Source organism: Phragmites australis, chromosome 11 (assembly GCF_958298935.1).
Source record: "Phragmites australis chromosome 11, lpPhrAust1.1, whole genome shotgun sequence".
Classification (NCBI taxonomy): Eukaryota; Viridiplantae; Streptophyta; class Magnoliopsida; order Poales; family Poaceae; genus Phragmites; species Phragmites australis.
In genome coordinates, this window is record NC_084931.1 from 29,876,313 (window position 1) to 29,945,862 (window position 69,550).

Below are 69,550 nucleotides of genomic sequence, written 5' to 3' on the forward strand. Positions count from 1 at the left end.
GAGGGGTCTCCAGGCGGAGCGCCGTCCCCCTGGCCGTGTCTCAAGCCCGGGACCTTCGTTTACACCTTGATGAGCGGAGGGGCCACGAGGATGCCCGAGTTACTCTCGAACGTCAGCGGGAGACCAGGCAGGGGGTTGGGGCAGAGGACCAGGCTTCCTCTCTCCCGGCCCGCGGCCACCGGGGATCCCCGGCTCGCCGCTTCTCGCCACTGAGGACCCCCGCTCGCGCTGCGGGGTACGGCACCGGTTGCCGTGCCTTCACCACCGAGCTCCGCCGGGTTAGGTGGCCCTCCAAGTTCCGCCCCGAGCTGCCGGAGAAGTACGATGGGTCCATCGACCCCGTCGAGTTCCTCCAGATCTACACGACGGCCGTCCAAGCGGCCGGAGGCAGCGAAAAGGTGATGGTAAACTATTTTCATGTTGCCTTGAGGGGTTCCGCCCGCTCTTGGCTTATGAACTTACCCCCAGGGTCTATCGGCTCCTGGGATGACCTGTGCCACCAGTTCGTGGCCAACTTTCAGGGCACGTTTACGCGTCCCGGTTTGGAGTGCGACCTCCACGCCGTCCAGCAGCAGGAAGGGGAGACGCTACGGCGATTTATACAGCGTTTCAGCCAGGTTCGCAACACTATTCCACGAGTGGCCCCCCATGCTGTTATTGTTGCCTTCCGGCAGGGCGTCCGTGATGAGCGGATGCTCGAGAAGCTAGGTACGCACGAGATCGAGACCACTGCGGAACTCTTCGCACTGGCCGATAAGTGCGCCAAGGCTGCGGAGGCCAGGGCGTGGCATGCTCCTCGCCCCGCTCCCGACCAGCCAAGTTCTTTCCGCTCTGATAAGCGGGAAAAGAAAAAGAGAAGGAAGCGCGAGGCCGCTCCCGTCGAGCCAGCCTAAGTCCCCGCTCACACGGTGCCGCAAGAGCCCGATCACCGGCAAGAGCGTCGGCCGGGTGTCGATCGGCGCCCCGTCAGGGCCCCTGCTCGGGCTCCTCCTCGGGCCTCTGTGCCTACGAGGGCCCCGGCACCGGCTAGGGTGCCAGCTCCAGCAAGAGCCCCGGCCCCTGGCCGAGCTCCTATTCCAGCGAGGGCCCCCGCTCCCGCGGGGCCCGAGCCAGGTAAATGGTGTCCCATACACCTGACCAGATGGCACGACCTCACGGAGTGTCGTACGGTCAAAGGACTCGTGGAGCAGCGCCAGAGGGAGCGCGACGAGTCCCGCGGAGGAGGCGATGCCGAGGTCGTCCCCAACAACGCCGAGCTCGGCTTCCAGGAGCCTGAGCATGCGGTCGCCTTCATCGACGGGGGTGCTTACACACCCTGCTCGCGCCGTGGCATCAAGGTCATGCGGCGCGAAGTGTGTTCGGCAACCCCGAGCGAGGAGACCACAAGACCCCTGAGGTGGTCGGATGCTCCGATCACGTTCAGCATGGCTGATCACCCCGTCAGTACTGCAGCCGTGGGACGGCTACCTCTGGTAGTGTCTCCCACTATCTGCAATGTTAAGGTCGGCAGAGTGCTGATCGACGGTGGTGCCGGCCTCAACCTCCTTTCCAAAGAGGCTTTTGAGAAGCTGCAAGTATCTTCCCGACGCCTAAAGCCGTCACTCCCCTTCTGTGGAGTAACTCCCGGGCACTCCCTACCCCTCGGACAGGTTGAGTTGCCTGTCACATTCGGGAGCCGGGACAACTTCCGCACGGAGTGCGTCCTCTTCGATGTTGCGGAGCTCCCTCTCCCCTACAACGCCATCCTCGGGCGTCCGGCGCTTGCCAAGTTTATGATGGCCGTGCATTATGCATACCTTACGGTTAAGATGCCCGGCCCCGCAGGTTCTATCTCCGTGATCGCTGACTCCGGCGGCGCCGTCTCCTGCGCTGAACAATCATACATGGCTCTGGTCTCAGCGCAGGCCGAGGTTGATGGCTCTACAGGGGGCCCGGGACCCTCTTCATCCAGACCCCGACTCGCCGCCGACACCTCTGTTCCAACGAAGGAGGTCGAGGTGGGCGAAGACGCTACCCAGGTTGTCCGTATCGGCAGCGACCTGGGCAGCAAATAGGAAAGCGCGCTCATCGCCTTCCTCCGGGCTAACGTGGACGTGTTTGCCTGGCAACCGTCCGACATGCCCGGGATCCCTAGGGAGGTGATCGAGCATCATTTGGCCGTGCGTCCGGACCCCCGCCCAGTGAAGCAGAAGGTCCAGCGGCAGGCGCCAGAGCGCCAGGAGTTTATCCGCGAGCAGGTCCGCAAGCTCCTCGACGCCGGATTCATCCGAGAAGTCCTCCACCCCGACTGGCTAGCAAACCCAGTCATCGTCCCGAAGGCCAACGGCAAGCATCGCATGTGTGTGGACTACACCGACCTTAACAAGGCTTGTCCTAAAGATCCTTTCCCCTTACCTCGCATTGATCAAATTATAGATTCAACTGCGGGATGTGATCTTTCATGCTTCCTAGATGCAAATTCTGGGTATCACCAGATTCGCATGGCCGTGGGGGATGAGGAAAAAACTGTTTTTACTACCCCGGTGGGGACTTATTGCTACATGTCAATGCCTTTCGGCCTGCGCAACGCTGGATCCTCTTTCCAGCGCGCTATTCGTATCACTCTTAACTCGCAGGTTGGCCGCAACGTCGAGGCTTACATCGACGATCTCGTGGTCAAAACCCGAGACCGCGCCACCCTGCTCGAGGACCTTGCTGAGACTTTCAACAGTCTCCGCTCTACCCGCCTCAAGCTCAACCCGGAGAAATGTGTCTTCGGGGTGCCGGCGGGCAAGCTCCTTGGTTTCTTGGTCTCTGGCCGAGGGATCGAGGTCAATCCAGAGAAGATCCGGGCCATCGAGCAGATGCGACCCCCGGTTCGACTCAAGGAAGTCTAGCGCCTCGCCGGCTGCATGGCAGCTCTCGGGCGTTTCATCTCCAAGCTCGGGGAGCGAGGGCTCCCCCTCTTCAAGCTTCTGAAGAAATCCGGTCATTTTGACTGGACGCCGGAGGCCGAGCAGGCCTTCCGCGATTTAAAGAAGTACCTCACTTCGCCACCCGTGTTGGTGGCTCCCTCTCAAGGTGAGCCCCTGCTGCTCTACATTTCGGCCACTCCTCAGGTTGTGAGCGTAGTACTGGTGGTGGAGCGCGACGAGTGTTCGGGGCCGGGTGCTGGGTCCCAGCTCCCAGAGGCCCCCGACCACTCACTTGTCCTCGTGGCTCCCCCTGGGCAAGGGGTCGAACCCGAGCATGCTGCTCTTCCCAGCCAAGGAATCGAGCCCGAGTGCCCGGCCAGCCCCGACCATACCGCCGACCCTGGGGGCTGTGGCAGCCCCCCGGGTAGGGCCACCATCCGGGCCCGCCGGGTACAGCGACCGGTGTACTTCGTCAGCGAGGTCCTCCGGGAGGCCAAGACAAGGTATCCCCAGGCGCAGAAGCTACTCTATGCCGTGCTCGTCGCCTCCCGGAAGCTGCGCCACTACTTCCAGGCGCACAAGATTTTGGTGGTTACCACTTATCCACTGGGACCCATTCTCCGGAACCGGGAGGGCACCGGGCGCATTGTCAAATGGGCGGTCGAGCTGGCGGAGTTCGACTTACACTTCGTCTGTCGCCAGGCAATCAAAAGCCAGGCACTCTCCGACTTCTTGGCAGAGTGGACGCACGTCCCCTGCGTCGTCCCAGAAGAGATCTCTACCTATCCCGGGCGCGACGCGCCCGGGTACTGGGTTATGCACTTCGATGGCTCCCTCTCGCTGAAAGGCGCAGGGGCCGGAGTGGTTCTCACCTCCCCAACGGGTGAAGAGCTCCGGTACGTCGTACAGTTGCAGTTCCGCGCATCCAACAACATGGCGGAGTATGAAGGTCTCATCGCCGGCCTCCGGGCTGCGGTGGGGCTCGGGATTCGTCGCCTCCTGGTCAAAGGGGACTCCCAACTGGTCATCAACCAGGTATCCAAGGAGTACCAGTGCACGGATCCTCAAATGGCGGCGTACGTAGCTGCAGTCAGGAAGCTCGAGAGACGCTTCGACGGCCTCGAATTACGGTATATCCCTCGCCGCGACAATGCTCCGGCCGACGAGCTCTCTCGCCTGGCCTCCTCACGTGCGCACGTCCCTGCCGGAGTCTTTGAAGAAAGACTCGCACGGCCTTCCGTCCTGCCTGCCGAACAGGATGAAGGGGAAACCTCGAACTCAATTCAGGGGACCCCGGCGGTGCCCTCAGTGGGAAGCCCCGTCAGGGCGCCGCCGTCCGGCGAGTGCGCTGTGCTCGCCGAATGTTCTCAAGATGCCTCGTGGATGTCTGACATCCGAGGGTACTTGAAAGAAAAGTTCCTACCCGAGGATGAGGCGTCTGCCGAAAGGGTTGCTCGGCAGTCCAAACGCTATGCCATGGTAGATGGGAATCTCTACCGACGTAGCGCAGGAGGTGTCCTCTTGAAATGCATCTCTCGGGCAGAAGGCGGCGATCTTCTCGCTGAGGTCCACGAGGGCGAGTGCGGTGGCCATTCATCGTTCCGCACGCTGGTCGGGAAAGCCTTCCGGCAAGGTTTCTACTGGCCTACAGCCCTCCAGGATGCTTCCGAGCTGGTTCGGCGCTGCAGGGCGTGCCAGTTCCATGCAAAGCAGATTCACCAGCCAGCTCAGGCTCTCCATACCATTCCCCTGTCATGGCCTTTCGCGGTCTGGGGTTTGGACATTCTGGGTCCATTCCCCCGAGCAGTCGGGGGCTATGCATACCTATATGTCGCTATCGACAAATTCACCAAGTGGCCGGAGGCGGTCCCAGTCGTCAAGGTGACCAAAAACACGGCGCTCCAGTTTATCCGCGGCATCACCAGCCGCTTCGGTGTCCCCAATCGGATCATCACCGACAACGGCACCCAGTTCACTAGTGCCTTGTTCGGGGACTATTGCGAAGATCTCGGCATCAAGCTTTGCTTCGCTTCCGTCGCTCATCCTCGGAGTAACGGGCAGGTCGAGCGCGCCAATGCGGAGATACTGAAGGGCCTCAAAACCCGGACCTATAACGTGCTCGCTAAGCACGGAAAAGGATGGGTAGACGAGCTGCCAGCCGTGCTGTGGGCCAATCGGACTACGCCAAGCCGCGCCATAGGGGAGACTCCGTTCTTCCTCGTCTATGGCGCCGAAGCAGTCCTCCCCTCCGAGCTCACTCTGGGCTCCCCTCGAGTGCATGCATACTCCGAGGGTGAGCAGGAACATCAAAGGCGCGACGACGTGGACTACCTGGAAGAGCGCCGGCGGCGTGCTGCTGTCCGGGCGGCTCGGTACCAGCAGAGTCTGCGGCGTTATCATCTGCGCCATGTCCGGGCCCGGTCTCTCGAGGTGGGGGACCTAGTTCTCCGACGCATCCAGTCGCGCGAAGGAATGAATAAGTTGTCCCCTGTGTGGGAAGGTCCCTTCACCGTGATCACGGTCCCCCGGGCAGGTTCTTTCAGGTTGGCGACGGAGGAAGGACAGCCACTCCCGAATCCGTGGAACATCGAGCATCTCCGACGCTTCTACCTGTAGATGGTCGTGCTCGCGGCTCAGGTCAGCAAGGCCGGGGGTTTCTCCCCGCCCGAGCAGTCTGAAGGCTTCGCCCCGTGGGGTAAGTCGTTGTCGCCCAACCTTGTAAATATTGCACATTAAGTATTTCAATAAGCAATCGCTATGTTAAAAAACTTTTTCTGGATTCCGTATGTTTAATCTGTCTGGTGAGGAGCTCGGTTGTGCGAGAAAAAGTCCGCTCTCTCTCTTTTTTCCCCGCTGACAAAAGAATCCCGATCGGTATGCATGTGAGCAGTCGCTACTGACTTACGTCCGCCATGGTAGGCTGTGGTGTTCGGTGTCGTGACAGGCTCCCGGGCACTACCGAGTTTCGGGGTGCTCCGGGTAATCCCATCGCTCGAGCTGCTCGAGTAGTCCGGAGCTCGGGCCCCCGGAGCGGGCTGTCGGTGCTCGGTCTGGTCTGTCATACCCGGGCACCACCAAACCATAGGACCTCTGAGTTATGCCTCTGACCGCTCTTGTCCGCCGGTTTGGGTATTCGAGAGGTCTCGGGTCGAAAACGAGAGCAGTCTATAGCAAGTACCGCACTGACAGAGCGCACCAGACAAAGAAATCCTATTTTTTCTCTTAAGTCACAGGCTGGCGATCACGAGCAGCTCGGCCGCGAGGGCTTCAATGCCCCGGTCTCTGGTCAGCTCCAGGGTCCTCGGGCGGTCCTACCACTTAGGCATGGGTGGTCGAGATCACCCGACCCTAGGAGCCTCGTATGCCTCTGGGCACTCAGGCGCTCCGTTAAAAGAATAGAGTCCCCGGGCACCCGAGCTCGGAAGCACATCCCTCCTGGATCGATGAGCCGGAAGGCCGACAGCTGTCCGGTGAGTGGTTATATTCAGACAAGTCTGCTTTAAGTAAATTTATGTCCTCAAGTCACTCTCGGGGGCTCTCGCGGTTTAATCTGTTCGGCGAGGTGGCCTCCTCGCACGCAAAACCCTGCCGTGTGACTACTTTTTCCCAGAACGACAGAACGGTCTGCAGAAAAGAGTAGCGTGCTTGCGATAACGTCTGACCGAAGCCCTTCGTGGTGGTCGTGGTGTTCGGTCCGCTTTTAAGGACCCCGAGCACTACCGAGTCCTCGGGTGCCCTGGGTAATCCGCTCGAGCTGCTCGGGTAGTCCGGAGCTCAGGTCTCGGGGGTGGGCTGTCAGTGCTCGACCTGGCCCGTTTAAAGCCCGGGCACCACCGGACCGCGAGGACTCTTGGTCACATTCTCGCCCGCACGCGTCTCCCTTCTACTAACTGAGTGGTCGCAAAGTGAAAAAGTGTTCATCAGGCACGGCGTGTTTCGAGCGGGATCGATCCATCTCCCGGGCAAGGAAGTCTGTGTCTTTGTTCTTAACTTAGGCGATGCGGATTCGTGAGAGCTTGAAGGCCGACTGTGCCAGCAACAGCGATCAAGACAACTTCATCCTCGGGGACGGGAAGGTCGGGAACGGCCCGACTGAGTACTCCCCGGGACTTCGAAGTAAAACATCGGAAGAAGCATCGAACACACAGAGAAACTGGAGTTGCGAGCCCAGGGAAAAACAGCCATTTAATATTCACAGGATATTTCCAAGGCATTTTCTAAGGGTTCACTCCTACATCTACAACAAAAGAAAAGAGGCTACAAAAGATCTAGTCGGCGGCAGAGGCGTCGGCTGAATCCTCTGAGTCATCCCCGGGGACTGGCGGCGGCGGCACCTCTCGCCTGAAGCCGACCGCCACCTCGGCGGCGGTACTCCGGACCGCTGCCCGGGCAGCCTCCCCCTCAGCCTCGACCACTCCCTCCCGCGCCGGCTCCAGTGGGAAGTTCGGGTCCCTGCTTCGGTAGCAGGCCAGGACGTGCTCGGCCACTGCATGCGCCAAGCCACGTCCCTCCCGGGCGGCGAGTTCCTGGACCGCCCAAGGCAGGGCCTCGAGGTGCTCGCAGACCTGCTGCAGCCCCAACACTTGTCGTGCGGGGCCGTCACCTTTCGTGTCGTCGACAAGCCGTCCAAGACCACCCTTCTCCACGGCCCGTCGCATCCGCCGGAGTATGTCCTCCAGCATATGCTCGAGGTTGACCCGCGAGACAAAAGAGGTCTCGAGCTTCTCCTTGGCGGCCCGCAGCTGTGCCTCGAGTCCCTGGTCCCCGGCCGGACCGGAAGAACCGCCAGCCACGGTGGGGGCGGCAGCCTGCTTCATCTTGGCCACCATCTCGGACAAGGCGCGTTCGCGCTCGGCCAGTTCCGCCTCATGCTTCGCGTTCTCCTCCGCCCTGGTAGCCGCGGTGGCCGACGCAGCAGCTGCTTCGCCCTCTCGGCGACTCAGTTCGCCTTCTCGGCGACTCAGCTCATTCTCCCGCCGGGCCAACGCATCCTCCTGCTGGGCCACCGAATCCTCCCGGGCACCGAGATCCGACGCCGATAGCTCATTGTCCACTTCCCTGATGGAGACGTCCTCCTCCCAGCGCTTGAATTCTTCTCTGATCTTCCGGAGATCGTCTTCCCAGCGCTGGAGGTCGGCGCGTGTCTTCTCGGCCGCGCCCTCCCGGCGGGCCAGCTCGGCTTGCCGCTCCTCCGCAGCCTGCTCCCAGGCTGCGACAGCCACCTCCCTCTCCTGCGCCTGCCCCATCCTGGCAAGGGCCTCGGCAGCTTGCTGCCTCGACGCCTCGGCCAAGCGGGCGGCGTCTTCTCGTTCCCGCGCGGCCTCTGCCCGCGTGGTCTTCAGAGTTTCTCGTTCCCGCGCGGCTTCCGCGCGGATGTCTTCTAGGAGCTTCTGCTCCCGCGCGGCTGCCGCACGGGCCTCCTCCTGGGCGCCCGCCAGCTGCGCCTTCTCCAGTGCCAGGCGGGCGCGCTCGGCCTCGAGCTCCCCCTCCTTGGCGTTCACCACTGCGCCCAGCCGCCCAACCGCTACTTGGACACCTTCAATGGCGACCAGGAAAGGATCGGCGGGCTGGCCGGGCACCGGTGGGGCCCAGGCTTCTCCGCAGAGTGCCTCCAGGGGGGCCGAGCTCTCTGCAGGGCCTTGCACCGCCATCCGCCCCGGGCTCTGCCTGCCCGGGGTAGGCTTCGCCGGAGCCAAGGTCTCGGACGGCGGCCGCATTCCCGCATCGACCGCCCTGTCCACCGGCCCCGGCAGAACATCCACCTCCACCGTTATCCGCCCCGGGCTCTCCGCGCCCGGGGTAGGTTCCGCCGGCGCCCTTCTCTTGGCCGCCGCCTCCGCCTCTCTTCCAGGGGCCACCACGTCAATTGGCGCCTCCGCCGTTCCTATGCCGGCCTCCGTCGGCGCAGTGGGCGGGCTCGGCTCTGGCCCCGGCGCCTGTTCTCTCTCCGTCGCAGCAGCGCCTGCGGCCGGCCTACGGGAGACAAGTGAAAATTGTCAAAACTTAGTTCGGGCCGAAAATGCCCATGGAAAAGCAAGAAAGAAGACTCACCGATACCGCCATTTGGCCGTGGGAGCCTGATGTTCAGGTCCGACGCCGTCGGTCCGGACTCCTCCCGCCGCCTCTTCCGCTGAGGGCTCGGCTGAGCCACTACGCGGGCCACGGGCGCCGTCGTGCGGGCCTCGGGTGCCGCCGCACGGGTCTCGGTCTCCGCCGTGCAGGTCGCGGGCGCCGATGCAGGCCCCATCCGCACCAGGCGCGGCTCCAGCACCGGAAATGCCGCCGCTGCCGTCGGCGACGGCGGAGAATCCGGCACTAGGATCAAGGCCCGGGGACGCTTTCCCCGATCTCCCGGCGCCAACTCCTCAACAACTTCAGTGGCGCCCTCCTCTCTGGCACGGCGGCTGCCGCCTGCGGCGACCCCTTCACCAGCCTGCGCCGAACTACCAGCAACCTCATCGCCAAGTAGTTCCTCCAGCCCGGGGAGTTCGGAGGCCTCAGGACTCCGGCTTCTTGGCCGGTCCACGGGCCCCTGGGCATCGAACTCCGGCAGCCCCGCCATAATGGCCACCCGGCTGGGGTTGGCACAGAGCGCCATCTCCGGCCACGGGAGCTCCGTCCGGCTCATGTCCTCCATTCCGGTGATCACTCGGGTCATCCCCCGCAGCTCCGCCTGCCCCAGATCCCAGCTCGCGCCAATCTGGGTCCTGGTGATGTCCTCCGGCCCGGTGTAGAACCAGCTTGGCCGGGCCCGCTCTCGCAAGGGCGCCAACCGACGGCGCAGAAAGTCCACAACCACCATGACTGAGGTCAGCCCGCCCTCGCGCAGTTCCAGAATGCGCTCCAGCACTGGCTTCAGTCTCGCATCTTCTGGTGGCGGCGCCTCCCACGTTGATCGCCGAGGTTCCGCCGCTTTCTCTGGCAATTCGAGGCGCTCGTGGGGGTCGATGTCGACGAAGAACCAGTCCCGTCGCCATTCCTCCCACTTGCTGCGCATCACCTGGGGAATGTAATGGTCCCCCAGGCCTTCCCGGAGCCGAAGGTTGCAGCACCCCGCGACATCCACCGTGGAGTGCCCCCTCTTCTTCCCCACCGGCCGAAGGGCGAAGAAGTGGCGAAGCAGCGTCGCCGACGGCATCACCCCCACGAACATTTCGTAGAGATGCGCGAAGACCGCCAACGCCACGATGGAATTGGGGCTTAGGTGCACTATTTGAATGCCATACATCTCCAGCACTTGCAGAAAGAAGGCGGAGAACGGCGGCACTAGCCCCGCTGCCACGAAGGAGGTGAAGAGGACGGTCTGCCCAGGGACGGTCGTCGCCGGCGTCAGAGTCGCCGGCCTCACCGCCACAGCACCCTCCTGACCCTCCGGCACCAGCAGCTTCCTAATCTTGTCCGCCGCCTCCTCGTTCCTCAGACGAGACTCCGGCAAAATGCTGTCCGAAGTCTTGTCCCGGTGACCTCCTCCAACCCTCGTCATCTCGACAGGATGGAAGGTGTTTCTTGGTGGTGAAGGAAGAAAGAAGGAAGAATGCTCCGGTTGCCTGAGAATCCCCTAAAGGCTTCAGAGCACGAAAAAGGCAAGAGCACAAGTGCAAGAGAGCGTAAAAAGGGGAACGGACCGATCCGTTCCCCCTTTTATATCTCAAAATTCGAAAACTGCCGCCCGAACGGTTCGCTCGGCGAAGCGTCGCCTCGATCGGCGCAACTGCCAGGCGAATCTCCCGCCGATCGCGCGATGTCAGCGGTTGCCAGGCGTATTTTCCTCGATCTACGCGGCGACCGCGCGTGCCGCCCGTATGGTTATCATACCCTTCGGAAGTTGTGTGGACACGCGTCCACTCATTTTCCCGTTGAACGTACTTGAAGTCTAGGTCCGCAAGGGCCACCTCTCGAAAGCTTGCCACATGGCGTCCGCGCCAGCCTTGGCCTCGGTCGCGACGAAGGGCCCATTCGCAGTCTCCGTCCCATCGGCTACCAACGGGCCCGGGGGCTACTGTCGGTGTATTCAGAACCAGGGGTCCCTAAGTCCCGAGGCCAGGCCGGCCATCCACCACATGTCACCACCCTGCAAGGTAAGAAGAAGCTAAGTCCCGGGAGAAGGTGCTCGGGGCCGCCGCCTCTGGTTCCCGAGCACCCTAGTTCCCCGATGATCCGCAGAGCCCAAATACCAAGAAGGAAGTGCTCGGGAGAGAGTGCTCGGGGCTGCACGTGGCAGCCCCCGAGGACTCGGTGCCCCGAAGGTCCCACCGAAGTGCTCGGGAGAGAGTGCTCGGGGCTGCACGTGGCAGCCCCCGAGGACTCGGTGCCCCGAAGGTCCCACCGAAGTGCTCGGGAGAGAGTGCTCGGGGCTGCACGTGGCAGCCCCCGAGGACTCGGTGCCCCAAAGGTCCCACCGAAGTGCTCGGGAGAGAGTGCTCGGGGCTGCACGTGGCAGCCCCCGAGGACTCGGTGCCCCGAAGGTCCCACCGAAGTGCTCGGGAGAGAGTGCTCGGGGCTGCACGTGGCAGCCCCCGAGGACTCGGTTCCCCGAAGGTCTCACTCAAGTACTCGGGGGAGAGTGCTCGGGGCTGAACGTAGCAGCCCCCGAGGACTCGGTTCCCCGAAGGTTCGCGCAAGATCATTCGACGACCCGAAGGGTCCCGTCGTCAGGGTGTCATCCAGTCAAAGGCCCAATGCCGCATTTAATAGGCACGTGCAGTCTGACATCCTGATATCCTGACATTCTCAGCTGCCCACGCCCCAGTGTCAGACCCTGCCATGCACTGGCAGGGGGGCGTGGGTCCATTAAATCCACGGGTCCCGTCCCGTTTCATCCAGGTGCCTCGGGATAACGTTGCCAGAATCGAAGCGCTCCGCCTGCCACCCTGCCCTGGCAGAAGAACAAGACAGGGTGGGCGCACCGGGCACCTCTGAGGCTTCCCGGTGGGCCCCCTTTATGGCGCCCGAGGGCTTCCACAGTGGCGGGTGGTCGGATGCGCGCCGCATTTCTCCACCGCCCCTGTCACTTCGCCAAGACGAAATGATTGCGCCTTTCTCCGTGGCACCTTGGCATTCGCGTCCCCTCTTTCCCATTCAGGATATGTTGAGGTCGGCGCGCCTATAAAAGGAAAGGATGGAGAACACGTAAGAGAGGACCCCCCCCCCCCCGACGAACAAGACCGAAGGAACCGAAAGTGTGTGAAGAAGAGGACGCAGACGCTCGAACCAGCTCAAGCCAAGCTAGAACACGAGAGCCTCAAGCTCTTTGTAAACGGCTCTCCCCTTAGAACCAGATACATCCTTGAAGAATTCCCTTCAAGGATAAATATAGCGCTCACACAGGAGTAGGGTGTTACGCCTCCGTGCGGCCCGAACCTGTCTAAACCCCGGTGCACCCATCTTTTCCTCGCATTAGGGCAATCATCTCTCGCCAGCCATCGCATTTGTTTCCGTTCCCGCTTATTTCCCAAACAAGCTTTTCCAGGATCATCCCCCCGGCCGAATCTCTAAAAAGGGGTCTCTCGGGATCCCTGCGACAGGAGTTCACCCTCCGACACTCCCGGAGAGGGTTACGATCCCTCTGCAATGATGACCTGCTTGGTTCCCCACAAGCTTGATCCGCTTGCGTATGCATCTCATACGCCTCTTCAGTCTGTATAAGATGAGGGACATGTCAGTAATACAGAGATTTTCCAAAGAAAACCATTATAAGTAACGCATCACTTACCACAACATGAAGTAGGCGGGCACGATCCTCGGGGAAGGGTCTGGGGCCCGGCTGTACAGGTCCGCTGAGTAAGGTGGCATGCGTGCGCGGACGGTACCAAGCAAGGTAGTCCCAGTACGTGGCCTCGTCGTATTGTCCAGCAGTAATGATGACATCGACCGCAGCTGACTCTGTCCACCTTCGTATGTAGTCGGCATTCTTGGATGCCCAGTTCTGCATGCATCCACCCCCCCTGTGAGCTCCTCCTGTACGTGACATAAACAGTTATAATGTGTTAACATGGATAACCAATGTACTAAGGCAACATACAATAACACACTTACTCGTGCGCCCGTCCGGCGTCTCGTGGTGGTGGTACTGGCACCACCTGTCGATACCCGAACTGCCTCTGTACACGTTCTGGAGAATATACTTCTACGCAGTTCATGTACAACAAGAAGCATGTGGTCAACCATAAGTCTGCGTCACGGCTACAAGAGGATGCGATGAGTCCATCATCTGCAATTTCTTCTACTCGTGCCATACGCCATGGATCCCACTCCACTAGATCAGCGCTGAGGACGTCCAGGTCACTGATCACCCTGGAGTAGTTACCATGGTCTTGCTGCTGACTCCATCTTAGCCTGGCATGAATCCACCGATACCCCATCGTTGGCCTTATGTCATCGGCAATACCATCGGAGATGTGGACTGGGTAGTAGCACTTGAGCACCCAAGGTCTGGAAACCGGGAGGTATTCCCAACTCCATAGCTGTAAGAGGTGTAAGCACCCTGTAATAGTTGCCTTCCTCTTTGTTCGCTGGGTTGTATCACACAAACCTCTGTAGGTTGCAGCCAACACTGCAGATCCCCAACTGTAAGATGTAGGCTCAAAAGGATGTGACGCGAGGTGGGCTGCTAACCATACAATATGGGGGACGACATAATCGCCTGCTGTATTGCAGAACATGATGCCTCCGAGCAGGATGTACAAGTACACCTCATAGTGTTGCATAAGTGTAGCCTCGTCCGCATCCAGTGGGCAAGGACCGAACTGTGGGAGCCCATGAACCCAGTACATGGAGAGGCCAGCATCCTTCCCGTCGTATTGCACACCAAACCTATAAGATGCATATGGTCAGATGAAGCTTTAATAGCACTATAATATTTGAAGTGCATTACATAACAAATAATTACCTATCCGCAACATAACCCTTCCACTCCTCCCTTGCAGGTCGCGAAACTATTAACGGGGCGCCCCTGATTGGTAGCCCGGTCAGCATGGCCACGTCCCTCAATGTTACAGCCATCTCGCCAAAAGGAAAGTGGAACGTGTGCGTCTCAGGACGCCACCGGTCGACGAGACCTATGAGCAGTGCCTCATCAATCGCTGGCAGAGGTGTCCTACCGCCGACCTCCATGGGAGCTCCGGCCATCATGAGAGCGAAAGGTAGTAGTCCCGCCCGTGCGAGTGGCTCGTGGAATCGATGGTCCAACTCCTTAATCTTGTGCACACTCCGGGCTCGGAACGGACCCAACTGCATGAGTTATCCAATACATGTACAGAGTTAGTTCGAAATTATCGTGGCAATAAAATAGCACATATAAACGTGGTACCTGCTGTCCTGTGAATATCATCCTTCCCCTATGGTTCTCATTGTACCGCTGCTGAAGAAGCTCGGGAAGACCACCATGAGCCATGATAATGATTTAAGGCTTCATGGTTCAACAAATATGTGAACAACAGATTAGAATAATCTAAGTACTCTAATTAAATAAACTAAGTACTCTAATTAAATAATCTAAGTAATATAATAACGTAATTAAATATTCTAATTTGTATAATCTAAGTACTCTAATTAAATAAACTAAGTACCCTAATTAAATAATCTAAGTAATATAATAACATAATTAAATAATCTAATTAGAATAATTTGACTACTCTAATTAAATAAACTAAGTACTCTAATTAAATAATCTAAGTAATATAATAACGTAATTAAATTATCTAATTAGAATAATCTGAGTACTCTAATTAAATAAACTAAGTACTCTAATTAAATAATCTAAGTAATATAATAACGTAATTAAATTATCTAATTTGTATAATCTAAGTACTCTAATTAAATAAACTAAGTACCCTAATTAAATAATCTAAGTAATATAATAACATAATTAAATAATCTAATTAGAATAATCTAAGTACTCTAATTAAATAAACTAAGTACTCTAATTAAATAATCTAAGTAATATAATAACATAATTAAATAATCTAATTTGTATAATCTAAGTACTCTAATTAAATAAACTAATATAATTAAATAAATGTAATTGAACGGATTAAACAATCTACTACCGAAAGAACTAATCTATTTCGAAACTGACTAACCAAATAAGCTAATTACTCTAAATATTATTACTAACCTAAGTATTAAATAGGTAATCTAATAACTAACCGGTACGAAAGTGACTGATCTCGAAGTATTAAACTACCGCTGCTGCTGCTCGCGTTGCTCCTCTTCTGCTACTCGCGTTGCTCCTCTTCTGCTGCTTTCTCTACTCGAGATGCTGCTCCTCTGCCGCTCCTCGCATTCCTTGCTCCCTTCTCTGCTCTGCTGCTGCTCTCTTCTTCGCGACCTCAATTTATCTCTCCGCAGACCAACGTGCATGCATCCTGCACCAATAATTCACCGGCCGGCCGAACTCACGGGATGCAAAAAAAAGAAGATGGGACGCCGGCCGGCTGTGGGCCGTATTCGGCACCTCAGTTGCCGAATACAGCAGAGTACAGGGTGTATTCGGCAACTGAGGTGCCGAATACGGCCCACACCTCAGTTGCCGAATTCAGTGTTTTCGGAATTTCAGTTACCGAAATCCAAATTTCGGAATTTGAGATACCGAATACGAGTGCTAGATTTGCAAATACGTCGACATGTTGTCTAATTTCGCAAATACGGTCGCATATGTTGTCTAAATTTCCAAATTTGCCCTCAGCCAACTTTTCAAGATAAAACTCAAGCTCGGCTCAGGCTTGACGAAAGCTCTGGTCTTCACGCCGCCTCCAGCCCTCGTTGTGGGGTCCACTAGTCAGACTCCTCGTTTCGTGCGTTGTAGCCTGGCCGCTCTAGGGTGACGCCCGAGCAGGCCATGGTCGACAGTCGGAGGGGCGATGCCGGCGGGGCGGTGGTGAGGCTCATGGAGTTCATGCTGTAGAGGTGCGCGTCGTCGGTCGATATTCCTCCGATGCCCACCCAAGTGAGGGTGCCACCATCGAGGGTCGCAAGGAAGCTGTTGACGCTAGTTGTCACGGTCGAGGACGAGGGTGAAAGAGGAGGGCGTCTCTGATGCAACGACGGCATCTCTTAGTGCTCTCTTACTCAAATCCAAACGCATAGCACTACAATAGCATCTCATCTTTCTCTGCTTCTTCCTTGCAAGAGCAACAACACAGGGTAATAACGGTGAGCTTGTGCGACGATCGACAGAGATCCCAGCAGCAATCTCGTGTGCAGAGAAGCCCAAGCGAAGCGTCAGCATCCCTAGTGGAGACGCGGAGCGACGATGGTGCATCTCACGTAGAGCAGAGATGCAAAGTTGTCATGGCGACGCGTCTTACGCGGAGCAGCGACGCATCGGCGTCCCTAGCAGTATGGCGGTCTGATGAAGCGGCAGCGCATCGGCGTCCCTAGCGGAGACACGGAGTGGCAGAGGTGCCGTGTTGGCGGAGCAGCACACCGGCGCTCGTGGGCTGGGGCGTTGTCACACTAGGCTCCTTATGGGCTGGGCCGCCGAGCTAGGGCATTGCCGCGCTGAGCTCCCTGTGGGCGGGGCCAACGAGTCGCTCGTGAGCCAGCTTGAGCTCGGCTCAAATTGACACCAAGCTAAGGAGATGGCTCAGGCTCTGCCCGTTTAGCCTTTGAGCCAAGCCAAGCTGAGCCGAGCCTTCTCGAGCTCGAGCTTGCTCATGAGCGTCGAGCTTTATTTCTAACCCTAACAATAAAGGAATAGATGCAGTCAGTCACTCCATAATGAATGAAAAACAATATACTAGGAGTATGCATCTAAAATAGTACGAGTGGTCGCCTCTTGCATGTAGGGCACATGGCCACGTGCATAAACTGACATGGCACGTGGAGCCATACCCCTTGCACGCGTGGCGTCCCCATCACCGTATGGACGGCTCCATGCACGAGCCACGAAGGGGGCGAGAAACGTCAACACCGGCGTGCTTGTCTGCATGCGGTGAGCAGGGCGAGGTATATATAGAGGGGGCCTGGTGTAGAATAGTTCTACATCCTAGGTATAAAATAGCATTCCCGTATATATATATACACACATACGGTGAGGCTATTCTGCGCATATACGTAGATACTATTTACACTACGCATATCCCCTGTTTACAATTCAAAAACTATGAGTTACAACTTGTTAAGTAGATCAGTTACAACCGCGCGTCTAGAAGTACATAATTATAACCCCAGATCGGCCTGCGCACCGTGAGAAAGCATGCATGCATGCAAGAATTTTTTTGTTGATTCTAATCGTTAAAATGCAATATCTCTAGAACTATAGATCTTAATCTCGATCTGGTTGAAGCATATTATTGGAAAAAATATACTTAACAGAATGAGATCAATGAATGCTATATTTTGATGAAGTTTTAGGATTGTAACGGAGTTACATCCATGTAAATCACCTAGTTGTGCTTTATGCTATATTGTAGCTAAGTTGTTAGTTGTAATTCACAAACAGACGAGCTACAACATGTTGAACAACATAATTAGAACATGGTAGGTACTCTAGTTACGATAATATAGTTACAACATATTAGATACTATAGTTACGACGATATATTATCGAGTGAGTACTAATTACAATATAGTAAACACTCTAGTTACAACATTATAGACCATTTAATTACGACATGCATTGTCGAGTGTGAACTATAGTTAATATGCGGTAGACACTCTAGTTACAACACACTGAACAATACAGTTATAACATTGCCGATTGCAACATGATGATAATTAGTTATAATCAGTTAGTTTGGACAGGTAAGTTGTAATTTCGCTATGCATATAGATGTAACCGCTTTATACTTATAGTTGCAATCACTCTATGTTTATAGTTGAAACCTCTCTATACACGTAGTTGTAACTGGTTGTAATCATTACTCTTAAAGTAAGAACACGCTTGGTCATTCAGTGGGTTGGATAACCCCGCGGGGTAGTGGGATTATTTTGACCATCCATAGGTGGTGAGAGTTGGCTCATCCGATGTTGTTGATTGACAATAGGTTCATATGCACAGCTCACACCGCCAGTACGTGTACGCACAAAATAGATCAGCCAGTGGTGTTGCATTGAAGTATCAGTCAGTTGTGTTGCATTGCAGAGTAGCATCGCCAAAATAGAGTCCTCAAAATAAAATCATGTTGAGCCTAAGTTGCCAGTCTCTCACAATCTCGGCAGCAGACGCCGAACGAAAAGGAATCCCACTGTGGAGGACGTTGGCTCGGCCAATATCTGATTGCACGACAGCTAGCTGAACTAGTCTGGCCCTCTCACTTCACGTTGGTCCTCCCAAGTAACATGGGTCCTCGTGCCGCTTCGCCGTAGATGGTGCCCAACCCAAGCGCTGAAAGCGCACCACGACTGGCTCCGGCACACGCCCAACACTTGGTCGCATCAAAATCTGATCCAAAACGTGCCCACATGCCGTGCTCATGGCCTTGTCCCTTGCCAATCATCCCATCTGACTGGCTCCCTGCTCTTTCCTTCATCTATACATTCACGGTCAAGTGTCCTCCAAACACCATCACATGCAGCTTCACTAACAAAGCATTGCAAACTCAACTCAGAGCTGTCCAGTTTCCAGCCAGAGAGAAAAAAGAAAGAACTGACCATGGTCAGTGCCAAGAGGATCGCTCAGCTGGCCTTGAAGTGGCAGAGGATGGCAGTTGACAGCACTTGGGAGGAAGCACCTCACTTGGGGCAGCAAAGGAATCCGACGAGTGCTGCGCCTATGTGGCGGGCAAGGGCCACCGTGTGGTGTACACTGCTGATGGGAGCCAGTTCGAGGTGCCATTGACATACCTGTAAACAAGGTCTTCAGGAGCTCCTGCGGATGAAACTCTGACCGGCTCTCCAATCAAGAGATGGCGGTGTCATTATCTCCTTTCTTGCCTGGGATGGCCTCCGCGGTATTTGATGTCTGTCTGTTTTTTTTTTAGGTTAACCTATATGTCTTCACAGCGACTCTTTATTCTTGATTAGCGTTTCACGACAACATTTTGGTTTAATACATGCTCTTTCGAAGCGACACGTTGCCGACCTATGTGATAGAGAGAGCAGTGCTCTGTCGGCCGAGTTTCTAAGGATGCAGAGAGGTGCAGCGTGGGAGCAAGGCTCCACCGACCGAGCTATGAGGATGTTTGTTGATTGGTTGAGGTTGGTTAGCGCGCGAGTTAAGTTGATTTACCCCTCTCTGCTGTCTGGGTGTGCTTTTTGGTGTGACTATTGTCTGTTAAGTTGAGTTCGTATTATCGTCGTGGGTTTGTGTCGGTTTTTCTCTCTAAAATCATACATTTGTTAAGATTTTTTAACTCAATTTTGCTTATAGACTGAATCAACTTTCTTTTTTTTTTAATATATATCCTCTAGCTCGCCGTGGTCGTTTCCAAAAAAAAAAAAAAAAAAAAAGCTCCTGCCGATGTCCCAGGAGCAGTTTGGCTTCGCCAGCGATGGGCGGATCACGCTCCCTCGTGATGCTGCAATCGTGGAGTACGACATGTGCCTGCTCAGAAGAAGTGTCTCTGCAGGGGTAGAGAAGGCATTCCTGAGCACCATGGCAGTGCCATGCCACTATGCAAGCTCTGTGGCACCATCTGTAGGAGTTAGTCAGCAGGTTGCTGTTTGCAGCTCTTAAAGGTGTGTAAAGTACAAGTAGATCGGTATAGGTTGTAGGAAAAAGAAAATTACTCTGCAGAGCCCTTTGATCCTGCGAGCAATCAAGGAAGATGGCAAAGTAGCGAATTAGAGCCATTATTCTTGTTATTTGTAAATATGCATCATTGGATTCACAAAAGAAGAATCATATTTTAGGACTTGCAATACGAGGCAACAAATTTCCTCTGCAAATCTTATGACTTGAGAACCAAATGTTAATGCATGTGGCACAGCGCAAAAACTGCCATTTCCCATTCCGGCCGAACCAAACCATGCCTCCAGGACTCGACAGTGAATCCCTGGTGAACGGGCTAAGGCCACAAGGGAGTTAAGCTTTGGAGAAAGGACAGTGCATGATCTTTAACCAAATATGAAACCGTATAACTCAAGCCTGCAAAATTGCAAATGTTCATGAAATAATCATGTCTGTGACAGCCTAAGCCCAAGTCTTACTGAAGTGAAAGTAGCCATGTCCTGTAAATCCAAGTAAACATCTAGGCTAAAAATATAGTATCGCATGGCAATTTGTATTACAGCAGTGAAAGTGGGGACGGCAGCCTGGATGGATTCATAACCAAGGTCTGCACTCTCCAGCACAAACTAACCACGGCTTGTAAGCAAAAATTGGCTGTAGACCCATTGGAAAATGCACGCAGATACCACGAAGTGGTTGTCACATGCCTTGCTAGAAATTATGCAGACCATCAGTGGAAACTGAGATTTGGAACTGTCGACCAAGTTGCATGATTTGCAGCAACGAAAGCACTGCTCACCAACACATAGCATGTAACTGTAAGTACAAAGTACACAGCCAAAATCAGTGAATTAAGTTTCCTGACTCTAGAACCATCCTGCCGTGTTCCCCATCGAGGCACTGAAGCAAATCACAATAACATCGGTGTTTCAGATCACAAAATAAAAAACAAGATCAGCAAAACAGTCGTTTGCATAACTTTCTTGATGCACACATACTAAACCTGCCAAACATCTTTGCATCCTTCTTGTTATAAATAAAGAGATAAATGAACGCATAAATAATAAAGAGATAAATGAACGCATAAATGCCCTCAGAAATGAATTACAAGATCGGCAAATAGCGTCACCAATCGCTGGACTTAAAAGTAATCACATGAAGCTTACAATCCATATAAGCAGGAGCACTGGAATATTAATAACTACTGTGGCAAACGCCCTTATAGAGCCTTCCCTGGAGCCTGAAAAGCACATTACTCCTGCACCTCTGGCACACGTCCCAGCTGAAAGCAAACGTCACCAGATGACATGTTTTATCCCCCTCAAGAAACAAGCAGAAGGGAGGGTGGTAAAGCTGTTGCTATCCACCCACTACTTTCCTTTTCATTGGGAGAAAACAAAGGTTAATTAGATTTCATCACTACACAGTTACAACAGGATACATGCATAATCTATTATAACCATCAAGGGGTGCTGTATGGAAGGACCTACATAAAGGAGGTTTTTGGTCTATAAATTTAATCTCGATCCTACACATGGTCACATTCTGAATGCTAACTTCATTGAGCCAATGGAACTTCTCCAAGCTCAACCTTACCATAAGAGCGCAAGCATGTCTCCAAATATAAGAATTGTCATCTGAAGACAAACTGCACGTATAATTTAAGCAATGACCTTTGGGTCTTTCGAGTGTTGACCCAGAACAGATTCGGAAGAAATATGTCCATGGCTAGCATCAGGATTGAAACCGGATACACACATAGATTTCCGGGCAAAATCTAGCAGTGTCTGGTGTTGGTGTTCATTAGTATGAGGAAGACTTGCACGTAGCAGCTCAACAGGCATCTCTCTGCTGACTGCTTTGGAGGCCTCAGGTCCTACCACAGAGTTGGATCCCTGGATGGCAAACCTCTGCACAATACTTTCATACTTGCTGTCACAGTACTTTGTCAGAAGTCCAAAGAAAGCATCGAATGATGCTTGCCACAGAGAACGTGTTGACCTGCTGTAGTTGGCTGCAGAATGAGGATCACCCAGTAGCTCAGTTGCTCTATCCAGTACAGATTTGATGATTAGAGAAGCCCCATCGCCAGCAGAGCTACCAAGTGGGCGGAGAGGTGGCTGCTGCGATGAACAGACAACAGCGGCGAAACAAGCACTGAGAGCACTTAGTTCCATATGGAGCACACAAGAGGAAACAGTCTTGGCAAGACTAATGGTTGTTTCTGCAGCACCAGAGTCTGACGGCAAACCCCCGAACAAGCTCCTAAGGTGTCGAAAAATAGCCATGCAGACGATCCGGGTCAGCTCACCACCAGGGACAAGAAGTCGAAGATAGCGTGCCAAAAGGTTACGTCCTTTAGGGAGAGAAACGATGCGAAGAAAGATAAGGTCATCCTTAGGGGCCAATCCTGACGAATGGCCAGGTTTGTTGGGGCCAAAAGGGTCAACAAGCTCAAGTGATGCAGCTAAGCCTTCAAGGAGGACCTGTCGCCTTCGCCTCAGTTGGAAACTGCTGTCCTGTGGCTGGCTAGACTGTAAGAATCGATCAATATCATCTACATCCAGAAGAAGACGAAGACAATCTTCAACAGTTATTCTGGCTGCCAGCATTGGCTCTTTCTCCAGTGGCCTCATAGATGACTTATGATCACCAGATGCAGGAAAATCAACTTCAAGAAGAGGGCGAGGCCTACGTATGGAAGAGAATGAAACTCTTCCAACAGCATCAACCTGTAGATATGCATGTTGATCACCACCAGACCGGAACTTCGAGGGAACGTCTTTTATTGACATAGGGGAGAAACTGGACTTATGCTGAGAATTGACAGATCTTTTGGCTTTACAAGCTTGGTGATAGTAATCATCGTTGTAAGGATCACTGCTGTGATGTGCTGAGTGCTGCATTCTTAAGATAGTTTCAATTTCTTCGGATGACATATACTTGGACCTGAACTTTACCCCCCCATTGTCACCATTCTGGCTACCTGTATCAGAAGGCTGTTGAGAAAAGCGTGTACTGTGTTTTCCTCTTCCTGACCTAGATCGCTTGTCTCTTGGTGAAGGCACGTTAGGAACATGATCAAACTTGCCCATTATATCTGGAGAACGATGCTGATATAATAGGTGAGGTTGCAAGTTCATGTAATTCTGAAAGGACTGCTGGACTGGCAAAAATCTCTGCTGCTGCTGAGGAAAAAACATTGAAGACATTGAACTACTAGGCAGAGATAATTGTTGCTGCAACAAATTGGGCCATAGATTAAGATGCTCAAAAGCAACTGGACCAGTTTGGTTCGGCCAGTCATTTTGCAGGATGCTGCTCATTGACAGATCTGCAGCAGTGTAAGACATGCTTCGTCCAAAGGGCAGTCCATGAGGTAGACCAGTCGTGTGATATGGAGAACCAGAAAGCGACGAACTTGGAGAACCCATCTGGTGAACAGCACCAGGTGGTGGAATGCTTGAGTGTCGTGTAAGACCTTTAGCAGGATAAGGTAACCCAGCACCACCACCTGGTGGTGGATAGGATGTAAACGAAGAAGATCTGACAAGAATAGGTTCACTTAAGCGGTGCTGTAATGGTGGCTGGGGATACGAAGATGTTCGAGACAGTGGTTTGGACTCTCCAAAGTGAGGTGAAGACTGCATTTGTGAACACCACTGTTTGCTGTCCTGTAATTCATCACTGTCTGGTATATCCTGATCTACCCAATTGGGGAAGTCCACATCTTGAACCCAGTCAGTTGTCAAAGAACCTGAAGGAAAACATTATGTAGCTCAGCAACATGTTGGCATTTAAGAATGAACATTTGAAATCATAGACAATACACTGGCTTTTCAACAAGTCGATAAATGATTATTACAAGATAGTTATCTTCTTGACAGACATAAATTTGGGAATATTTAAAAGGTTAATATCAAGAATTCTCCCCCAATTAAACATGCAGATAGCCCCAGATCGATAACAACAGCACAGATGGCGTCCTGGCAGTGGGTGGCTACAGCAGCGTATGGAGCAGCCTTGGAAGGGAAGGATAGGGGACATGCTCAGCCCTGATGGCGCTGATGTGGCAGCGGCCAGAGTCCATCTCAGAGAAGGATGGAAGAGATTTTTGTCCAGAGCCAATTTTAACTTATATAAGAATATAAGATGGTCAAGATGTAACCAATAATGAACCAAATACAATATGGGAACATTAGTATCAAAGAAGGGAAACTAAAGCAAGCAAGATATCATTCTCTTGACGAAAGTAATGGTTGAAAAATAAAACCTTGATCTCCATTTATAAGACCGCACATACTTTTGTAATGTGTAAATTCAGTAGTAATAGAGAGCAGGAATGTTACTCACTTTCCCTTGAAATTGATCGTCTATCGCCAATAACACCAGGATTCCTTGTTCCAATAATAGTACGGTTCAACTGAATATACAACAGGATTTTTCTTTTTCAGTATGCAGTGTAGGAAGTAGAAGCAAAGCATCATTATAAATAAAGGATGATAATGAATAAACCAAAATTACCATGAAGATACTGATCAACAGAATGAAATGGCAAATAATGACAGAAGGGACACAGAGTTCCAAGAGTTAAATAATTTGAATCTATGTCACAAGACAAATTTGAGAATATGCTGTGACATACCCACATTTGCATGAATGGATAAAAATGAAACGGGAAGTGCCCTACTGAATGCATAAAAAACAAAGAGAGTATTCATGAGATGACAAAGACTGCTCCAGCAATCTTAAGAGTGATTTTGATACTGCCATCAAAATGAATTTGGCAAAATAATAGCCCCCCATTGTATTCAGACATATTCGTAACACGATTCAGGAAAAACACTGAAGTGAGTAAATGACATAGCTTAATAAACCATTGAAAACATGCTAGCCAAAGGGCCACTCACTACTATGGACACAGAAAATTGCATGAAACAAAGATATCTTCCATGCATGGTTATGAAAATCTTGAAAGAAAATATGCAATTGAAGTGGTCGATCTAGCGATAGAAGCCACTAACCTTTGCAAAAGTGCTTGCAAGATCATCAATTTCAGACAAGTTACTCATACAATCAATCTGCAGTAACCGAAAATAAGATAAACAGTAAGACAAGACAAATGGTCATGATGAAATATAGAAACAGCATAATTGGAAATAAGAACTGAAAAGAGAAGCAAGCAAAGTCGCAATGTAGTTAGGAATAGATTTGCTAAGTAATTGTTGGAATCACCTATGAGAAAATTTTCTAACATTTCATATAAGCAGTAGAAGAATCTTAGCCCTTCAACAAAATAATTTTGAAAGTTTGGCACCTAATTCTCTATATCATTGTACTGTAACTAGATTACAGCAATGAAATTGCATTCAGAGAATGCACAAAAGCATGTTGTTCTCCACACAAGTACACCGGCTACAATTACAATAATCCGATACAAATTATATCCATTGATGAAATCGTTAACAAGAATATAATCAATAGTATGCTCACACTTACTACAATCAACAGTTACCTGCAAGCACCACGAAGTGCCACTTACACCAAATAGCAAGTAATTCCATTACATTTAATGAGATACCTCCATTTCAAGTGTACTCAGATCTCAGCCCTAGCCCCTAGCAGCTATAACTAAAGTCTAAAGATATTTGTGGAAAGGGGGATAGGCATGAGACAGGGAAAGGTACCTAAAGTGATCAAGAATTGAAATATAACAGCATACAAGAAAGGGAAAGCTTGAGCAGTGACATCCATATTGTTATGAATAGTACTTGTATTAAATACGAGGACTCTAGAGAATATATAGACGTGTACAGGTGGGTAATACGGAGGAAACCCCTTATACAATGGGGAAATACAAACAGGTCAAACAGGCTATAAACATATATATATATATAACATATCTAACACATATAAGGTCCAGTTCAGTAAGTTCGAATTTTCCAAGGTCCCAAAGATGTGAGTATGTGACACTCGGACACTAATCCCTAATTGTGTAATGAAGCGTCTATAGCAATGAAAGTTGGAGAGCAAGCAACAGAAAGGTAGCTGATACCCGTGTCCAAAACAAAGATTTGCCGAATCGATTAATCCAACACCCAAATCTGAGTCAATTCTGGCACCCCTGTCCATGTCCAAGTAACATTTCTAGTGTAAAAAATCTTTTTTGCCGAATTTGACACCCGATAACAGTCTGATTCCAGCACCAGTGTCTTTGTCCAATTAACAATTACTTCGAACAGAAAACACCAAAAGTTAGGCTGCACAATCTTATCTTCGTCCCCTGCTACAAAAGTATCCACTATCCCTGGTGGATATGTCAAAATAACAAGATACTACCCTTGCTGCAGGAAAATATCACTCAAGTCACTATTCAGCCCAACAGTACCAAGCACCAACAAAAACAAGCCTATACGAAGCATGCAATGCACAAAATTCGTAGCAAACAATGAAGCCGGCTTTGCCGGATATGAAGGTGCTGAGAGCCACACCTCTTCTCCCATAGATGAAAACTGGTAACCCCCATCATCAAGTCCACTAAATCCGCTGCCATCGCCGTCGACACCTCCATCCTCCAACACACCACCGAGCTCCGATCCCTCCATGGGCGCCTTGCCAAAGAAGGAGTACTGCGCCGCATCGAAGCGCGAGTTCTCTGCGGAAGGGAGAAAAAGCTGCGAATTTAGCTAATCGAATCCAACAACCCGAACAACACTCACGCACCATGCGCGTCAGAAACAACGCAGCAACAACACAACTAGACTCTCAAGAATGCAACCTTCAAAACTGAACTCAACAAAACCACGCCAAAATTAGCCCGCGAAAGGGATCACCTGCGGTGGAAGACGAGGACGAGGCGCCGCCGCCAACCCCCCTGACACCCCTCATCTCCTCGACGCCCTCGCAGCAGCAAGCGGCGGCGCGAACCGGACGCTAGGGTTTTGATTTCCGCGTGGGGTATGGATCTGAGAGCGTAGTAGAGGCAGAGCTCCCTCCCCTCAGTCTTGCTTACTTCTCTTTTCTTCTCTCTTGGACTTAAACCAAAGAGACCCAAACGAAATATAGAAAACAGAAAAAGGGGCCGAAATTATGGCAGAAAAAACAAATGATTACCTGAAAATGGTATCCGTTTTATAGAACGTCTGAAAATGATGTGCTGGAAAGAAAGCAAAGTAATTCAATAACATTTTGAGGGAAACTTGCACGCCTGCGAAGCACGAGAATTACGTATGCAGAGATGTGGATTGATTAGCACTGATATTGGTAGATCAGTGGATCGCAAAAGAGAAGACTTCGTCTTGGTTTGCGTGTTACTCTACCTATATTTCTTTATGGACCCCTTTTGTGTGTGTTGTTTTCTGCCTTCTCTCTGATGGCCCTTTTTATTGTTTCTTTAGCTTACTTTCTCTCTCCTCTATGATCATTTCACACTAATCGCGCCTTTCTGTTAAAGAACTGGCTAAACCATTTGCATGAGCTTTATGTGAGGGATTGTGTTCTCACTGAGCACATGAAATAAGTCGGTTCATGGTAGAACCCCCCAAAAAAATTGGTTACAAGTTGTACCATTCGTTAATTTTTTTTAAAAAACGAATACCATTCTTTAAATAAGCGTGTTGCTTTTTTTCCTCACCTGAAACCAGGCATTGTTTTGATCAACATGCGCCAGCCACAGGATCTTAATCAAATGGCTACAATATCATCTTCAGACTACCGATTCACTTCTCTCTCGCGACATAAGTTTCTCTCCCTCGCTCTTCCGCTCTGCCCTCCTCTTCCGTCTTCGGTAGCGAAGACCCCTCCGGCTCTTACCGTGCTATCCCAACTTCGTTGAACCGTCGTTGTGCCATCCCCACCTCAACACCGTCCAGCTGGTCCCCGATTCCCTCCCAAGTCCGGCAGCCATGAAATCCCCACTGGAAGCTGAATCCCCACCGGAAGCTGCCAAAACGTCAACAGAAAACTTGCCGTTTTCAGTCGCTGGTAATGCAGGAAGCATGGCTAAATAAAAAAGAAGCTACCGTCTCCACCTCGGATGGTCGAGAAGTTTAAACAGTCTTGAGCCTCGTTATCATTATTTAGTCACTGTCCTCCTCTCATGCGTGAATAGCAAAGTTGACCATCGCCAAGGATTGCCGAGCTAACAGTGTTCATCTTTCGCTATGATTTAATTGAGATATGAACTCACCTAAAACAACAGTAGATGTACGTCACCCAAATGACACTGAATTTACTAAAACGACGTCTCGAATAACAGAGTTACAGTATAAGGCTCACGCTTACAGTGGAAACGTGTTACGTTTATGTCCATATTAATCTACAGAAGTTTGTTATTCACTTAAGAGTTACTGCCACTTTGTTCAATGACAATCGAGATATAATTTCCTGTGCACATCGACGATCGAGATCAAAATTCAACTGCTGTGAGTCCGCCGCGGTTCGCTTCTCGAGCGTTAGTTGGCCAATTGGACTGTGAGCATGAAACCACATTGTATTATTTATTAATCATGAGTTCATGACGATTAGAGGTTGCCCTTATCCAAAACACGATGATTTGCGTTTCACCTTTCGCAATCTGTTCAGGGTTTCATCGAGGTAATCCGGCAACGCTAGTCGCTAGAAACGGAGCCACGCGACTTCTCGCTCCAGCCTCCAGACGAGTCAACAAATCCGAACCGTCTGATGGGAACGTACGGTAGGATCAGGGTTTGACTTGAGCGTCACCCAGCCCAGCGTGCAGTGTGAGCCGAACGCGATCGGCTGAGGCGGATCACCGCGACCCGCGACCGGCCAGCTTGACTCCGCATCCCCGACGGTTGCATTTGGCGTCAAGCAACCGTCGTCTTCTCCCACAAGCTCGCAGCACAGAGGCGGTGGTTGTACCTGCCTCCCTGTCCCTGGTGGACGAGACTTGAAAGAGAGGTAGAGAGAGAGATAGCTCGTCGTACGGCGGCAACTAGAGCTTCGGGCTCTCATGGTGAGTTGGTGGCGAGCGACATGGAAGCATGAGCTACAGATTTGGAAGCGAAGAAGGTAACCCGAACATGTTCCGTGCTTGCACGGTTTGGAGCCGGTGGTGGACATCAGATATGGTTAAATGGGCTATTTGGGCCGGCCGGCTACGGCATGGCCGTGTGCCTCCTTCTCAACCCACGGTACGGTCCGTTGATCACCGTAGTACCGTATCGAGTCGGTTCGAGCATGATTACAGCTCGGCACGGTGAGCCCAACGAGCACGATGTCATCAGCGGTCCAACGGCACGCAGACAACACGGTCCCACAGGATGGACCGGAGAGCTCGTCTCCTTGTTTCTTTCTCAGTTCCTCTTTTCTTCTTCCTCTCCCTTCTCTTCCTCTTAAGCATCAGACACCCTTAAGATCTGCCACTGTTCAGAACTAACTACCGGTAGTCGCTGCAGGTTCGTTTCACGCGTTCGGGTTGTTAGGATTCAGAACGTGCGTGTCTCTGTCGTATGCATGATTCTAGCTTTAGCCTATGCCCAATGATGGTCAGAAATCAAAGCGGCTTTCAGGGTCGCAAGTGCGGCTGCTGCTTGGACGATGAAGTATCTTCCGTAAAGAGTTTGAGGGATTCTTTAGGTGAAGGAATATTTTGGTCCGGTATCTGCACAATGCATGTGAAATTTGCACCATAATCACGATAACACGTAGATTAGGAATAGACGAATAGCAAGTTGGTTATTTTAGATCTTGTTTGTGTTTGATGTAGATAGTAACAATCTGTATTAAGTGGAGAAGTTTGTTTCTATTAGATCGTGGATTGTAAAATTTTGTAGTACAACGTGAATTATATATTGTGAGGATAAAATTTTAGATTATGACTATTTATTTTTGCTTTTGCTTTTGGCTATAATCCATAATCAGAAGAAAAAAACAAAGCTTTATTTTAGTCCTGTTAGCTTAACCCAACCTTTGTCCTAGCTCTGCTATAGGTGTTTGCATGACCCTTTTGGGTGATCTTGACTCGTTCGGAAAGTACTTTAATTGGAGGAATTTCACAAGAAATGGTGCGGTCCAAGTTGCAGCTCCAATTTTTAGGCTCGGAAGAAGAGCTTTTCAGTGATGATGTGTCTCGAATCGGGCCCTTATCTCTAGTATAGTTCGTCTTGTCATATATATATAGGAGCTGGGCTTCTCCTTCTGAGGTCACGGCGCTTGGTTTGTTTTCTTCGGCTTCCAACAGATAGGATGAGCTTCGAAGCCATATCAATCGCGTAGAGACAATACATTTGCTTGCACGTGCTACGTTCAACTCTACCTGTGACGGCGTGACTTCTTCTCTGATGCCCTTCCACATCAAGGAGACGTTGGACCAAAAAGGAGGTGAATGGTCAATGTTCACCATGGCCTGTGTGTCTACACCTGTCCATATATCAACTTATGTTTTTAAGAAAGAGGAGCACAGTTATTATATTTTCTCGCAAAGTCTATACAAGATACGTGACAGTTTCGTATTTATTCCTGATTAATCTACACAAAGTTCCGGTTTTATAAACATGACATGCCAAAATTATGTTTATAACATATTAAAGATTTCTTTTGTATATAGACCGGTTCTTTCCACTTCCAAAACAATAGTGATGTTTTTCGGAAGGAACTATTGTTTAATCGGGATATTTTTAATTTATACAGTTGATGGTTCTGAGCAATTAGATGTGTATTCGATGTCTCACAATTATCTTCTAACTCACGACGCCCACCTCTTCTCTTTCCTTATCTCACGCGGTGTTGATTTGCTCCCCACCCTGCCTCCTCCTATTGTCTTGATGGCGAGGCCACCCTCCGTAACACTATCCGATTATCTATATCATCCTATTCGACTCTGCCTACAACCACATCGGTCGGTAACACCTTCTCGTTGCCCTGCTTGTTGCCACCGTCGGCCGACCAGTGAACCTTCTTGGAAGTGTAACCTCATCGTTGACCATCTCCAACGGCTTCTCTTCATGAGTCATGTTCCTTTCACGAAAGGATTCTCGTTCGCTTCAACATTTTAATAATTTTTCTTCACGATTTTTCTTACGAAAGGATTTTTTCTCCTTCACTCCACCTTAAAATTATCTCTTATTTATCTTCACGAATATCTTTAAGAAGAAATTGTTAGAAATAAAAAATAAAAAACATGCGAATGAGAAGAGAAGTCAGGAAAAAAAATAAAACGATAGGAATGTGGTTAGAAATGGTCTAACCTATAGGAAACACGCAATAGCTTTTTTTTAACCACCGGGATAACCATTGCTACATGCCACTCGCTCGGCAGAAGCGCGTCCAAGCAAACAAATGACCCTTTCCGATGCTCCATAAGATAAGGCCCAGCGGAACGGACGAGCGGGATTGATTTGATCTATAGCTGGGGAGTCGCGTTGTCCGCGGCAGCTGGGCCGCGGGGAGAAGAAGATAGCGCGCCCCCGGGTAGAGAGAGAAGTGAAGCCTGCAGGAAGTTTCGTTTCGGCGAGTCAAAGGCAAGACAAGCTCCTCCTCCTCTCTCTCTCTAGTCTCTCTCTCCTCTTTCTCTCTCTCTCTCTTTCTCCCCTCGTCGTCACACGGTTTGCCTCCGCCTTTGCCCACGAAAAGACAACCAACCCGGGGGGCAGGGCAGGAGAGGAAAAGCAAGTCGCGAGTGCGCCCCCGTCCTCTCCCCTTTTGCCCCAATCGCCGCCGCCGCCTCGCCCGAGATCCGCTCCGCGTCCCCCGCCGCCGCGCCCGCGCGCCTGCTCGCCGAGGTGAGCGCCGTTTCCTTCCGCGGTCCGCGCCGGGGATCCGCTCCTCGCCGCCCGATTTGGCCCCGCGGTTTCGGCTTTCCCCAACTGTTTCTGCCTGTGGGTTTTGACTCGACCGTCCTGTGCCTGTGAGTGGCGACTCCGGAGGCGAGTACGGGGGATTGCTGGTTGGGTGGGTTTCTGGTAGCGAATTGGTGCTGCGGGGCGCTTGTTTTTGGTTTTCCTCTCGGGGAGTGGGTTGGGCGGTTTGGTTAGTTGATGGGTTTTTGGCGCTGCTTTTCGCGAGTGATTTTGGGGGTCTCGCGAGGCGGCAATGCGATTTCTGCATCGAATTCTGCGTCTTTTGGTACGGAAATGGAGTTGTTTGAGAGTTTTTTTTGGGGGTTTAATGGTCGGAACTGGAGATCTTAAGCTCTATCTACCTGGTTCGAATCCAGTGCTTTTGCTACTGCTTTTGATGGATAATTCGAGCTCAGCGTGATCCAATTTCGAAATTTTGGAGTAGGTTTATATGTGCCGTGGGCAAACGGACTAGAATTATTAAAGTGGGAACTGTTTGGCTGACATTTTCAGTTCTATCTAGTCGTGCGATGGGTGGCAGCTTTGTTTAATGATGCTGATTGTGTTTTTATTTATTTTATTTTCAGATAGAATTGTGATTTTATTTTACTTTATTTTACTCCAGCATCGGGTTCCACGGAGAATTGCTGATTTGGATACCTGATCCAATTGGAGCGGATTGAGTGATTGACAATTTCAACATCCCGTGGCTGTCGGTTTGGAAAGTATAAGAGACTCCATGGTTCCAGAGATGATGCCATTGTAATTGGAAATGGATTCTGCAAGAAATTGGTTCCAGAAGTTCCAGCGGAGGGACAAATCGAAGAGTCCAGCAGTGGCTGCGAGCCATGGGAAGGATCCGGGAAAGCCCCCAATGGATGACGCCCCTTCTAGTGCGACGAAACAGAGGGTTGCTGCAGCAAAGCAATACATTGAGAACCACTACAAGACTCAGATGAAGTCCCTGCAAGATAGGAAAGAGAGGTAGGCAGTCCAATAGACTTAAATTCTCTGTACCTTTGCCTGCTTTAGTTGTAGATTTAGTTCCCATCAAGTTTTACATACAAGTAGCAGAATTCTATATTACAATTGCAGTGTAGAATAATAAGTAAAGGTGCCCATCTTGCTGTTATTGAGCAGGATGCCCAACAACATATGTCACATCCCATGTTGGGACTGGAATGGTAACCACTGGTGTAGCTATGCGGGTAATTAGGATCAAGTCCTTACAAGTGTACCGGAACCTTGGCTCTGCCCAGAATAGAAAGCCCATCTGGTTACGGCGCTACTCAAGTTAGGTAGCTTGAGTACTATATTAAGTTCTAGCCTTGTAAGGATACACAAGTGACTTAGCAAAACTATTAGCTAAATACCATGTATGATTCATGAACTGATTTTTGGATTCATTTATTAAACTCAAACAATTTACTCAGGTAAACTTATATTCTAAATGCTGTGCACCTGTTTTCCCCCCACCCCCACCCAAACCACAAACTCAATTCAAACTTTTGATTCTTTCAATCATCGTTAAGACTTCTTTTAATCAATAATCACTATCAATCTATGTCTCAGGATTCCTACGATTTGATGCCCATTCAGTGGCATCAAGTTTGCGATCTTACTTTTGTGATATATGTTGGTTTACTCTTAGGCGCTGGATGTTGGAGAGGAAATTACAAGATGCTGAAGTTCCTGTAGAAGAGCAAAATAATATTCTAAAGCATTTGGAGAAAAAGGAGACTGAATATATGCGTTTACAGAGACACAAGATGGGAGTAGAAGATTTTGAACTTTTGACAATTATTGGGAGAGGTGCATTTGGGGAGGTACTGTTCATTTCAGTCTCCACTCCTTACTTCTCAACTGTGGGACTTAAAACAATTTCTGCAGACCAGAGCAATGATATACATGGCATTAAATCTTTTTTTGTCTTTTTAATTCTATTCCATCAGCGGTTGGTCTACACAGACTAATGCTGGGCTTGACATCATTGTTCGTGCAATCTTTTCACTAAATAAATATGGATATCATATAATCGGAAATTGTGCTGCCTTGCTGCTTTCTCTTGTATTTTTACAAATTTACACTAACTGTTCTGCTTGTAAGAAAACTGGGATAAAGTTAGCCTTCTGGTGCTTGTTCTGCTTACATTAATCTGACGCATTAGATTTCTTTGGTATTTGGACTTTTTATGGGCCATGCCAATTTTAGTCTCCCATATTGATGGCGCTCAATTTGCATGTGGTCCCTTGATGCATGCTTCTGCTGACTTTCCATTCACATGCACATACGCCAAAGGAAATATTGTAAGGCACCCTGGTATTATTTCCACCTCACTGTTTCTATGCCCCTTCCTCCATTGTTAAGGTAACTTTGATGGAGTAGACCACTTTATCGTAGCTTGCAGGCAATTAATTGTCTAAAAGGGCCCATTCCATTTTACATACAAAAACAGATCCATAACCCGCTTATGTCTCACTAACCTCCTATGTCTGCCATTGTAATATATTTGAGATGGAAAAGGGCCCAGTCCTTGATGTCCATAATATACCAGTGAAAAAGAAGCCTTTTGTTGTTGATGTCCGTTCTGGACTTTCAGATTCTTAGAATTAATTCATGGTGTCGTTGTCATCTGCTGTTTTTTATTTATTTTAATTTTATATTTAGTCAATACTTGGATGTACATTTTTTTGCTACAAAGTTTTTACCTTCCTTCTTTTTCAAAACTTCCTTCCTAATGCAGTTGATCCATGTAGTTTTAAACAACTCTTATCTACTACTGCTTTAGTTTATTCTTTTGTTGTCTTCTGTTTCAGTTGAGAGTTGACTATGAATCTTTTCTTTACGTGTTGTGCTGTTCTTTTCCCTGCGTCACTAATGCCACTCTAAATTGTAATCGTGCAGGTACGTCTTTGTAGAGAGAAGACCTCTAAAAATGTGTATGCAATGAAAAAGCTTAAGAAATCTGAAATGCTTCGTAGGGGCCAGGTACCATGTATGGTCTATCTGCGTTATTTTGTATTTTTCTATTTCTGATTTGCATTCTATCCTCTTACATGTGTGTGCATATCTCAGGTAGAACATGTCAAAGCCGAAAGGAACCTTCTTGCAGAAGTTGATAGTGCTTACATAGTCAAGCTCTATTACTCTTTCCAAGACGAAGAGTTCTTATATCTCATCATGGAGTACCTTCCTGGTGGTGACATGATGACTTTGCTTATGCGCAAGGACATATTGACAGAAAATGAAGCCAGATTTTATATTGCTGAAACTGTGCTTGCCATAGAGTCCATTCACAAGCACAGCTACATTCATCGGTACCATACAAGTGTTTCCATGTTTTTTCTAAGGAATCAGATGGTCCTATAATTCAAATGATGTATCTTTGTGTTCTTTTTGTCAGGGATATCAAGCCAGATAATCTATTGTTAGATCACAGTGGTCACCTGAAGCTTTCTGACTTTGGTTTGTGTAAACCTTTGGACAGTAGTAATTTTCCAAATTTGAATGAGCCAGATTATACGTCTGGAAAAGGTGCCAAGCCTTTGCCTGATAATACCAGTCGGTTAAGCAACTCGTCTGCACCGAGGCGTACACAGCAGGAACAATTGTCACACTGGCAAAAGAACCGCCGGATGTTGGTAAGTAATATATCTGAAGTTGAGTCAACTTATCGATGGCTGGGAAACAACATTTTCAATGTTATGGTGCCTTTTGTCTGAATGTCTTAACTCACAGTTTTCTCCGTCTGCACTATATCCATTTTTTGGCCTCCTATTTGGCATTAAGCCATACAAAAGTTATGTTACTCCTTCAAAATTTTAAGTTTTGAACTGTGTTTCCACTGATGAGGTTTAAAGTTTGTCTGGACATGAATCTCTCTGAATCAATAACTGTTAAACTTCTAAAAGGATGAGAATGGTTCCCAGTTCTAAGGATATATTATTTTATTGAAATCACACCAATCTTTACCATGTTGAGCCAAGTCAATGTTATACTGTGGGGTCAATGGCTGATGGGTTGGGCACTGTAATTTGAGTGGAGCTTGATCAACCCAAGAAAATCAGTTACAATGCCACTGTTCCTATTATAGAGGAAACCAAATAGTAAATATATTAAACTTTTAATGTCTAGTGGATCGTGTGAATTATACATGATGTCAGTTGATGCTAAACCTTGGTGTTTCTATGTTTTTTAGCCAGGATTTTTTTAATCTCTTTTCCATAGTTTCGGTTTTGTGTTGCCATGCTGAGAGTTCACTTCAGTATGGTTAACATGTTTAATTGTACTTCTGCCACACAGGCATATTCAACAGTTGGTACGCCTGATTATATTGCTCCAGAAGTTCTACTAAAGAAAGGATATGGAATGGAGTGTGACTGGTTAGGTTTCTTATCTTGTAATTTTTTCTTTAGTTATTGGACTCTTTATTTTCGTCACCCTCTGTGCTTTGTGTATATGATGGATTCTTGATATGTCATTGTTTTTCTTTCTTAGGTGGTCCCTTGGTGCTATCATGTATGAAATGCTTGTTGGTTATCCTCCATTTTATTCAGAGGATCCAATGTCAACCTGCAGAAAGGTACGTGTGATATCCAGAGGATAATGTTATGGATCCATGCTTTGGGATTGTTTACCAAAGGTGCAGGAAGCAGATTGGGAAAGATCAGTAGTAGTTTCCTACTAGAATTCGGACTCTAAAGTCCATCTATAGTATTAGTCTTCCTTTCATTGCTAGTCCTTCTATAGAAATAAGTTTCCTTGTTTAGGTTGTCCAAAACAGGAATTCCTTAGCATCTATATATACAGAGGAGTATAGTTTGTAATAGGGGAGAAGAATTTAATCAAAGCAAAGATCAGAGCCTGCTAGACAAGGCGATCAAGTTATCCCAATATTTGATATCAGAGTAACAGAGATATGTCTTAATTTTTTTCTGTTTTCAGCCATATGCAAACCTCACAAATAGTATTGTGTCAAATCCAAAACGCGGACAGCAGAGCAGACTATACTGTGCGCTACAGTAGTATGACTTGCCTGTAACCAAAAATATTTAGTGGCTGTAAGCTGGTGGTTGCAGTTGGTCAATGGAGCTCAACTGTACTATACACCTATTTGATTGGTTTGGGCTTTAGATTGTAATGATCCAGACACCCTTGGAAACCTTGTGAAATGTCCAGTAGCGGAGACCTTGTGTTGTAAATGGTTTCAGCTGGATCGTTTACTCTAGCTAGCAAAATACTCAATGTTGCTTTATGAGCATGCATCTCATCTTAGTTCTTCTTGGTCCGTGCAGATTGTGAACTGGAGAAGTCACTTGAAATTCCCTGAAGAGGCAAAGCTTTCTCCTGAAGCTAAGGATCTCATCAGCAAGCTTTTGTGTAATGTTGAGCAGAGACTTGGAACAAAAGGAGCCCATGAAATAAAAGTGTGCTCTTGTCCATGTGTTTTACGCATACACTTGCATTGCTCTCAAGTACCCAACTAACATCATTGTACGTTCCACTTTAGGCACATCCATGGTTTAGAGGTGTTCAATGGGAAAAGTTGTATCAGATGAAAGCTGCTTTCATACCAGAAGTTAACAGCGAGTTGGATACTCAGAATTTTGAGAAATTTGAGGAGGTAATATTCTAGTTTCCCAGTGTGCTCACTTATATTTGCCTACTCTATACACTTGGGTCAATATATTTGCCTGCTCTATACACTTGGGTGGTTGTCATGACACATGACAGTCATTGATTAAAGTGGCCTGAACTTCTGGTGCAGTCTCTGTGAACCTCTTTTGTAATTGGCTAAATTACTCTGGAGGTAACACACAACTTTCCAGGTTGGTGCTTTCAGGTAGTACAATGAAACAAAGTCAGTGATCTAATCGGACTACGTAAGCGATACAAATGGGCAGATTTGGAGAACCTTAGTGCAATTTACTCTTTATAATCAGTTGGGCTTTAAACAGTGCTAATCTTAGTTTTACGATTATTTGATTGTAACACTGTTCGTTCATTATTTCCATGATAATATGTTTGTTGTTGATCTGGTGAAACTTGGATTACGAATTATGCATAGCCTATTTTACTGAACACTGAAAAGCTGAAGTAGTCATGCATTAAATTATTTTTCCACTATTGTGCAGACTGGAACTCAAATTCAAAGTTCATCTAAGTCGGGCCCATGGAGAAAGGTATGCCTCAGTTCTCCATGATCAGTTTCTGGGTAGTTGGTGTATGTAACATTCCTAGTTATAGACAGTTGTATCAAGTGAAATGTTTTATCGTATACATTTTCCTGACATGCCATCTGCATGACATGCATGCATACCATTCTATTGTGCATTGATTTTCTCCAAGGATAGGCAAATCTATATTCTACTGGTGCATTGTGGGTGTGACAAAGCATTCATGTGCGTCTAGCATGCATCTGTTAACCATAAAATATAAAAAATGTGTTCGGAATATTTCCAAATATTCTCACTAGTGCCCCTAAATAAATAAATAAATCTCACTAGTGATTTGGAGGTTGCATATAATTAGGAAACTGACGTGGAAATTTACTCATATTGGGCTTCATTTTATTACTGCCCTTTGTCAATGAATTGAAGAACACTATTCTTCTACAGATGCTTCCATCCAAGGATGCAAATTTTGTTGGATATACGTACAAGAACTTTGAAATTGTGAATGATGATGAAGTTGCAGGAATTGGTAGCGCTCCCTTTACCTTGTTCATCCTGTGCACTATTTCGCCTTTTTTAGTTATATAATTTATGTTTCTTTAGTTTAACAACATTATTTGATGCTTTGTGCAACAGCAGAGTTAAAGAAAAAGAGTTCCAAACCAAAGCGACCAACCATCAAGACATTGTTTGGTAATGAGCACAAGCCAGTATTTTACATTCATTTCCCCCTCTCCACGTTCTTAACCTGCACGATCTACTTACCATGCATTCGTCTTTGAACAGAGAGCATGGACGAAGAGGAACCTGTCGAAGGAAGTTTCTTGAATATGTTGCCCCAGAAGGAGGGACAACCTTCGTCTCACTCCAGCATTCCACCAGAACAATACCAACCTCGACGTAAATAGGATATGGAGGTTTTAAAAAGGAAACCACAGGAAAGTAAACCAAGAAAAAAAAAACCTGCTGCCTTTTGATCTTTCGCCCTGTCCAAGTTTTTGTAAATTCTAACCGATGCTTTCTTTAGTCAAATGCTTAAAACAAAAATCTCTCCGTCCAAACATTTCATGTGATGTGAGCAGCAATGTTTGTTCGCTGTATGTTGTGTTTATGGTTCCAGTTATGATTGTCAGGCAGTCAGGCTTACTGGCTACAAAGTGCAGTGTGTATCGCCACCAGGCACAAAGCTCTTGACGACCTTGTCACAACTAAATTCATACATGCTTTCTGTAACCTTTTGTAGGAGCTTGCTTAGTTAATAGTTAGCTTGCAACAGACTGGCTGAAATGCCCATAGTACGAAAATTGGCGATTATACGCAGCTCACGTTTTGTTGTGGGCAATTGAGCATCACATCGTCATGTTTTGCAATTTGGTTATCTGTGTATTGCAGGTTTGTAACTTGACAAGTGTGGTTTAATTACATCTTTCAAAGAACGACAATTGTTACTGCTTCGGTTATAAAATCATTTCAAAACGTGCGATTGCAACTGAAGGAAATTTTGGGACAGTACCCTCTTATGCAAATCCAACCATCTCAGACGGGGAAATTATTCGTAATAACAGGACTGCGCTGAAAATTCTCTGGAAATATCTCTTCGGTGTAATATACAAAGTTCTTTTACATGGTATTCTTGCTCTTGGCAAAATATGTCGTGAATTCTCGTCTCTGCATTATCATCAATTCATCCAAATGAACCGGTAAACTGAACCATGTTGGGATAACCTGCCGGAGTTCAGTTCTGAAAGGAAGACTTGAACTCCAATACTTTATCTTCGGGAACGTTTAATCTTCAAGCGACTGAAAATTCGTTACTCTATGCTAGATTGTAATTCGAATTTTAGTTGGTTCATATAAAGGACGTCTTTGATCTACATTTTGAAATAGTTTGTATTAGACTTAGTGGTTGTTGTCTATCCCTTATATATTCATCTTGTAAGTTGTACAAGAGACTGGAACGATCATTGTAATTCCTCTGCGTGGTACATAACTTATATTAGTTTTTTCCTGTAAGGATTTTCTACGTAAAAAACACGTCTCTTGTTCGATCTATCGTGTAATATTTTTAATAAATGGTACCATAACCATATTTGACACGAGATACGAAAAAAAAATTAAAATCAATTTCAATCTACTGTAAAAATCATGTCTCGTGTTCGATATACCATGCAATATGCTTAACACTTTCAGTCATTTTTCAAATCTTTAAATCAACATCAAACAACTCATATACTACTGGAGCCGTAGATCTCGGGCGGTTGAGAATTTGCGAGCCTGAATGAAGTTTTTATACCTAAGCAAAAGGTAACTTTTCTCGGTTGGGTTGGACTCAAACCGGCCAGGAGGCCCAGGGCATACGGATACGGCCATACGGACGGGTACCGAATCGTGACGTGGGCCGTCTGATGGGAAAAAAACCAGTAACCGAAACACCCGCAGACCGGACATTTGAAGCCACCACCAATAGATAAGAAAAAACAGTCCACCTCGCCGCCGCCGAGAAGATGGGCGAGCGGCGGTACACCGAGCAGGAGGAGGCCCTCGAGATCAAGTCCCTCCGCCGCATCATCGCCGCCTACGCCAAGTACGCGTTCCTCCAACCCCAACCCCAACCCCTTTCTCTTCTCCCCTCTACCCTGCACGAACCCCCCCGTCCCGTCCCGTCCCCACAACGTCGCCGCCGCCGCCGCTCTCTCGCCGCGTTGACTGGACTAGTAGAAGCGGAGCTCGGTTTTAGAAGCGGTTCGGCGTGCTGCACCGAGTCGTGGGCCGATGGGGTAATCTGGAGTTTGGAGGGGAGCATAGTATGCTTTGATGCTTTCGATGAGTTACAGGGTTTAGAGGCACTCGCCGATTCGAGAGAATGAGATGCTTACAGGAGTGGCTTGGGTGATGACCGGGAATCAACTGGTGGGGAGGGCGGGGAGCCAGAGCTACGCCGTTTGTTTGTTTGTTTGTTTTTGCCCCGAGAATACGGGAGCTGCGCTGTTTGGGGGTTCTCGATCAGCACAGACAGATATAGAGATTCGGTGATTTGTGCATGGCGGTGTTTGAGTGGATAATGGATTGGGATTATGGGTAGCCGTGTTAGACCCGGTGAAGTTTATGCATGGGAGTGGCCGTTTCTGTTGGTTGTCCTTAGCTTATTACGACCACCTTGTGAGGGGAAAATATAGGTAGATACGTGCGAGTAATATGAGGTTTCCTGGCACTGTGCTGGCTTTTGGTTGTTGTTGATTGAGGCCATTGGAGGCTGCGTTTGATGGTGGTCTGGTATTTCAAATCCTCAAAATGTTACCATATGAATCACAGGATAGCATGGTAAATTGCCTCCACTCTACAACGATTTGAATACTTGCAGACATAGCTGGCCAATCCGCCATCCTTAGAATGTTAAATTGAGGACAAGTGTGTTTTTGTCAGGTTTTGGTTCGATCTGAAGTTTTATATTGATGTTACACAAGTACAATGGTTCTGATTTTTAAATGGTTGGTGACATGTATAAGCTAATCAGCTGTAGGTTTGTAGTCAGAACATGAAATAATATCTTTGCAACATAACTAAATGAGAACATTCTTGCTCCCCCCCCCCCTCCCACCTTTTACCTTTTTTGCCTGATTATAAATATTTTTTTCCTGGTCGCAATAGCTATCAAGATGCAGCAGAAAGGGATGTCAAGAGATATGAACAATCATTCAAAATGCTTCGTCCTGCCCACAAGGTTTATATTTATATATTCATCACACATGTTCCTTTTTTCAAACCCAGTTGTACCTCTTTGCTTACCACTTTTAGATTCCATTTCCATCTATATAGCTCATCTAATGCTGTATGCTCGCTCACATCTTATACTTACGACTTTTCTGTGTAGGAACTTCTTTTCCACCTTGGTCTGAAGTACCAAAGACTGAGATGGTGAGTAACGTTCTATGCTTTATGCTTGTATTCTTGTATAGTACTGATGACTTGTTTTCTTTCTTGTGTTTAAATATTGTGAGATAAAATATACTGTACATCCATTCATCATGTTCTGTACCATCTGAGCAGTGTATATATGTCATTGATTGCAATTGAATATTTTAGTTCATATGGCATCACCAAGCTCAGTTTAAATGTCACATGTATCTGTGTTGCTTGGCCTACTCTGTGTATCTAATATTTTCTGATGATGCTCTATCTTCATGAGTCAGGACTTCATTGAATCATTCAAAAAAATCAGCTTTATTCTTTTTTTTTGGGAATGGTTCTGTACATGTTTGTTGATCAACTGGCCTTTGTTTTGATACCATTGTACATCTTTGGTATGCTTAAGAATTAAGACATGTGCTTTAAATCGATACCAGACGTGGTAATGCCATATAGTATTTTATGTAAAACAGCCTTTATGCTTACTGCTAGTGCCGATGTATTTGACTATTGTTATTTGATGCATTATTACCGGACAGGTGCATATCCATTAATGCAGCTTTTATGATGAACATGCTTGAGGTATGATCTTTTGAGACTGTTTATTTGATGATAAGTGTAATGCACATGATGGTATTCTTAAAAGCGAGGAATTGCAGGCATTTGAACCTCCTTTTGACATGAGTCAGTATGTAGATGATGATGGTCATGATTATCCAGTGAACATGCATGAACATAGTCAGGCGGATTGTGCTCATTCCAGTGAGAGGGATGATTGCTCGAGAATATCTATCTCTAGAAGCAGTTCCTTATTGCATGAGCAGCATGATTGCCCCATAGAAGATACCAGGACCCATGAATCTTCAAGAGAAACTGACAGTAAGAAGGTAATGGGTGCTTTTACAAAAAAAAAAAAGACGGTGGTTTCATGTAGAAGTCACTTTTAGATCACAGCATTGGTGATATGCTGTTGAAGAGTCCATTATGTTGCATGTAGAATTTGAAATATTAAATATCAAACAGGATGAGGAAGATCACATGGCAGGCTGTTCCCAGTCTGTTGGCAACAACTTGGGAGTGTCCCAAGGTGGAGGTGTACCATGTAATGATGATAAAGATGCGAGTACAGCAGCTTATTGCAAAGATAAAGATTGCTCTGCATCTTCTTCTGTTGGACATGTAAGCTGTTAGTTATTCCAAATAATTCACAATTGCGTAATGCAGAACATTAATCCTGCTTGAATTTTATGTTCATGAGTCTCAAGGAGTAGTGCATTTATATGGCGTGCTTCCTAAATATGCAAATTTATATGTGTATGCAAATGTCTAGATAATCAATTGTGCTAGGATATCGGTGTAGAATCAAATGGTCAACAAGATAGCAAAATCTAGTCTTGTCAAATCTTATTCTGAAAAAAAAAAACATGAGGGGAAGCAGGCACAATCTGAAGTGACTGGGCAACAGTGCCATTGCCATCCCATCAGAATGTAGGGATCAGGAATATGTAACTCCGTGAAAATTAAGGTAGGATAGGAAGTGATTCAGCATTCCTAAATTCAAAAAGATCCCTGAAAGTTTTAGCTAGTAGCAAACTTGATAGAGGCGCAGAAGAGTATGAGATCAAGCTAGGAGATAGGTTACCATTTTTAATTCGGAGATAAGTCTGGTATTTTAGGATTTGAGTGATTTGTTTAGAGATAGAATCAGCTAGGAGATAGAGTTGGATTCAGTTTAATAGGTAGTTGGATTAGGGTTGAGACTCTTTAGTTGGCCGGTTATTTATAGTTGGCAATAGTTGTGTATTAGGAATCAAGCAAGAAAATAATCAAAGTAAAGATTAGAGCCTGATAATCAGGGTGATTTAGTTATCCCAGTTACTGCCCTCAATATTTGGTATCCAAAGTTTCTGTTACTATGCTAGTCTCCCACGCCGCTACCGCTCCACCAACCCTAGCACACCCTTCACACCGCCGCTGCCGCTCCCCACATCACCACTGCCGCCGTCGTTGTTCCGTTTTCCCTTGCAGCATCTGCTGCTCTATTCCACGCCATGCACCACCGCCGCTCCACCACCACTGCTGTGCGCCATCACTGCTGTGCGCCATCACTGCTCACACAGCTGGCCCGCATCCCTCATCATGGGTGACGGTGCCTACACCATAGAACTAGCAAGATGATGGATAAACTTTTGGCGAAGGTGGAAGCAATCGAGGCTCGTCAGGATGAACGGGAGAAGAATTTTAGCACCTCAGGTTTAGCCTCTTTCGTCACCTCAGGTCTTGTCAAGGGCAAATCAGCAAGCTCAGATGATGATCGGTGCGCTTCTCATTTTCATAAGCTTACCTTCTCCAATTTCAATGGAGAGGAAGATCCTTTGCCTTGGTTAAACCGTTGTGAGCAATTCTTTCGTGGGCAACGAACATCGGAGAATGACATTGTATGGCTAGCTTCTTATCGTATGACAGGCGGTGCTCAACAATTGTATATGCAGTTTGAACACAATCATGGCATAGTGAAGTGATCCGTTTTTGAGCATTACGTCAACATGTGTTTCGGTCCTCCAATTCGTAGCAATCCTTTGGGTGAGTTGGCTACGCTCAGAAAGACGGATTCAGTACATGAATATCAAAAGAAGTTTTGGCCCTTCTTTTTTGAGTTACGCCATCTCTCGTTCCCAAGCAACAAGTCAACTTATTCACCGTGGGACTTGGCAAACCTTTTAGCACCGATGTTGAGCATCAGAATCCATCCAATCTTGAGAAAGCCATGAGTTTGGCACGTGCATATGAACAACGCCTCTGCCAAGAATCTGAAAACTCTTCTCTTCAAGGCTATTTTCACCCAACAACAGAAGCAATTACTACACCACAAGCAACAGCAGCAACAACAAATGAAGCAGCTAGCTTGCGGTTATCTCCAGTAGCCCATCATGAAGGTCAGCAAGGTTGTCAATCCTCCAATTTCTGCAGTTTCTTCTTCCACCTCCACTGTTGGACAACACATACACCGTGTAACTACATATGAGATGGCTGATTGCCGCGCAAAAGGGTTATGCTTCAATTGTGTTGAGCCATTTTCTAAAGATCACCTATGTCAATGTTCAATGAAGGGAATTTATTTTATGGAATTAGAAGATATGGCTGCATACCAATACAACGATAATGGTTGATTCTTAGGCGCAAGAAATTCAGCTTGAGGACGAGCTGTTTCATGGCAAGGAGGGAAATGATATAGGCTCAGAAGAGCATGAGATCAAGCTAGGAGATAGGTTACCTTTTTAATTAGGAGATAAGTTTGGTATTTTAGGATTTGAGTGATTTGTTTAGAGATAGAATTAGCTAGGAGATAGAGTTGGATTCGGTTTAATAGTTAGTTGGATTAGGGTTGGGACTCTTTAGTTGGCCGGCTATGTATAGTTGGCAATAGAGTGTATTAGGAATCAAGCAAGAAAATAATCAAAGTAAAGATCAGAGCCTGATAATTAGGGCGAGCTAGTTATCCCAATTACCATCCTCAATAAAACTACTCTTAAGGTTTGGGACATGATATCGCACATCATTTTACACATTATTATTGGGCTATCAAACACTGACCTTTTTCTGTTCATGAAGCACTGATTCCTCTTATTTAATATATCCTTTGTACCTTCTACTCACAGATTATGTGTTCAACTAACTGTGGAATATGATATCCTGTTTCCTTATTTTAGGTAACACCACGACACTGCACAGCTTCATTGTTCAAGTTGAATGTTCCTCCAATTGATGTTGACAAGGTAAGGGTTGTTCAGATTCAGTATACTCTGCAGATAGAGTGTACTATAATGCTGTAGGCGGAAGTTAGCCAAGGGTATATGTTGGTTCACCACCAACAAGTTGTTACCAATGCTGGCATCTTTCCTGAGATGTGATGTTGCTGCATTTCATTTATGTGTTGATTTCCATTTTTATGCCAATGTATTATGGCACACAAAGGATCAGGCAGATCGCCCTCAGGTCGCCAGGCTTCTCCCGTGCGACTTGAGGCTCTGATCGATGTTGGATTGTTGGGCAAAGCCCTTACTGAATATTATTGCTAGTTGATAGATTACAGGACCCTTACGGTAGCCTTTATAGTTTAGGCACCGACTAGACCGACTCGGATATATAGAAGCTAACTCAGATACGTAGATAGGACTCTGATATAAACTAGGAAATAGCGATACTAATCTAGACATACTAAATACTAATACTATGCCTATCTCAGCCAGCCGTATGACCAGCTGAATCCAACTTGACTGCTGATTCAAGCAAACCCAAGTTCTTCTTCTTATTCTTTCTCCTCTGATATTTGATCCCGAACCTTCTGACCATAACACCTTGGAATTTTAACTGCTGAAACATGCTGTATTTTTCTGATTTCTGTGGCATGTTTGTTAGGAGCTTGCTGGTTTGCCTGCATTTGCAGTTATTCATCAGTTTCCATTGTCCCTTTTTTTTGTATGTGGACATTTTCTATGCTTTGCTTCTTCGATCAGTCATCTCGTTCTGATTTATGCAGGTAAGATGCATCGTAAGAAATATCGTGAGAGATTGGGCTCAGGAGGTAATTTTCTGTTTTACCGTAAATATGCTTGAAGTAGGCATTCCTTTCAGTGCACTGATCTAATGTTGAAAAATACTGCTGTTTTTATTATTTATACTTTTTCAGGGTCAAAAGGAACGTGATGAGTGCTTTAAGCCCATTCTCGAGGAGCTTAATCGTCTTTTTCCTAACCGGAGCAAGCAGAGGTAAGCTCATTGCCCTTGTCGCTTCAATAAGATCTTACTTTCAACAGTGAATACTGAATACTAACATTAGAACAATGAGTTATTTTATGGCATTATTTTTTTTGTGTTTGTGTTCACAAGTGTGCTTGCATGGTTCATGCATGTATGCATTCCTGTCTTTTTTTACCGCTGGGTGTGCTTATGTATGTCTGTGGGCGAGCGGGATGGTCCTTATATTGGAAGTTGGGAAACCCTTTGTGGTGGAATTTTGTTATCAGTAATGGTAGAAAAGGTGTTTTGGACTTTAATCAGGATCCACAGAACCCTGTGAGGTTGTAACTTCTCTGTTTTCAATTTGTCCACTTAATGGATGACTAGCTCCAAGTAAAAATTAGCAAAATTCTCCTTGCAGATTCATGTTGTCTTCATATACGTTTGATTATGTCCATAGCACCTCTACTTATACCCACTGCCAGCTACCAATGGTCCATGCAAATATAACATCACAAATAAATAGAAGTTACTTGGGTATTCGCTTTTCCTTTTCCGTTATTGATATTTATATTTGTTAAACTTCATAGGCCCCCTTCATGTCTAGTCCCTGGTGCTGGGCTTGGGAGATTGGCTCTGGAGATCTCTTCTCTGGGTACTGTAACAAAATTTTCGATCGAAATTGAGCTAATCTTATATATTTCTTGACATTGTCTCTCTTCGTGCTATTGACCTTGAACAGGTTTTGCAAGCCAGGGGAATGAGTTCTCATATTACATGCTGATTTGTTCAAGTTTCATCCTGAACCAGTATGCAAATATATTAAATATAAGCTACATATATTTAAAAGCAATCAGTGCCTTATTCTATCAAGCTATTGTTCATAATGCTAATGATATTACCATTCTTATCAGCGCCCAAGAGGCCAATGAATGGACTATATATCCTTGGATACACAGCAACTGCAATTCTCTTTCAGACAATGATCAACTTCGGCCTGTTTCATTTCCTGATATTCATCCCTCAAGGTACTTATTCTGCCAGGTTTTCTTATCAGTGTCATCATTCTTTGTCTGTTTGGTGCAAGTTATATATACTCTCAGGTGCATTTTGGTTTTTAGGATCTTAACATTTCCATTGATCAGAGTACAACTATGCTGATTTACAAAAATCAGCATATGTGATATTTATAAAGTTGGGTTGTTAGGATTTTAGACTTGATGGCTTCAGAAATTGAATCAGCCTATTGAAAACTGGAGGTTTTTGCAGACCCTACAAAAATGTGACATTTGGCTGTTGAAATATTTAAATTTGGCAGTTAAATGTGCTTTTGCATTTTGAATGTCTGATCTAAACTTCCTTTTGTTTTTAGAATTTGGGTTCAATGCTTGATCTTGTTTCAGTCATTTGGCATTATTTATAATGTTGGTAAACATTGAATATTTGTTTGCATTGGATGTTTAATCATATTTCTTGCAAAAAAAAGATATATATTGATTTTTAACTTTTCTATGCTTTGCTTTGACACACTTGGCTCACTTATGTCCGGGTCTTCTTTTTCTTTCAACAGTGCTGGTATCACAGAGGGATTTTCTATGTGCGCTGGGGATTTTGTAGAGGTCTACAGCGAGGAAAGCCAAGAAAGTAAGATGACCCAATTGGCCAGTTCTTTTGGAATATAGACGGTAGACAGAGCAGAAATCCAAAATATTTTTCTTTAACACAGTGCTCTAGGGCCTTTTGACTTGTGCATGTATCTGCTATGTGCACTAAATGTTGTTCTAGGAATACTTAGTTTTTCCCCACAAATGATGAAATCATTATGCATTCATGTGGAAAGAAATAATTCTAACATGTTTTTTTAAAAAAAAAATAAAGAGGGATGTTTCAGAATCAGCATAATTCTACTGCTTGCTACAGTCTTAATGCAGTGCCATTTTCTAGGGCTGTACAACCCCGGTTCCAGGCTGAAGTTCGATGTTTTGGTCTTTATTTGTTACTTTTGTCACTTTTAGGTCCAGACATGTATGACGAGAAAAGTTTTTTTTAATTTTTTTTTTTTTACAATACTATCTGTTCCAGCTTCATGGGATGCTGAAAACTTCTTTTACAATACTATCTGTTCCAGCTGCATGGGATGCTGTTGTAACGTGCTTCTTCCTGGATACGGCACACAATATTGTTGAATATATTGAGATTATATCAAAAGTTCTCAAGGATGGTGGGGTGAGTTCTATCGCTCTAGGAATTGATTGCTCATACCTATTCTCCATGAGAATCAGCATGACCTATCTTTTTTTGTTAACGGATTTGTAGTAACCCTGCTTCCTCTTATCTGTTAATTTTAATCAACAGGTCTGGATAAACTTGGGTCCGCTTCTTTATCACTTCGCTGATTCATATGGGCCAGATGATGTAATTAGTTGAATTCCATTATCTACACGAACTGAAAGTGTTAGTATCTTTGAAGTTACCTGATTTATTTCCTTGAACTCAGGATATGTCTATTGAGTTAAGTTTGGAAGATGTGAAAAAGGTCGCTTACCATTATGGGTTTGTGATGGAGGTGAGGGTTTATGCATTTAATTTGATTTGGATTATTGATGACAGAGTGTTGTTGTTCTCGTGGGTTACTTTGGTATGTGATTTGCAGGTAGAGAATATGATAGACACCACTTACAGTGCAAATATGAGAGCAATGATGCAGGTAACCTTCTAATATTTAGGGTTATGGTTCTTCCGATTTAGTATCTCCAATTAGCTAGGGGTGATTGAATTTGTGAGGAGCATTTAAAATTCTGCAATTGATTGCGCTGCTTTAGCCTTATTTCAAACCGTGGCCACTTGGACTACAGATGTCCCATTGTCCCTGATTCCCTTGTAGATTCGTACACGGTTAGATAAAATGCATTCAGAGTGCGCGCGCGTGTGTGTGTCAGGAGTAAGTTGTAATGACTGAATTATCATTATTCACATGATCAGTGGCTGGGCTGGGTGTATACAGGTTAATGTAAAGCTTTCAGCTCAAAAAACTTGGGGTTAGAGCTATGCTGAATTCTGAATTGACATCTGACAATCCAGCCTCTGTCAATTTATTGTGAATGTTTGTGAGCTTTCTTGTATTTTATCATAGTATGATAACCAATCTTATTTGTACCCTGGTTGAGTTGCAGAATCGATACCGTGCAGCATTCTGGACAATGAGGAAGAATGCATCTCGGTCAAAAGCTCAGAAGCGTCAGTGAAGCGAACATCAATCCATGCTGTGTAATTAGTGGCATACAAGCTATTAGGCTATCGAACAGCCCATGGTGATAATTATCCAAGACGGGACAACTAGGATGACCAGTTCGCGCCAACATTTTTCACAATTGTGCTCAAACTCCACATCGAACTGTGCAGTGATTACTTTGATAAACTCATCAGAGAAGCTGCCTGATTTGCATAGAATTTGCTTGGCATTACGTAGGAAACAGTGAAGTCCGTTTACTCGGACCATGTGATGCAAGTGGCGTAGGAAAAAATATGAGCTAGTGTATAATTAGTTGGATCGGGGGACTGGTGACACAAGATATATTGTTGGTAGAACCGCAACGTTGATTTCTAAAGCGGCAAGCGATTGAGGTGTAACTTCTGAACTGTATTGTACTTCAGTTTCTTTTGTTCTGTCCACTTTGGTTACGATAGATGGAATCAGCATTTGGATGGTTCAGTGGCAAATTTGCAGTTCGACTTTTTGTACTGGCAAATATGCAATTATCCTATTTAGTTACTTTGTTAGAGCAACTCCAGCAGCTTTCCTGAATCTTATTCCCTATATCTCTTATATAGGGAATGTCTCAAAAAGATTCCAGACCTATATCTCTTCAATCTCCAGCAGCTTCCCTAAAACTCATTCCCTATATCTCAGAATTCTCTATTTCATTTGTATCCAACAGTTATAATTCAAACCGTAAAAATTCAAACGGCTATAAATCAAACGGCAAAAATTCAAAAGATTATAATTCAAACGACTATTTGTCCAACGGCTACATTTCCAACGGCTCCTTTCAAACGGCTCCTTTTCCAACAGCTATATTTTGAACTTCTATATATTGCCTGTTCTTGATGCCTCTCTTCCACCACACCATAATGAGTCGTAGTAGTTTCCTCATGCAACAGGCATTGGAGTCGTCGTCGTCTGATGATGACGACGAGCTCATTATTGCTACCGCACACATAGCACACAATCAATATAAGCTTTTGAATGCCCCACGCCATGGCGGTTCTGTGCCTGGCCGTCAAGAAGTTCATCGCAACAGGGAAGCAGGGCATTCGAGACTACACAATGACTACTTTTCAGATGCTCCTACCTATGGTCCAACTGTCTTCAGGCGCAGGTTTACAATTAGGTCATATGTTTTATTCACCTTTGTTGATGATCTGTTGTTTATAAATCAATTTTCTTTTCCGCGCAGGTTTAGGATGTCGCGTTCTTTATTTTTGCGCATAGTGAATGTCGAGTCAGGATCTCATTCTGCAGGCTCATGTAGTATTGTTTTTGTGCCTCACTCATGCCACTAAGATCTATAAACATAATTCTCTCTTCCTCCTTAATTCTCTTCAGTTCTATCGCTTGGCTTTTTACCTCAAGTTTTTTTGCCTCAATTGCAACCTTCTCTTTATCAAGTTCATAGGCTCTCCCCTCAATTGCCAACCTCTCTTGTTCTAGCGCATATGCTCGTTCATAGCGCTCTTCTTTTTTCTTCTCTTTCACGGCCTCTGCCTCTTCCTTCTTTGCCCACAAATTATCTAGAGCTTCCTTGTACAAGTTATCACCACCTCGCCGTAATTTTTCTTTCTCCGCTTTCCTGCCAGTTGGTCTTCTCATAGTCACAGTCTCATTCTCAAGATCTAGTGCATCATGATGGCCTTCGCAACTATTTGAGTTGGTACTAGGAGAAGATATACTAGGAGATGACTTGGCAGTTGTCTTTTGTTTCTTTGCATTCATCTCAACTGCCCTACTAATCCACTTTTCATTGTGCTTCAATAAATTCCAACAATGCAACATTTGGAAGGACCTATGTTGCTTGTCTTTTTCTTTGTACAAAGCACATGCCTGCACAATCTGTACAAGTGAATAAATTTTGTTAAACATATTGCCACATATAAATTTACCGAACATAAACATTTACAAGCAAAATACAGAGGTATTGACTAACCTTATCTTGCAATGTCACCCCGCTTTGTCTCCTACGGTCAATTTGCTCATAGCATCCAACAAATTTATTAACACACTCTTGAATGGTAGACCAACGATGGGTGAGAGAACTTACATTACGATCAGACTCACACTCTTTGTGCTCATTGAAGTAAGCATGAATTCTCTTCCAATAAGTTGCACGAGATTGCTCGTTGCCATGGACTGCATCTAGACTAATATTTTGCCATGCCAACACCAACGCCTCATCTTCCTTCTCACTGTAATTGGCTGATCTTTTTTGACTCTTTCTAACAGGGGGAGATGCATGTTCAATCGGGAACTCTTGCTCCCCAATTGGACTACACAGTTCAAAGTCATCAACATTGTTGCTCTCATTCATCAAGTTCACAAAATAGTCCTCCCTATTTTCCATTCTTCACAAACTACCAATTTACTGCATTCAACAATTGAAGAATTCTAGTGTCAAATTAGGGACGAATTGCACGGGCTCAATCATAGTCTTACAGAGCAACAGATAGTACCTAGATCAAGAGAGCTTGCTTCAAAGATCGAAGGAAATTAAAAGCGAATGCCACCACCTTGATGGCTACCACCTTCCTCCCCTCCCTATTGCTCCAATTGCAACAAAGCAAGAACCAGCAGCAGGGAGCTTTTGGATCTCCCCGTCCCTGTAAAATGGCTCTCGCCGAGCTTCCTGCCCGCCTGCCAAGCTGCTGCCCGCCTGCTCGCCGAGCTTCCTGCCCGCCCACCGAACCGCTGCCTGCACGCCAAGCTCTGCCCGCCCGCCGAGCCGCTGCCTGCACGCCGACCTCTGCTCGCCCGCCGAGCCACTGCCTGCACGCAGAGCCGCTGCCCGCCTGCTCGCCGAGCTTCCTGCCCCGCCCGCCGAGCCGCTGCCTGCACGCCGAGCTCTGCCCGCCCGCCGAGCCGCTGCCTGCACGCCGACCTCTGCTCACCCGCCGAGCCGCTGCCTGCACGCCGAGCCGCTGCCCGCCTGCTCGCCGAGCTTCCTGCCCCGCCCGCCGAGCCGCTGCCTGCACGCCGAGCTTCCTGCCCCGCCCGCCGAGCAGCTGCCTGCACGCCGAGCTTCCTGCTTGCCCGCCGAGCCGCCCCGCCTACCGAGCAGTTCCTCCTCCAAGCCGCTCGCCGTGTCCTGCCACCGTGCGCTGCTGATGGGGGAGGCAGCCAATACGCGGGAGATCGAGGACGCCGAGCTTCCTGCCCGCCCGCTCGCTCGAGGACGCCCGCCGAGCTCCAGGACGCATGATAGGGAACGAGGATGGTATGCTATCTTTGGGGAACGGGAGGAGGAGGATAGGGAAGGAGATAGGATAGGGAAGGGGATGGGGAATCTGCTGGAGGTAATATTTTTTGCTATATTTCTTATTTTTAGCTATAGGGAAGGGGATAGGGAATCTGCTGGAGTTGCTCTTACTACCTCAATTCTCTTGTCATTTACGACATCCACACGGTCTTCAACAAACACGTTTAACCATTATTTTTTATAACTATTTTTTATTAAAATTTGATAAAAAAATAGATGATGTTAAAGTATTTTTTATGATAAATTCACTATTATTATTTTTATATGTTAAATTCTAATAATTTTATATATTTTAATAGTTAAAGTTTTTAAAATTTAACTGTATTTATTTTAAGACGATATCTATTCGAGAACGAAGGTAGTATAGATTAACTCTTCTAAATACAAATTTAAGTGTTCTTCAAGCATTTCTCGTGAGTAGCCGACGGCTTTTGCAGATGGGGGATGGAATGATCGAACGATCAAAGCACACACTGTGAAGAAGAAAAAGATGGTGACGAGAAAATTGGGGTGCTAGAAGGGGGAGACAACACTCGCTAATACTAGCAAACACTACATGTTTTATTTTTTACTGTTGGAGTGACTTTCCGTTGATAGTGATCCAGGGATGAAGTTCATTCTCACGCCCGTGGTGGCGCGTGAGTTTGCATACTGTGACAGGAGGATGCATTCGCCGGACCTCCTCTCGTGCCGCTCGGCCTGCCCTCGCCTACGACCTCCGCTGCTGCCCTGCCACCGCCGCGCGCCTCCGCTCCGTAGTAGCGCAACGTTGTCCCTCTCTCCTCGGCGCTGCCCTGCCCGCGCGCGGCGTGTTATGCAGGAGCTCAGTCGTCGTCTCGCTGTGAGTCTGTGACGGTGGCAGCATATGGCCGCCGCCGTCGTTGGCCGAAGCGTCCCGCACGCGCGCCTCTGCTGTAGCGGTTCGGGTCGGGCGTACGCTGTGAACCGCGCTGGGTGACGCCAAAAAAAAAAAAACAACGATTTCGCCGTTGCCGGGGATCGAACCCGGGTCACCCGCGTGACAGGCGGGAATACTCACCACTATACTACAACGACTTTGTTGCCCATGCATTTAAGGGAGGACACATTTAAGGGAGGACGCTTCATTTAAGTAACGAGCAGTTTTTTCGGTGGGCCGGGGCTGGAACGATGGATGCAGCAAAACATATATATATGTATACATAATTTTTTTGAAATTTCAAAAAGTAAAGAAAGGAAGAATAGTTATATTGATAAATCGGCTGAAATAATCTAAAATGTATAAAAAATATCTAAAATTCAAAAATATATGAAACAGTTAGGTTCATATTACTGTTGTCTACATGTTAAAATTATGTGCATGCATGAAAATACATTATTTTTCCTATAATTAAATGAATGTGTTAAATATTGATAAATTCATAAATAAATATTGAGATGTCCAAAAATGGTGAATCTAATGTTTTTAGTCTTCTTTTGTCATGCTCTGCGCAACAAAAAAACGAACACGGCGTAGACGTGCCAATCCACCTAGTAAATCATAATCGAGCCTTGCTTAAATGAAGCGTCCTCCCTTCACAACCTCACCACACCGCTGGCACTGTCGTCAACCCGGCCGGATAGATGACTCCGACCGAACCCCAACAGCCCCACAGTCTCGACTCCAGCGTCGCGCTCTACATGGGCTGTGGCGATTTGGCCTGCAAGCATGCAACGGTAGCTAGGGATGAAAACGGACAGAAACGGTCAGAAAAACACCTTAACCGTTTTCACTTTCACATTTTGTCAACCGGACGGAAACGAAAATAGGAAAGCCGAAAACTAAAACGATCACGGGATTGCCAGTTATACAAAAAGGAACAAATCCGAATGAAAATATGTCGGTACCGGACGAAAACCGGTGATTAAAATCGTTAGGTGTGATCGCATTTCATTTGCAACTGGCAAGGATGTTGTTAGGCTACTAATCAATACAGAGGGGTGATTTACTGTTGAGACACTACTTGTTTTCCTCCAGTTTTGTTAGATTTTTCTTTTTTATAAAAAATTGTGTGTTTTCTCTGCTTTCTTGCCCATCGCTAGGCTTTGTGAACCTGATACTCATTCCATGACCTCAGAGCTCCCCTTCAAAAGAAATGAATGATGCATATTAGTGCTAACATATGTACATTATGGGTTAGTGTCAGTACATCTCCAATTTCCTATGCTGCACAACAGTTTGATGGAGCATAAGGGTCTACTTACAGATCCCGCATGAAAAATTGAAAAGAAAAAGGAAGCAGTATACAACAACACAAGCATGATACAAGCTGCTCGGATCAGGATGAAGCAAACCCCGGGAAATGTATTCTCTTGTCAATGCCCTGTTAAATGGTAATAAAAATAGGAACCGATAAATGTCAGAGTAATAGTTGAGATTAAGCTGAAAACCTGAAAAGAGACTAGTGTTTACCTCGATGAGTAATGCATCCAACGCTGGTTTTAAATTTGTACAGTATATGAACAACATCACCCTGCTGCCCCTGCCCTTGTGTACCACCATCATCATCAACAAAAACCTTCTCAACTGCAGCTGTTGAAGATGATGCTATCACACCAAGAGCTACACTCTGACTAGTACCATTGCTTGCCTTTCTCTTCGAGCCCGACAAGAATAACATACACATGTATATCAGACATACAAGTGCCATATAACAAATCACATCTATATGCTATTGGATTCACAGCTTGAAAGCTAGAAGAAGCATCCTCAAAATGCATACAGAAAGCATATATGAGAAACAAAAAGACAACACTACTTGTGAATTTTACCCAAATTTAAAGAGCAATGTATTTCAGACAGGAAGAAGTGATGGATATTTTTCTTCTAGCTTTGCCAAAACTGGTATGAAGTTAAACATAACCCAGTTTGTTTATGTGCTTGTGTAAAAAATAAAACAGAACAGATATATTGATTTAAACCTACTAGTTAGAGAATATTGATTTAAACTAATTTTGTCTATATTTATACAGTTAAATGATAGCTATTATGCCAACTTGTTTTCATGATCCAAACATACATCATGCTGCAAAATAATACTTATTCGCCAGAAATTTACAACAAGAGAAGCTTTAGTGCTAGAAGGCATATTCTTATCAGTTGGCAAGTATATGATCTAACTTCTAGTATGCCACTTATACTCCAATAATTCACAACATATCCCTAGATATTTAATGTCTGCGGTTGTTTTCCTTTAATACTTCGACCAAGAGCTATAAGTGCCCCATATCTCCAAGTTTGATATTTGGATCTGACCTTTCAAAGATGGGAATCATGATCTGTTTATTTTCCCTCTGTTTTCCTTCAAGATCAAAACAGTTCAAACCAACAAGTAGCATATACAACAAGTAGCAAGAAATTTGAAGTATTGGCTGAAATATATTATAGATCGAGCTACCCCAAACATATACTACAATTGGATATCTCACATACCGACATACCGTGTTGAGTTCCAAGTTATGCATTTTACGCTCACAAAACTATATATTTTAAAGAAAAAAGGTTGTATTTTCGTAGAACAAATAACAAGTGGATATAGCATGCTTCATCTTTGTTTTCCACTTGATGCTTAAACATATCAATTAACAATTAGATGAACACAACCACTACATGGCGTATGCTGTCATAAAAGTTTTTTCGGTTTATCTGAAGTGGAACTATTAGCGTTGACAAAAGAAGGCGGCGCCGACGGTGCTAGCAGCAAGCGGCCCAAGCCTAAGTGCTTATCCAGTGGCCTCGAGCCGGAACGGCCTTCTGCGATAGGTGGCATCGACAGCTCGTCGGGCATCGGTGGCTCCGTGGCGCACGACAACCATACGAGCTGAGGAGGTGAGATGGCGAGGGCAGGCCAGTGGCGTTGATCGGTCGTTGGTGACTCGGCGTGTCCGTGGCACAGAATGGCTGTGCCAATCGGCGTCAGGCCGATGCAGACTGCGTGAAGAAGGCGGCATCGGATTGGCGGGCGACGGCAGATTGGAAGGCGATTGGTGGCGGTTGCGTGAAGAAGGGCAGAAGGCGATTGGAGGCTTGGAGCCGACTAGGGTTGCGTTTGCACGGGGCGCTGGCTGCTAGGCAAGTGGACATTGGGTGTGTAAGTGTGTTGGCCTGGCTGCATGGTTGGATGTGAGCTGGGCTGCATCGACGTGTTGCCCGCCTGTCTTCAAAACGGGTAAATCCCGAATAAAAATGGGTGGGATGAGACCTCACCCATTTTCGGATGAGTCCGTCCCATTTCCGTTCGTTCCCGCCAAAAAACCAAAAAAATGAAAATAGCCAGGATAAAACGGGATACGGTTGCAGGATGGGACGAGATTTTCCCATCCCGCTTTCATCCCTAGCGGTAGGGTGCACGTCATCTCTTCGTGCGTCTAAGGCCTCCAGTGCTGCCCTGGCCATAGTCCACAGCCACCTCTTCATCTTGCCCGTTGAGCCATCACTCTGCCCCTCCCTCCTCAGATCTAGCTGCCCTACACACATGCCACCATTGCGTGTCATCTGAAACGGCCCATGTTCTGCAAAAGTTGGGGCGCAATCTCGTTGTGAGCTCATGATAGTAGCACAGGTCGATCATACCTCGTGAATCGCATGGAGTGACACAAAAAATTAAAGAAAAATATGCTACGCTGTTGCCGGGGATCGAACCCGGGTCACCTGTGTGACAGGCAAGGTTCAAGTTACCGATCGCTGGTCGGTAACCGAGGTGCGATGGTAATTGAAAAGTCGTGATAACCGCAATAACCGCTCAAATTTTGAATAAATTTCGAACAAAATTCTTTTGAAAAAATTTAAATTTTGGGAAAAAATTTATGAATTTAGCCTCTCGGTAACCGGTTGAATTGGACACCGAGCGGTTTTTGCGGTAAACCGCTCGGTTTATGCGGTAACCGAGAGTCTAGCCAACCGATTTGCAACAAAAACCGAACGATTTTGAGGGATTACTGAGTGGTATGGACGCGTTATCAATAATTGTGTAGGAAAATCATAAAAGACACAAAAAAAAATCACGAATAAATTAGGGAAAAATAGTATAATACCATGGTATGTTTTGTAACATCAGAAAAAAATTTGGCATGACCTTTGCTATATTTTGGAAGTTTTCAAGGCAACAAACAGATACTAATAGCAATGCGAGCACGAACATATAATTGTTTCATTAAATATATGCGTACATTACATATGCAGCGCCTGAAATTAATAAATATATATCGAATTGTCCGTAGTAAAGCTAAAAACGCAATTACATGCCATCCATCAGTACTTACCATGGTGTCCACACCAAGTGCAACCTACGAGATGGAAAAAATTAGTATAATATCATGGTATGGAAATAAAGTAGTTACAAAAAGTAAATTTTCATCACTTTTAGAACCACCAGCTTAGGGGGTGATTAAATTCGGCTATATTGTACTCATCGGTGGACATTAGCATTATCCGTCGTGTAGATAGTAACTTTGTATTAAACTCTGCCCAAGTTTACCCTGTCCATGCAGAAGTAGTTGACCATTGTCCTTACAAAATGGCATAAAACTCAGGGTCTTGCCACTCATAGACCCGCTGAATAGGAGACTCTGACTGAGCATCGGGGACAGGATAGTGGTACGGATACGATCCAGAACTACTCTCCATGTCATAGCTGCTGAAATAGCTCCCACTATCTTGTGGTCCATCGTGGCCACCCTGTATTATATGCCTTTGTGAGGATGGGGCACTGTGGTCCTGATCCTGTGTGGCATGCGAAAACTGACTCACACCAATGAATTGCACGGGAGGAACGACAGATGATTGGCATGGAGGAACATCGCTGCCTTGACCATCATCATCACCGCTATCTGTCTTTGAGCTGTTGTCATTCGATTCTTGATAAGTTGGGCTCTTTGGGTCACTATCCGTGCTCTCATCGCTTTGCACTTGTCTTTTGCCCTTACCATTAATCTTCTTGCTCTTCTTTGTATGTGTCATTTGCTTCTTCCTCTTTCCCGTGTGTGTCACCAACCACTGTAGCAGCCCACTGCTGTAAGTCTTGTGTGTTCGCTGTGTCTATCACCAGGTGAGTAGGCAGGGGTATGTCGCTATTTGTGTCCTTCTCATCAAGCTCAGGGGCTGCATTTGATCTGCCGATCTACATCCAGTCCCAGAGCGGATTGTTCTCCTCGTTCAATGTGAGCTCCATAAGCCGTTGAAAAGGATCATCATCAACAGTCGACCTGATGCCTGCATCTAAATTGTTCTATATTCTCAGGTTGTAGTTGACATATACCAACTTATGAAGCTTCTTGTAGCTTAAACGGTTGCGAACTTTGGTGTGGATAAATGCAAATGTACTCCAGTTCCTCTCACACCCACTAGATGAAGCGCATTGAGACATTAGGCGCCTGGCAAGCATTGATAGTGTAGGTGTAGACGAACCAAACATAGATCACCATTGCGCTGCAAGTAGGTAAGTGATATGAGGCTCAAAAAATAGATAAAATGATGCAACAGTTAGATATGTAAAGGTTTTCGTACCAGGATGAGTCATGTCGTCATAAGCCATCCGTGCAGCGAGCGGACCTATGAATGACAGAGACTTTGTCCGATATGTTTCAGCCTCAATAAGTGCTTCCGCGGCAGTACTAATATCGGTCATCCTCTCAAATGTCGCACAGAGATCTTCGAACAAGTTTGGACCCGTGCCATACGCGTAATGCGTGCAGGGGTTCAGAGCGGCCGCTGCAAGTTGATGATCGACAACAAGTGGTAGGAGTGTATCACCGGCATTCATGTAGGGCCCATTCGCTAGATTATGCATTCTGCGATCGATAATTGCCATGTACTTTTCAAAATAATCCGTATCATTGCGATACAACGCCTCGTACTCCTGCTTCACAACGGTGTATCTCAGGAGCACCTCACTCAATATTGGCACCTTGTCCTGATCCTTTCAGCGTAGAAAGCTATCAAGAAATAGGTAGTTTGTACCAAATCTTGTGGCATTCCACCTCACCAACTCTCCACCAATCGTGGCCTTCATCATTTCATGTAGTTTTGAATGATTGCATAGCCATCGCGATATGGACCTTGCACTTTGGATGATCATGTCGTGTTATCTAAAATCACCAACTGATTTCAACATTAAATTTATCGTGTGCGCCACACAAGGCTGCCACGCGATAGCAGGATATTCCCTTCTGAGAACTTGACAGGCCTTCTTGTAGTTGGACCCGTTATCAGTCACGATCTACACAATATTTTGTGGCCCCAAATCATTGGCCACTGCTCTTATCCCCTGCATAAAAGAATGAACCAAATAAATATGCAACAATTGAAATACTATGTTACTAACTTAGCAAAATAATATACCTTGTTCAAATACTTTGCATCTTGACTGTAGCCAGTCGCATCTATAGACTTGTGAAAAAACATACGGCCGTTGCAATATAAGAGAAAATTAATAATACTTATGTGCTTCAGTCCCGTCAACGAATCGCACATTATGGTCACACCATACTCTGGCCATTCTAGCTTCCACTTTTCAAATATTTTCTTCAATGCACTTTCGTTCTCGTCTAGATACTTACCATCTACATCCCGGTCAGTTGGAGATAGTACCCCCTTGTCTATTACGGAACAAATGGTCAGAAGTTAAAAAGAAAGAAATATGACAACAATAAATTCATTACAAACTTAATCACTCACCCCATTTATGTGTTTCTTTCACTACAGCGACAAAGAATGCATCGTCCGCCCTTCTACCAGGAATGCCTGAAGTGTGGAAAAATTTGGACCATGCCAAACCAATAGCTTCCTTCGCACTCTATGACCCGGTGTCAATCCTCGGCTGCACAGGGGCTTTTGCTAAAGCAACATTGTAATCTCTGATACTTGGTAGTGGCTCCCTTGTTGAAGATGCTCTCCTAAGCACCCTCTTTAACACAGAGCCCCCTCTGTCACTACTACTACCATCTCCATGCTCGTAGGACTCGCCTGCCCTCCTCCAGAACTCTTCCTCATCCCTTAACTGAGCCATGGCACGCTGTACCTGTTCCTCTTCTGTGCCCTCATTATCGCTTGTCAAATCTACCTGAACTCTTGCTGATTCTTGCCTCTGAACCCTCCCCTCAGCCTTTCTTTTCCTCTTATCTCTTGCCATATCCAGCTCACGTCTGAAATAATCACGCACATCTAGATGCACCCTATCACAATGTATAACATTCGATCCGCGCCTTGCCAAATGTTCTTTCAACCTTGTGGCACCACTGCCTTTCTTTTCCTTATTGCAGTAATTGCACCTAAACCCCAGGGCCAAATTGTCCCCGTGCTGCCACACCACATCTCTATCCGTCATCGATTAATTTGCGATTTCTCTGTTGGAAGAAGAAAAATCAATGGTTAGCCTACTAATAAATATCTCTATACATGTTCAAATCGCTAGTAAACTCAATTGAATGAAAATTATCAATGGTTAGCTTACTAATAAACCCAATTGAATGAATATTAGCAACATTTGCTCCTAAAATCGCTAGTAAATGGTCAACTATCTTGCACGAATATTTCCAACATTCGCATGTATACGGTAATCGATGTAATAATATCGATAACCGAGCGAATCAACTGCTACATCTTCCTAATCGACTACATGACGAATTGCTGCCCTTCTAACACCGATTACCGACCATAATACACAAAAAATGCTACTAAATGGTCGATAACCGAACGCATCACGCACTGCATCGTCGGAATCGAACGCACACAACCCGTACTGACCCCATAGCCACGATTACTGACCGAGCAAAATGATAAATCGCAGAGTGTTGAACAGTTATTGAGCTTCCTTCGTTGGTTACCGAGCTTCCTTCGTCGATTACCGACTGCGTCAGGGAGACCGCGCAGCTAGGTGGAGATGGTCGGTTACCGCTGTGATGCGGTCGGATACCGAGCCCACGAGCTCGATAACCGCTCCTGAAACGCTGGAATCACGTCGGAGAGCGGCGGATTTGGTCAGGCGGGTGCCGAACCTGCTTCTTCGGTTGCGAGAAATGGCGTGGGGAATCTCTACTATGCACAGCGCTATCCACACCATCGGCAACCTTATCCATTCCACGTGGGCCGAAACGGGCCGCGTAATACTGTGCATTCGACCCATATCACATGTCGGCCCATTTAACCGAATTATGCACTTTGATCGACAATTTGGAGTTGTAAATGAGATTTGTTTCGAATTTTGTTTGCACAAATACTCTTCAAATTAGCTCTAGTTTTTTTTTATGGAATTTCTTTTAGATTTTTTGAGATTATCAAAATTGGTTTGAATTTTTTGAATTCAAATTCGGTTACCGCTCGAATTTTGAAACCGAGCTGGACCGATATGTGCGGTTATCGCGAATTTTGGTTGGTTACCGACAAATTTTCGAACCGTGGTGACAGGCGGGAATACTCACCCTATACTATAACCACTTGCTTGCAATGCCGTGCAAAAGTTTCAAATTTTTCATTAAATGGATAATGCCCAAATTCGGTCTTTTTTATCTACTATATAAAATACAAGTTGTTTATTGTGTCATTTCTTCCCTCTACTATCCTACAATCTAATAAAAACCCAGAAAATTCGAAAAATTTACTCACTCTTGTCATCCATTCTCATCCTCTAGCCTTCCTATCTCATTACTGATTTCAGTTATGAGAATCATTTTACTAATAAAAATAAAAAAATTAGGAAAAAAATTAGCAGATAATTTTCTTTTTTTGATCCTATCAAAAATCAAAATACAACATTACTCTTAACGTATTCGTTCGGTAGTGCTTCTACGATGCATTCATATCTTCATATCTTGAGTTTATGCTTGATATTATTGTGTTTAATATTTATGTCAAGATCCAAATTCAGCTCTGAACTTTGAATAATGTTTGGGCGGAGGATTCTGATTACATTATTTGCCCCTGCATATGAACCACCATCAACACTTCATAAAGTATGAACAGTTTGCATTATCCATTGTACCTTAAGCTGATCAGGCAACACTTCGACCAAACCAGGAATTCAGAAAAGTATGGCTTTACCACAATTCCATTACACGAAGTGCCTTTTATTTGCATCTGAAAAGAAAAGTAGCAATTTTCCGTTCAGTGCCACTTGCTTTGTCGTCATAACCGAACTCCCCACTGGAGATTTCTTTTTCTGCTAGAGTAGTGACATGGTACGGCTACTTGACTTTTTATTGCATATAGTAGTATAGTACGGCTCAACTCAGATGCCTTGCCTGCGAACTTTTTAAAACATAATATTATTTTATTAAAAAATTAATAAAATAATACTTAAATTTTGATATTTGTAGAAGTAGGTACCTGCCTGTAGTCTATTGGCACTTCGTGTGCTGACATGTCATGTGTCCGCAAATGATATTAGAAAAAAAGTATACTTTTTTTACTTGATTTTAGAAGAAGATGATCTTTATATAAAAATTATATCTATCAATGGTATCTATAACTTTACAATTGTACACTTCCATTTGAATATGCCAAAAAATAGTTATAAATTTTAGATTTGAAAAACTAGATCTGAAATTTCTAGCTATTTTTTAGATATCTAAACATATTCAAATGTAAAAGTATTCAATTATAAATTAATAGATATCGTTCAATTATAAAGTAATAGATATTATTGATATGTATAATTTTTATAATAAGATCATCTTCATCCGAAATTATATGAAAAAATTTATGATTTTTTATTTAAATATTGTCTACGAGACACATGATTTGTTGGTACGCGGAGTGCCGACAGACCTTAGAACCCACTGTATGTAGCATGTTGGCATGTGAAGTGCCGATAGATCCCTAGTAAGAGCATCTCCAACCGAGTCCTCTTCCCACCCCCTATCCTATATTTAAGGAAAAAATGATGAAAATTGGTCTCCAACCGACGCCCTATCCGCCCCCCTTTATTTGAGGAGCCCTTAAATCTCCTCCCTCACCTCCTACATCTAGGGGCTCCTCATCCGGCCCCTCACTCGCACCGCCGCGCCCGCGCACGGCCCCTCCCGCGCTGCTGCACTACCCCGCACCTGCCCACCCGCGCTTCCCCGCACCCGCTCGCCCGCCCATGCTGCGTCGTCGCCCCCTCACCCGCCCGCCCGTGCCGTGGAGGCGTGGAGAGAGGGAGCTCGAGGAGAGGGAGGTCGGGGAGAGAGAAGGAGCGGGGAGAGAGAGGGAGCTCTGGCCGGCGTCGGGAGAGAGAGGGAGAGAGAGGGGAGAGAGAGTTACCAGATATTAATAAAATAGAGGTGATTCGAATATAGGGGGTTAAATATAAGGAGTCGGTTGGAACACGCCGAGAAGTAGGGAATAAAATCTGGATGAGAAGCCCCTAAATAAGAGGAATAAGAGGTCAAATATGAGTAGTTGATTGGAGATGCTCTAAACACTCCACATGCCTACGTGTACTTATTTATACAAATATCAAATTTTGGATATTATTTTAAAAAAAAATCAATAAAATAATATTATTCAAAAAAAGTTGCAACACCTGACACATGAATTGACTGTGCACTGAAAAGATCACAAACCATTTTTTTTATAGCAAAAGCTTTATTATTTCTTATCATCACGTCAAACTTATACAACCATATGCAGTACAAGTTGATGCATACCTAGCATCACTAGGCGTGAAGGGCACAATCCCTTGGCTGGAACCCGACCCTCCCCATCTCCAGATCATAGACGACTTCCAAGTTCTGCATCTGGAAGCTCCCAAGAACTGCTCCTGGCCCACTCGTGTTGCCGTCGCCGTCGTCCATCCTCTGGAACAGCAAGCACTTCACCACCACCGAGTCCTTGGGCGCGGTCACCGCGTAGTAGCAGCTTTGCTTGGGCAGCGTGAGCTTGACGTCGCCGAGGAAGTGGAGGCTTATCGGCGGCAGCTCGTCCTCCGTGCACGGAGCGTGCGGGCACGGGATCTTGAAGCAGAGATCAAACCCCGTCCTCGTCTCAAGGTCGTATGACCTGTCATACGGCACGATCGAGCTGAGGGATGACATGATCGACGCGTAGAATGGACCCGGGAGGTGAGTGTATGTCGTCCCGGTGTCGACGATCACCCCACCATTGCCTTCGGGATCAATGCCGATCAAGCTGGGAGGAGCAGCGGCCATGGCGGCCGCGCCATCATCTCCTAGGCTAACACCCTCCAGGCCAATGTAGTAGAAATTTGGGTACGTGATGCTCTTCAGCATCGGGGTGAAGAGGAAGCCGTCCGTCGCCGACAGCGCGAGATCACCCATCACCAGAGGGCTGGTGATGTTAGGGTTCCTTGCGAACCGAAAACCGAGGAAGCAATGGGAGAAGCCCTTGCCCAGGAACCCTAGCTGGGATGGCAAGGAAAGCGTGCCCTTGCCGAACCCGGCAATGCCAATCGGCTCCCTGATGGAGCTGCCCACACAGCCAAAGCAGAAGCCAGGGAACTCCACTGGGACAGGACCAGTGCCATCCATGCTTCCATGGAGTGTTACAACATCTCTTGCAAGGGAACCCATGACTAGTGCTCCACCACCATAAGTGTAGGAGAAGGAAGGGCAAGCTCTAGGGCACAAACCGCTTGTGAAGGCAGGGATGGAGCACCCCGCTGCTGCGCAAGGGTCGTACCTGTTGTCGGAACTGTGGATGTCGACGCAGAAGCGGCTGCCGCAGAGGTCCCTTGTGTTTGAAGAGGACTGGGATGGGGAGAAGGTTGGAGTTGGCTTAGAGGTGCCATGCTCATTGCCACACTCCATGCACTCATAGCTGCTGGTGCCACAGGGGACCCAAGTGAGGTCACTCCCTGTGTCCAAGTACACTTGGAAGACCTGTGGGGGTGTGCCAAGGTTTAAGGACAGCAAGTAGCCATCTGTGTATGCTGTTACTGGTTCTATGATGTCCAAGAAGTCATTTTTTGTGGAGTTTAGTATCCCCATGGATGGAGTAAATAGAGATCTAACATGGCAAAGACCAAGAACCACACTGCCCATGGTCTGGGGTTTGCTATCTTCTGCATGGGAATGGAACAAGCTGGATATGATGCAAAGAAGAATGGTACATATGTGAATGGAAGGATGCATATTGTGTGGTAGTCTGATGTAGCAGAAGAGGAGAATTAGGACTACTTATAAGCCTTAGAAAGTTGTGTACATCAATAAGAAATAAGTTCACAACTAATAATGCAAGCAATTACTCTAAAAAAAGTAATGCAAGTGATCAGAGGCACTCAATGATGCTGATGATATATGTTTACTAATGTAGGGTTACTGATGCCAAATAAGATGTTCAGGTAGTGGGCAGGAGCTAAACGCATCCAGCATTAAAACTGGTGGTAGATTAACTACTTCAGTGTTTGTAGCGGGTTTTGCATTGCATTTCCAACATAACTCACATAAAAGGAAGTGCTTTTGATGTCAAGAAGGCACTTTCCAAGCATCTCATTAGCTGGTATCTCAGAGGGATCATAGTATTTTAATTCACTTGTGACACCTGCAACCTTTAGTTCATCCATTTGTCTTTGTTAAGACAGAGCAAGGCCAATTCCACAGGCCGTTTGCTTTTGTTGATTGTACTAGAAATGGGGTTATATACTGAACTTCAGGCCTTCTTCCTTTTCAGATTTCCTTTACATGTTGGAACCCACAAATGGTCTCTATAATTTCAAGAGAGAACTAATGAAACATGTGCACACTAGAAACTTTTGTAAAAGCTTTCTTGGTTTCGAATTCCAATATCTCCAGCTTAGACATTCAAGAACTTAAGCCTTGATGCATGCCGAACTTCACATCAATTTGCTATGAATTTTGACCAATTCTGACTAACAAGGAGACTAAAAGAATAGTCTCAAGAATAAAGGAGTTAAACTAAATGAAAAGAAGTACCCTTGTTAAGTTCATGGCCTTTCTTTGTCAATGATGGTCAAAATTAATGGCAAAGGGCAAAAGCGTGGCTGAAACATGGGTAAACTATAGTTCCCGGACAAATCAAATATAAAAAGCATTGTTTTACAGCTGAAAGTACAATTAAAAGTATACCAAACATATAGACAAATCAATAGAGCATCCACAAAAAAAAAAGAGTTGAACAGTCAAACATTAATCTGGATCGCAACGAATAAGTTGAATTGTTAGTGACTACTGAAAAACTGTACATAGCTGTAAGTGAATGCACAGATGAGTAAATAGTCGTGGCTGTACATGAATGCACATTCCCCTACTCAACATGCCTCTTGGCCAGTGTCTTCTTGAGACCTCTTAAGATCTTGGAAAACCATACTGCATTCATTACGAATAGTATGGTGGGGGCAATAGATACCAGAAGACAACCAAGGGTGTCCATCTGCTTAACCTGTTAATAAAAAGGCATCGACTTAGAAATATATGTGTGGTTGTATATTGAATTCATTAAAACCACCAAGTACCTGATCGTAGTTTATAAGGATGTGATAAAACAAGTAGATGAACAGAATTATCCTAGCCACCTGCATAAAGGCACTTGTTCCAGCGTTAGCACACCAAGGTACAATGAGCTCCAACAAATATTTATAACAAAAATCCATCATATTGATTAGGCCAACAAAATGTGCATCCAGTTAAAGTTACTGTCCTAGTTTACAACTTACAACTGACAGAATCTGCTCTGATATTGTATAAAAAATGACAAGCAAAGTATTTTATGCTTACCAGCCAGGTAACAAACATCGCAACTCCGTTGAGAAGGTATGCTTTGGACGTTTTCATTCCGGCCACATCAAGGAACCTTGATGACACAGGTCGAACGGCAGCTCAGATGGATTGGAAGATGACAAAAAATCCAAACAACATTTTGTTTAAACTTTTAAGTTATTCACTTGCCATCGTAGGTTGATTCCTGGTGTGGTAGTCTCAGAGATGAGAACCATGTATATGTATAATTGTCCTTCCCCAGAAAGCATAGCATATACAACACAAACAAGTGACAGCATGTGGTGGATAACCTGATAATAGAACGCCAGGAGTACATGTTACAGACAGACAATGCAATCTACAGGGGTTGAAGGCCTAGGTAGAACGAGGGAAGGAAGGGGGGTGGATGGGCTACGATGTAGCATGTTTACTTACATACTCCATTCCACCAAGGGAAGGGTAAAACCAAAATATCATGGCAAGATCTGCAATGAAGTACCCAACAGAGACCTGGTAAACATGAGATTCGACTCATATGAGGCAAGGGAACAAAACAAATATATGTCAAACAAGAAAGTTGTCTACTATCACATGAAAAAAAGCAACCGCATACCCCTAATGTTAAATTGGAGAGGTGTGAACTCCGAAATGTTATTGGTCCATCCAGGTTATCAGAGAACAAACCCGACAAGAAGACTAGGTATGCCGACATAATTGTAATGTATATTGCATGGACAGTGGACATTCCCCTGGAACAGAAAAGGATCAGAGCGAGTATCATCAGAAACTTATAGATAAGATAGGATGCTGCTGGAAATAAAATTGTAAAACTAATCTCACCTATTGTTCCATTCAATCTTTTGCATCTTTGTAAGAGAAGCATAACCTTTGAAGTAGACAGAACTGATCATATGTGTTATGTCATAGGACTGAACCAGTAAAAACAAACAATAGTCAAGAAATAATTACAATGATGGGACTTTGGTATATTATATGAAATTATGGATCATCGGAAAGTTCCATTGAAGAATGCAACATCAGCAGATGCAATGTCAGAAATTGTGCTTGATATCAGCATCATACTGTTGGATCTCAGGAGACATTTCGACTCCCCAGTGATTCTGGTCATTTGGTATATTTGGAAACAACACTACAGCTGGTGGCGGTGAATTTGAGTCATCTTTTAGCTAAGCTGTGCTCTGGATTGTCTATGGGTTGTTGGTTACTTGGTGGAGACTTAGACCACAACATCTCATAGTTTCACTAGATTGAAACATGTTTCCTCCTTTGTCCACAATAGCCTTGTGCTGTATTCAGTATCCTTATACTTCTTTTGCCCCTTATTAATGCAAAGCTATGCAGTTATCATCCATATTCTAGAAAATTGCATCAAACTGTTATGTTGAAGCACTCTTTTAAAAGATTTTTTTTTTTTTACATAGAGTTAGCTCAACCATGGCATGCTACACTTTTAAACTGCTTCTCAGTTGAGCTCAGCTGAGTATGAATTGAGATCAATCTACAAAGAATAACAAAGATTAAACCCAAGTCATAATACCATTAAGGCATTCTTTCTTGAGGCTACCTTTCACATAAAAGTAACTACTAAAGCCTCACCTACGCTCCCTTGTGTGGCATCATTGCAGATCAGGATTAGACAGGAGAAATAAGATTTGTCCAAGTTGTCACACGCAGAAGGCCTAGAAACCTTTGAAAACCTTTTGCTGATTCACGTAATGAAACTAAGGCTCTAGATTAAACCCAAACAGTAAAACTACACGGGGAGGTCTATCAAGTTTAGCATATCTTTTGCTTGCTCCAATCTACATATACAAATATGCGAGCATGTTAATGCACAGGAAGACTGGTGATAATACTTGACAGGAAGTGGGGGTAAGTAAATTACAGTACCAACTTGCACATCAGGATCCCCCCGAGCACAGCAGCATATAGGACATATGAATCTGCTAGCAGGTAGTCCTTAAGAAGTAGTTCTGCTTTGTACTTATAGGCTTTAGCTGCCATGATCGGATTCACAGGCAAATCCATAATCTGATACCGATCAATCCAACACCTAATGAAACATTCAAGGAGAGGTATGTTAGTTGAGTTGATAATATAAAGATTTGAATAATACTGAATAATAAACGCCACGGTATCTAGGATCCCATAGGCAACATGATCATACAAAAGCAACCAATGAAATGGGGAATTGTTGGTGCAA

At 46.1% G+C, this 69,550-nt stretch overlaps 5 protein-coding genes, 1 non-coding gene and 1 pseudogene across 16 annotated transcripts in view; 3 read left to right on the forward strand and 4 right to left on the reverse strand.

Moving 5' to 3' along the window:
- The first annotated feature begins 18,417 nt into the window (after positions 1–18,417).
- LOC133884634 (auxin-responsive protein SAUR36-like) lies at positions 18,418–19,512 on the forward strand (annotated as a pseudogene).
- A 1,056-nt stretch (positions 19,513–20,568) lies between these two features.
- On the reverse strand, positions 20,569–26,853 carry LOC133884633 (protein PAT1 homolog 1-like). 2 transcript variants are annotated; one of them, XM_062324111.1, is made up of 7 exons: positions 26,734–26,853; positions 26,620–26,662; positions 26,340–26,540; positions 25,998–26,161; positions 24,531–24,587; positions 23,860–23,929; positions 20,569–23,263 (listed from the first exon to the last, which is right to left on the reverse strand). In XM_062324111.1, exons 3-7 carry the CDS (start codon positions 26,392–26,394, stop codon positions 21,168–21,170), a joined length of 2,442 nt encoding a protein of 813 aa, XP_062180095.1. In that variant the 5' UTR covers positions 26,395–26,540; positions 26,620–26,662; positions 26,734–26,853; the 3' UTR covers positions 20,569–21,167. The 2 variants fall into 2 exon arrangements, with proteins under 2 accessions (XP_062180095.1, XP_062180094.1); XM_062324110.1 differs by having other exon boundaries at positions 26,340–26,847.
- A 4,181-nt stretch (positions 26,854–31,034) lies between these two features.
- On the forward strand, positions 31,035–38,580 carry LOC133884635 (uncharacterized). Of its 4 annotated transcripts, none has more exons than XM_062324114.1 (14): positions 31,035–31,250; positions 31,933–32,291; positions 32,959–33,133; positions 34,212–34,295; positions 34,383–34,624; positions 34,711–34,948; positions 35,610–35,689; positions 35,805–35,889; positions 36,602–36,733; positions 36,817–36,930; positions 37,442–37,489; positions 37,925–38,009; positions 38,120–38,173; positions 38,267–38,580. In XM_062324114.1, the coding sequence occupies exons 2-14, from the start codon at positions 32,080–32,082 to the stop codon at positions 38,386–38,388; spliced, it is 1,671 nt and encodes a 556-aa protein (XP_062180098.1). In that variant the 5' UTR covers positions 31,035–31,250; positions 31,933–32,079; the 3' UTR covers positions 38,389–38,580. The 4 variants fall into 4 exon arrangements, with proteins under 4 accessions (XP_062180098.1, XP_062180097.1, XP_062180096.1 ...); XM_062324113.1 differs by having other exon boundaries at positions 31,037–31,250; positions 31,895–32,291; positions 38,117–38,173; XM_062324112.1 differs by having other exon boundaries at positions 31,037–31,250; positions 38,117–38,173.
- A 1,326-nt stretch (positions 38,581–39,906) lies between these two features.
- Positions 39,907–49,855, forward strand: LOC133884637 (uncharacterized). Of its 3 annotated transcripts, XM_062324116.1 has the most exons (18): positions 39,907–40,064; positions 41,129–41,201; positions 41,352–41,395; positions 41,926–41,968; positions 42,046–42,273; positions 42,410–42,565; positions 45,097–45,162; positions 45,927–45,971; positions 46,077–46,156; positions 46,717–46,781; positions 46,869–46,935; positions 47,041–47,154; positions 47,697–47,770; positions 48,255–48,352; positions 48,482–48,541; positions 48,624–48,692; positions 48,780–48,833; positions 49,300–49,855. In XM_062324116.1, the coding sequence occupies exons 1-18, from the start codon at positions 39,985–39,987 to the stop codon at positions 49,369–49,371; spliced, it is 1,488 nt and encodes a 495-aa protein (XP_062180100.1). In that variant the 5' UTR covers positions 39,907–39,984; the 3' UTR covers positions 49,372–49,855. The 3 variants fall into 3 exon arrangements, 2 of the variants coding, with proteins under 2 accessions (XP_062180100.1, XP_062180101.1); XM_062324117.1 differs by lacking the exon at positions 42,410–42,565; XR_009903148.1 differs by lacking the exons at positions 48,780–48,833; positions 49,300–49,855 and having other exon boundaries at positions 48,209–48,352.
- A 3,785-nt stretch (positions 49,856–53,640) lies between these two features.
- Positions 53,641–53,712, reverse strand: TRNAD-GUC (transfer RNA aspartic acid (anticodon GUC)). The gene has a single exon. It is a non-coding gene; the product is annotated as a tRNA-Asp (tRNA).
- A 10,596-nt stretch (positions 53,713–64,308) lies between these two features.
- On the reverse strand, positions 64,309–66,499 carry LOC133885317 (probable aspartyl protease At4g16563). The gene has a single exon (XM_062325008.1). It carries the CDS (start codon positions 65,740–65,742, stop codon positions 64,309–64,311), a length of 1,434 nt encoding a protein of 477 aa, XP_062180992.1. The 5' UTR covers positions 65,743–66,499.
- Positions 66,500–66,623: 124 nt separating this feature from the next.
- The window catches only part of LOC133885318 (uncharacterized), a 3,739-nt gene continuing 812 nt past the window's right edge, over positions 66,624–69,550 (reverse strand). For 3 of the 5 annotated variants that reach the window (XM_062325014.1, XM_062325009.1, XM_062325010.1), the window contains 8 exons: positions 69,238–69,400; positions 68,167–68,255; positions 67,940–68,075; positions 67,762–67,836; positions 67,516–67,637; positions 67,345–67,420; positions 67,083–67,142; positions 66,624–67,009 (listed from right to left, as the gene is read on the reverse strand). In XM_062325014.1, the coding sequence (XP_062180998.1) occupies positions 66,875–67,009; positions 67,083–67,142; positions 67,345–67,420; positions 67,516–67,637; positions 67,762–67,836; positions 67,940–68,075; positions 68,167–68,255; positions 69,238–69,375 (831 nt within the window). In that variant the 5' untranslated portion in view covers positions 69,376–69,400 and the 3' untranslated portion in view covers positions 66,624–66,874. Of the gene's footprint in view, positions 67,010–67,082; positions 67,143–67,344; positions 67,421–67,515; positions 67,638–67,761; positions 67,837–67,939; positions 68,076–68,166; positions 68,256–69,232; positions 69,401–69,550 lie in introns of those variants that run through there. The other 2 variants (XM_062325013.1, XM_062325011.1) reach the window with 2 other exon arrangements.

Bases quoted from the DNA above. Each gene is read 5' to 3' on its own strand.
- LOC133884633 (XM_062324111.1), bottom strand. From the start codon at position 26,394: ATGAGGGGTGTCAGGGGGGTTGGCGGCGGCGCCTCGTCCTCGTCTTCC. The intron at 24,588-25,997 runs GTGTGGCTCTCA...CGGTTACTGCAG, and splicing joins TTTCATCTATGGGAGAAGAG to ATTGATTGTATGAGTAACTT. The intron at 23,930-24,530 runs GTTAGTGGCTTC...TTGTATATTCAG, and splicing joins TTGCAAGCACTTTTGCAAAG to TTGAACCGTACTATTATTGG.
- LOC133884635 (XM_062324113.1), top strand. From the start codon at position 32,080: ATGGATTCTGCAAGAAATTGGTTCCAGAAGTTCCAGCGGAGGGACAAA. The intron at 35,890-36,601 runs GTACGTGTGATA...TGGTCCGTGCAG, and splicing joins CAATGTCAACCTGCAGAAAG to ATTGTGAACTGGAGAAGTCA. The intron at 36,734-36,816 runs GTGTGCTCTTGT...GTTCCACTTTAG, and splicing joins AAGGAGCCCATGAAATAAAA to GCACATCCATGGTTTAGAGG.
- LOC133884637 (XM_062324116.1), top strand. From the start codon at position 39,985: ATGGGCGAGCGGCGGTACACCGAGCAGGAGGAGGCCCTCGAGATCAAG. The intron at 46,157-46,716 runs GTAAGCTCATTG...TAAACTTCATAG, and splicing joins CCTAACCGGAGCAAGCAGAG to GCCCCCTTCATGTCTAGTCC. The intron at 48,542-48,623 runs GTAATTAGTTGA...CCTTGAACTCAG, and splicing joins ATTCATATGGGCCAGATGAT to GATATGTCTATTGAGTTAAG.
- LOC133885317 (XM_062325008.1), bottom strand. From the start codon at position 65,742: ATGCATCCTTCCATTCACATATGTACCATTCTTCTTTGCATCATATCC.